We start from the raw sequence: 72,089 nt of genomic DNA on the forward strand, positions 1-72,089 counted from the left end.
AAATTTGAAAGTGTAGAAGAAGCATATCAATATGCCTTGAAAGTTGAGGAGATCTTGACAAAAAAACACGGACAAAGAAAAAGAGGTATAGGTGGTAGATTCTAGAGAGGTAGAGGTAGATCTTATGGTGAAGGTGGTAGATCTAAAAAATTTGTATAGGATAAGGGTATGTGCAAGATCATGGTGTACCAAACTATGGCCTTAAGTGGCAATGAAAAATCAGCAAATCAGGTTTATGTCAACTTGACACATAATTTTGAAGTGGTTATGGACTTTATATCAAAAAGTTGTACGAAAATAATTTGTAGAAAATTGAATTTAGTTTATAATCTACTAGGCCTTATTAGGAGAAAAAACTAATTGATTGGTCAAAAGTTTGAATTTTAATGCAGTACTAAGAAAATTTCAGGGCGAAAATAAAAAGTAGGTGTATGTCTGACCACCTTAATCAAAATCAAATCATAATATTTTTTTAATATAATTATAGATATGAAAACTAGACTCATGCCTGGATGTGACGAATATTTTTTGATATTTTTATTCCAAATAAATAATTAAATATGAATTTTCTACCAAAAATTTTTCGGATTAAAAAAAGTCCCGTGTCTGACCACCCTAACTAATAGAAAATTTGACCAAATTTTTCTTTTTTTGTTTTTTTCTTATACTAGGCAAAGTATAGAATGTGATGCAACTTTTAGATTTAAAAAATGTTATACCGTTTGAAAGTTATAACTATTTTTCATTCAGTATGTCAATCAGCACTTTACAATAATCTTCATTGATAATCAACTAATAAATACTTATCGAACTCAAAATTTGACAGAAATTATATTGATGGAATCTAGAGAGCAATATTAAAAAACCCATTTTGTTTCATTCAATTTCGATCAAAATAACATTGTCAGACGGCTACCCGAAGTCTGAGTATCACTAAAACTCTCTATAAACATGTCTTTGGGGTTGACCGGGCAAGCTTGGTAAATACCAAGCCTGATCGGATATCTAATTTGACATCGGATATCCGATATGGCTCGGTAGTCAAATTCCAAAAATCTTCAAATTTTGGAGGGAAATTCGATTTAAACGTTCTAGTTTTTTATTTTTAAATTATTTCACTTATACAAATATGTAAAGGAATATTTTAATATATTATATATATATATAATAATGTAATGTAAACATACAAGATATAATCTAGTAATATATAATAATATCTTATGTTAATCTTATTACAATCTATAAATATAATATATATTATTATTATTTTTACTAAATATAATAACGTAATTTATATATATATAAAATACGTATTATATATTACTATATTAATATGTATGTTATTAATATATACAATAACTTAATATTTTCATTAAATGTAATATGTATTATATATTATTATATTAATATGTATAATAATATAATATTTATATAAAAACGTAATATTTTTATTAAATATAATCTATATTATAAATATTATTATATTAATATGTATGTTATTAATATATTTATATAATAACATAATAATTTCATTAAATATAATAATGTAATATGTATATGTATATATATATATATAATTATATTGATATGTATATTATTAATATATAAGAGTCAAAGGGGGTCATAGGGCGACCTATAACCCTCTTTGACCCATTAAACGACGATATATGTCTCTAGGGGTCCTAGGACCCCTAGGGACATATGTCGTCCTTTAATGGGTCAAAGGGGGTCCCTTTGACCCATTAAATGACGACATATGTCCCTAGGACCCCCAGAGACATAGCCGAATCGTTCATATTAGTCAAAGCGGGTCATAGGGTGACCTATGACCTCTTTTGACCCATTAAACGACGACATATGTCTCTAGGGATCCTAAGACCCCTAGGGACATATTCGAATGGGTATTATGGGTCACCCTATGACCCTCTTTGACCCATTAAACGATGACATATGTCCCTAGGGGTCCTATGACTCCTAGGGACATAGTCGAATCGTTCATATGGGTCAAAGGGGGTCATAGGGTGACCTATGACCCCCTTTGACCCATTAAATGACGACATATGTCCCTAGGGGTCCTAGGACCCCCAAGGACATAGTCGAATCATTCATATGGGTCAAAGGGGGTCATAGGGAGACCTATGACCCCCTTTGACCCATTAAACGATAACATATGTCCCTAGGGGTCCTAGGACCTCTAGGGACATATTCGAATAGGTAATATGGGTCAAAGGGGGTCATAGGGTGACCTATGACCCTCTTTGACCCATTAAACGACGACATATGTCCCTAGGGGTCCTAGGACCCCTAGCGACATATTCGAATGGGTAATATGGGTCAAAGGGGGTCATAGGTCACCCTATGACCCTCTTTGACACATTAAACGAAGACATATGTCCCTAGGGGTCCTAGGACCCTAGGGACATATTTGAATGGTTAATATGGGTCAAAGAGGGTCATAGGGTGACCTATGACCCCCTTTGACCCATTAAATGATGACATATGTCCCTAGGCGTCCTAGGACCCCTAGGGACATATTTGAATCGTTCATATGAGTCAAAGGGGGTCATAGGGTGACCTATGACCCCCTTTGACCCATTAAACGATGACATATGTCCCTAGGCATCCTAGGAACCTAGGGACATATTCGAATGGTTCATATGGGTCAAAGGGGGTCATAGGGTGACCTATGACCACCTTTGACCCATTAAACAACGACATATGTCCCTAGGGGTCCTAGGACCCCTAGGGACATATTTGAATCATTCATATGAGTCAAAGGCGGTCATAGGGTGACCTATGACCCCCTTTGACCCATTAAACGATGACATATGTCCCTAGGGGTCCTAGGACCCCTAGGGACATATTCGAATGGGTAATATGGCTCAAATGGGGTCGTAGGGTAACCTATGACCCTCTTTGACCCATTAAACAACGACATATGTCTCTAGGGGTCCTAGGACCCCTAGGGACAGATTTGAATCGTTCATATGGGTCATAGGGGGTCATAGGGTGACCTATGACCCTCTTGACCCATTAAACGATGATATATGTCTCTAGGGGTCCTCGGACCCCTAGGGACATATTCGAATGGGTAATATGGGTCAAAGGGGGTCATAGGGTGACCTATGACCCTCTTTGACCCATTAAACGACGACGTATGTCCCTAAGGGTCCTAGGACCCCTAGGGACATATTCGAATGGGTAATATGGGTCAAATGGGGTCATAGGGTAACCTATGACCCTCTTTGACCCATTAAATGATGACATATGTCTCTAGGGGTCCTAGGACCCCTAGGGACATATTTGAATCGTTCATATGGGTCAAAGGGGGTCATAGGGTGACCTATGACCCTCTTGACGCATTAAACGACGATATATGTCTCTAGGGGTCTTAGGATCCCTAGGGACATATTCGAATGGGTAATATGGGTCAAAGGGGGTCATAGGGTGACCTATGACCCTCTTTGACCCATTAAACGATGACATATGTTCCTAGGGGTCCTCGAACCCCAAGGGACATATTCGAATGGGTAATATGGGTCAAATGGGGTCATAGGGTGACCTATGACCCTCTTTGACCCATTAAATGACGACATATGTCCCTAGGGGTCCTGGGACCCTAGGGACATATTCCAATCGTTCATATGGATTAAAGGGGGTCATAGGGTGACCTATGACCCCCTTTGACCCATTAAACAACAACATATGTCCCTAGGGGTCCTAGGACCCCTAGGGACATATTTGAATCGTTCATATGAGTGAAAGGGGGTCATAGGGTGACCTATGACCCCCTTTGATGCATTAAACGACGACATATGTTCCTATGGGTCCTAGGACCCCTAGGGACATATTCGAATGGGTAATATGGGTCAAATGGGGTCATAGGGTAACCTATGACCCTCTTTGACCCTTTACATGATGACATATGTCGCTAGGGGTCCTAGGACCCCTAGGGACATATTCGAATCATACATATGGGTCAAAGGGGGTCATAGGGTGACCTATGACCCTCTTTCACCCATTAAACAATAATATATGTCTCTAGGGGTCCTAGGACCCCTAGGGACATATTTGAATGGGTAATATGGGTCAAAGGGGGTCATAGGGTGACCTATGACCCTCTCTGACCCATTAAACGATGAGATATGTCGCTAGGGGTCCTAGGACCCCTAGTGACATATTCGAATGGGTAATATGGGTCAAAGGGGGTCATAGGGTGACCTATGACCCCCTTTGACCCATTAAATGATGACATATGTCTTTAGGGGTCCTAGGACCCCTAGGGACATATTCGAATGGGTATTATGGGTCAAAGGGGGTCATAGGGTGACCTATGACCCTCTTTGACCCATTAAACAATGACATATGTCCCTAGGGGTCCTCGGACCCCAAGGGACATATTCGAATGGGTAATATGGGTCAAATGGTGTCATAGGGTGACCTATGACCCTCTTTGACCCATTAAACGATGACATATGTCCCTAGGGGTCCTAGGACCCTAGGGACATATTTCAATCGTTCATATGGGTCAAAGGGGGTCATAGGGTGACCTATGACCCCCTTTGACCCATTAAACGACAACATATATTCCTAGGGGTCGTAGGACCCCTAAGGACATATTTGAATCGTTCATATGAGTCAAAGGTGGTCATAGGGTGACCTATGACCCCCTTTGATACATTAAACGACGACATATGTTCCTAGGGTTCCTAGGACCCCTAGGGACATATTTGAATGGGTAATATGGGTCAAATGGGGTCATAGGGTAACCTATGACCCTCTTTGACCCTTTAAATGATGACATATGTCTCTAGGGGTCCTAGGACCCCTAGTGACATATTTGAATCGTACATATGGGTCAAAGGGGGTCATAGGGTGACCTATGACCCTCTTGACCCATTAAACGACAATATATGTCTCTAGGGGTCCTAGGAGCCCTAGGGACATATTCGAATGGGTAATATGGATCAAAGGGGGTCATAGGGTGACCTATGACCCTCTTTGACCCATTAGACGATGATATATGTCTCTAGGGGTCCTAGGACCCCTAGGGACATATTCGAATGGGTAATATGGGTCAAAGGGGGTCATAGGGTGACCTATGACCCTCTCTGACCCATTAAACGACGAGATATGTCGCTAGGGGTCCTAGGACCCCTAGGGACATATTCGAATGGGTAATATGGGTCAAAGGGGGTCATAGGGTGACCTATGACCCCCTTTGACCCATTAAATGATGACATATGTCTCTAGGGGTCCTAGGACCCCTAGGGACATATTCGAATGGGTATTATGGGTCAAAGGGGGTCATAGGGTGACCTATGACCCTCTTTGACCCATTAAACGACGACATATGTCCTTAGGGGTCCTTGGACCCCAAGGGACATATTCGAACGGGTAATTAGTTTTGAATTTATTTATGAAGATAAGTGATGCAAGAGCATCCCATGCTCATCAGGGGAACATTGAAGATCCAAGGCATTACAGAGGTCATGGAACATCTCTTGAAGTCAATTGGGCAATCCTTGCACCAATTATGGCTCATGGAAGCATACAAAGTTATAATTTTGGACTCATATGTGGAAGAAAGTTGTAATTGGGCATGAGATAGGATTTTAGGATTTCATATGGTAGATGTGTCATTTGATAGGTTCATGTAGGTTGTCATGATCATATCTTGTCATTAGACAAGTCAAAATGTTCTAGAATTGAGTTTTGGGGTTTGAACAAGCAAGCCCTGGTTTTTAAGCCATTTTAAGGAGGGTTTTGAAGTTTGGGTGTTTAGGAGTGTGACCAAGACCTATAATATTGAAAATCCTTAGTGTGTTGGTCCCTTTGTTGAAGCCTTGGTGTGTCTAATTCCTCCTTGTGTGTCCCAGAGTTGAAATGTACATAAGTGGTGTCCAAAGATTTCTTGGTGAGGAAAGAAAGAAAATCAGTGAGTTGGCCCTTGGGAAGGAAGAAAACTTGTTGTGAAAATGCCTCCTAAAAATCAAATGGCTAGAGAACTTGAAGAATTGAGAGAAGAGTTGGCAAAAGAGAAAAGAGAGAGAGAACTTGAAGCATCTAGAGTGAGGGAAGAAAGACAGATGAGAAGAGAGAGGCTAAAGCTTATTGCAAGGATAGAATCCTTAGAAAAGGAAAGGCAAGAACCTAGAGGAGAAGAGGTTAGAGTAAGAAATCATGGAGAGAACCATGAAGAAGAAGAGGTTGGTAATGCAAGGCAAGAGCATGAGACAACAGATGATCTTGAAGAAAGGAGATTTATGAGAATCATTAAGGCGGTACAAGGTAATGGTGGGAAGAACCATATTGATTTTCCAATATACCAGGGTAAAATGGATAGTGAAGAAGTGCTAGGGTGGATAGAGGCCCTTGAGAACTACTTTGATCTTGAAGACATAGAGGCAGATAAGAAGGTAAAAGTAGCAACAACAAGACTGAGATGAACGTCACTCACTTGGTGGACTAGTGTTCAAAATGAGAGAGAGGAAAGGTGATGCAGGGCACCTAACCTATGTGGTAGGGGGGAACAAGTATCTCTGTTGCCGGACACCTTGCCACTCCATGAAAGTGAGGATTCAAGTAGATTAGGAAGTTGGAATAAAGGTTTGGTCCATATTTTACAAGTTGGTCTATGTTTTGTAATAAAGGCACATGTAAGGCCCACAAGCATTTTGGTGTGGTTATAAACCAAGTGACTCCATGGGACCAAAAGGCCTTAGAATAGGGTATTTAGAGTCTAAACAGTATTAGCAAAAAGTGGTTGTTTGTTTGTTTTATGGTTGGGAATGCCTATATGGTTGTTCCAACGGTCATGTAGACCTTTATATATGTCATATGTGATCTCAGTTGAAAGGGGGAGATCAGAGTGTACGGTGGTTTGGAGAAAAAATAATAAAAACTTCAATTTTCTGGAAATTTACTTAGTTGCATTTAATAAATCCATATGACCAATTTTGAGTCAATGGAATAGTTTAGAAAGTTAGGGAATGCATAAAAACTATAGTTTGAAATTTGAATTTCAAATTCAAACGGTCATATTAGTTTTGGAGGGAAAGTAGTAATTTGGTATTTGTTTGATTAAATAAACCTTTGTAACCAACTTGGTCGGTTGGACAGGTGCATATAAGCCTATTTAAGTTGTAATGAACATATGCAAGACATGAATCATTATTGGTACATAAAAAATCATAGAAATTGTATAGAACAACAATCATACTTTCCTCTGCATCAATTAAAAAAATAAAAAATAAATGATACTTATACATACAATGGGGCTCTCTGTGCGAATGAAAATCCTTGATGATCTAGGACGTCGAATCTGTACAGGCTCATCGCCAGTAGCCACACCCTATATACAATAAATAATGTAATTAAATGAGATTACCACAAACATTTTACAAGAATGCATCAATATTTAATCAATTAGAAAACATCTAATTACCTTTCCTTTGTCAATGCATGTTGGCTCACCCCCCGCACTTTGTCCCCCCGGGGCAGGTGGTATCTGCAAGATAAAAGAAAGATTAGCAACCATATATACTACAATATCAAATAGAAAAAAGAAATGCGAACACAACATAATGTACCATAGATGTCTCAAGGCCAAATGAAATGGCCGAGAGTGTAGCATCATCTATCTGTCTGAGCTCCTCCTCGGTCATCAACTAAACATGAATGAAGATCACATACATGTAAAAGTCAGTATGGCTTAAAAATTAAAATTACTCTATTATAAAAATTAACTTTAAATCACATATGTCATAACAAAAAAATGTATACACGTACCAACACCGAAGGAGTCCATGCCTCTACATTCCCCTCCTCTCTCGCATCAGGGTCTGTAGGCTCTGCACGTGCGTCTGGTGTATCCTCGTCTAATACAAAATGATACTCAGGAAGATCACCTATGGGACCTAGGAAAATATTCTTGCATGTAATGCAAGTGTGAGGCACATAAAAGTGTGATGAGCTAGCCGATGATGAACTGGCACCAACATCATCAACACGAGGAGGCAAGACTGACCTAGCCTGAGATATCATTAGGCTACTCAGCCTATGAATGGCTCTGATGGTCTGAGAGCTAGCCTCTGCCATAATATCTGGATGCTGCACTCAAGGAGGGGGGGAGATATCAGGGGGGGGGGACAAAAGTGCCAAGTTTCTTCCGCTGGGAAGAGGGTCTATCCTGAGGAGCTCCTAGTCCTAAGCTCATGTTGGGCTTCATGCTCCAATAGTTCACTTTAAGTTTCAACACAAATTATGCATATAATTTTTTAAGGAAATAAAATGGTATTTCTAAATTTCCATGTGGAGGGATATCAAAGACCATCCACCAATGGTCCCAAAAATTTGCACGTATGGCGTCATTTGTGCACCATTTAATCGATAGTTTGGTTTGTTTTGGGTCAACTGGTATACCCATTTTTGGGTTAGCAAAAAGGCTTGCCAAATCGTCTTTGGTTATGTTGAGGGCCGCGACCTCATCATAATTCAAACCATCATCAAACATCTGGTGCATTTCATCACGCCAACGAAGAGCGACATTTTGTTGGTTTGTAAGAGTTTCAATGTTATCCACTATGGTGTTTAACGTGGATAACATAGGAGCCAGTGCAGGTACATTATTGTATGTTCTATGCAAAACTCTCAACTCAGTGATATTTTCATTTATCAAATCCTCGATTCGAGGAGGGTTTTGAGGAGGTAGAGGATCATTTGGTGGACGGTTTTGTGGGGATACTGGATCGTTTGGTGGTGGGTTGCGAGGAATATTATTCCCTGCCTCAGTGTCATCATTTTGATCAGCCATTCCTATTGAATTGCAAAACATAATATATATTTAAAAAAAATCTAAATTTTAACCATTTTTGTCAAAAAAACCCTAGATTCAACTAAAACAAACAAAATCTTGTTAAAATCTATTAAATTTAGGTTAAAAATGAGTCAGGGGGGGGGGGGGGGAACATACCTGATATCTGATATCCGATTTGCTATCTAATATTCGATTTATTATCTAATATCCGATCTGACTGGCTCAAATTCTCGTGAAAATAAGGGCCACGGGTCTGTGATTTTGTGTTTAATCCATGCACAGGTATCGGATATCCGATATTATATCAGATATCCGATATTATAATATATATAATATAACATATATATTACATTTTATATATTTTTATATTATATTTTATATTTATTATATTAATTTACTATATATTATAATATAAAATATTATTATTATAATATATTATTATAATTTATAATATATTATACTTTTTTATTATATATTATATTATAAGATATTACTTTTTATTATTATATTATATTATATATATATTATATTACATTACTATATATTATACTATATGAAATATTATATTATATTATTATAATATAATATGTTATTATAATATTATTATTATAGTATAATATTATACGATTATAATATAATAATATTATTATTATTATATTATAGTATAATAATTATTAAAATAATATTATTATTATATTATAGTATAATAATTATTATAATAATATTATTATATTATAGTATAATAATTATTATAATAATAATATTGTTATATTATAGTATAATAATAATTATAATAATATTATTATATTATAATATAATAATTATTATAATAATAATATTAAATAATAATAATATTATTATAATATAATAGTATGATATATTATTTAATATTATTATTATTATTTTATATCAATAATAATAATATTAAATAATATATCATACTATTATATGATTTTAATTATTAGTCGGATATTGGATTTAAAATCGGATATCCGATATCAAATCAAATATTCGATATGATATCGGATATTTGATAAGGCTCGGCTTAACCTTCCAGGTTTGGTTCCTGGATAGGTAAAAAAAAGTCAGAGCGGATTTTGAAGCGCTTTTAGGCATCTTCAAACTCTTTTTTTTTCACATCGCCACTTTTTGGCACACCATGATCCTGCACATACCCATAAAGGAAAATTTGACTGGAAGAATGATGAAAAAAACAAGACCGAGAGGAAAGGGGGTAGTCTATACTGAGGAGGTACTAGTTGTCACGGAGGAAGAGGTAATTCTTATTCTAGAGGTAGTTTTCATGGTAATTGTTTTAGATATGGTAAAGAAGGGCATAGATCCTTTGAGTGTAGGTCCTATAAAAGTGGGTAAGGTAATATAAATGTTGTGATTCAAGGATACATTTGGGGTTCACCTAGTGGACTTGAGGGTGGAGAGAATCTGATGGTGAGAAGAACCTTATGTAATAAGGGAAGTTATGAGGAACCTATTTTAAGGAGAAGTATTTTCAAAACCAAATTAAACATGGTTGGAAAATGTTGCAAAGTAATCATTGATAGTGGAAGTTATACAAATTTCTCATTAGAAGAGTTGGTTACAAAGTTGCAGTTACAGAGGTTGAAGCACCCTAAACCCTATCATGTTTCATGGATCAAGCATGAGCATAAGATATTGGTAGTGAGCACTGTATTTTGAAGTTCAAGATTGGACATTATTTTGATGAACTTTTGTCTGGTATTATGCCTATGGATTTTTGACTTATTTTTTGTGTAGACATTGGCAATATGATAGATATGCTATACATTATGGAAAATTTAATCAATATACTCTCTGGGTGAATGAGAAGAATAAAATATTACTACCTTTGATTGAAAGTCTAGATGAGGTTACTCGTACTACTGTGAGAATTTGCATGGTTAATGGGAAACAATTTGAAAAGGAAATGAAAAAGAATCAAGTCTATTTTTCAATAATTTCAAGGAGACTAAGTTGTGCCAATAGAAACTGAGTGATAGTCAGTGGTGGCTGAGTAATAGCTGATAGTATTGAACAAGTGCCAAAACAAATTGAAAATTTTCTAAAGGAATACAAGGATATTGTTGTAGAAGATATACCTGATGGTTTACACTCTCTGAGAAGTATAGGTCATTGTATGGATTTGATTCCTGGAACTATTTTTATGATTAAAGTACCATATAGATTAACACCTATAAAGAATAAAGAAATTAACAAAAAAGTGCATGAGTTGTTGCCAAAAGGTTTGATTAGATAAAGTTTGAGTCCATGCGATGTACTTGTTGTATTAGCATTAAAAAAGTATGGAGAATGGAGAATGTGTACTAATTCTAGAGCTATTAACAAGATCATAATGAAATATAGGTTTCCTATGCCGAGGATGGATGACATAATGGATTGTTTGAGTGGAGCAAAATATTTTACCAAGATTGATTTAAAGAGTGGCTATCATCAAATTAGAATTAGAGGATGTGATGAGTGGAAGACTACTTTTAAGACAAAATATGGTTTGTATGAGTGGTTGGTTATGCCTTTTGGTTTGACTAATGCGCCTAGTACTTTTATGAGGTTGATGAATGAAGTTATGAAAACATTCTTGGGTATGTTTGTGATTGTTTATTTGGATGACATTTTTTTATTTAGTAAGACTAAGGAAGAACATATTGAGCATGTTAGACAAGTAATTGAAAGAGAACAAGTTGATGATTAATCTAAAAAAGTTCTCTTTTAAGAAAGAAGAGATTGTGTATTTTGGATTTGTGATTTCAGCTGATGGTTTGAAGATGGATCTTGAGAAGGTAAAAGCAATTTTGGAATGGTCTACACTAGCGAATATGAGTGAGGTAAGATCATTTCATGGTTTGGCAAGTTTTTATAGAAAATTCATAAGAAATCTTAGTTCTATTTATAATTCTATGACTAAGACAATGAGAGGAGATAAAAAGGGAATTCAAATGGACACATGGAGCTAATAAGAGTTTTGAGACTTTGAAAAAAAATTTGTTGAATTGGATGTACTAGTTATGCTTGATTTCAATAAGGTATTGCAAGTTAAATGTGATGCAAGTGGTAGTGCAATAGGAGATGTATTGAGCCAAGAAGGTAAACCTATTACTTTCTTTAGTGAAAAGTTGAATGAGGCTAAAAGGAAGTATTTTGTATATGATGAAGAATTTTGTGCTATTGTTCAAGCCTTGAAGAAGTAGAGACAATATTTGATTCCAAAGGAGTTTGTGTTGTATACTTATCATAAAGCTTTATAGTACTTGGAAAGTCAACATAAATTGAATTAGAGACATATGAAGTGGGTTGAATGTTTCTAGAGTTTTACATTTGTGATTAAGCATAAGAGTGGTGTTAGTAATAGATTTGTTGATGCATTGAGAAGAAGATGTTCTTTGTTGACTGAAATGATGGTTGAAGTTATTCATTTTGATGACATAGAAGAGTTGTATGATATTGACCCTAATTTTATGAGGTGTGGAGAGAGTGCAGAGCACAAAAGCTAATAGATCATATAATTATGATGAATATTTCATTCAAGAAGGTATGTTGTTCAAAGGAAATCATTTTTCTATCCCTTGAAGTTTCATGAGAGTTAATTTGATTAAGGAAAAGCATAGTGATGGATTGGATGGACATTTTGGAATTGATAAGATATTGATTTTGCTAAAGTATAAGTATTACTGACCAAAAATGTATAAGGGTATTCAAAAATTCATAAGGAGTTGTGGAGTTAGTCAAGTTGCAAAAGGAGTAAGTCAAAATATTGGTTTGTATACACCTATTACTGTTCTTGAGAAACCTTGGAGTGACATTAGTATGGATTTTGTTCTTGGATTACCTAAAATAGTAAAGGGTTATGATTCTATATTTGTTGTTGTGGATAGATTTTCTAAAATGGCTCATTTTATACCTTGTAAGAAGACATCAGATGTTGAGCATGTTGTGAAACTTTTCTTCAAAGAGATTTTGAGGTTGCATGGATTACCAAGAAGTATTATTTTTTATAGAGACATTAAGTTTGTTGGTTATTCTTGGAAGCCTTTGTGGAAGATGGGTACTGGGTTGAATTTTAATACTACATTTCATCCACAGATAGATAGACGGACAAAGGTTGTGAATAGAAGCTTGGGAAATTTGTTGAGAAGTTTAGTTGGAGATAAGCCAAGTAATTGGGAAGTAGTGTTGGCACAAGCTAAGTTTGCATATAATAATTATGTGAATAGGTGTATGAGAAAGACATCTTTTGAGATTATTACAGAAATGTAGCCTAGAGGAGTATTAGAATTGAGGGATGTTGCTAGTGAAGAGAAGAGAACTGTTGTAGGGAAAGAATTTTTTGATTTTATGGAATCTTTGCATAAGTAAAATTGAGAATAGAAAAAAGTAATCAGAAGTATAAGGAGAATGCTAATAGGTCTAGAAGACATCATGTTTTTGACATTGGTGATGAGGTGATGGTTCATTTGAATAAAGGAATATTTCATGTTGCAACATACAGTAAGCTAAAAATGGAGAATTTTGGACCTTGTAAGATCCAAAATTATGGAAACTGACAAAGGATTTGCAATGTGCAAAGGCAAAAGTGGGCATGGGATGACTAATGTCGATATAGCTTCAATTGTAAAAGAACCACTGAATCTTGACCTGGGAATATGAACCACTGAAATGAACCTCTCTCTTCCTCTTCCTCTTCTATAACCAAGACATCAAAATCTCCTGAGCGACCACATCATGTAAGTTTTTTAATAGCCATTAAGAAAGGAAAACAAAACATCAATTAGGATCCCTCAATCTTTCTAATCCCAAAATATATGAGCACAAACTTACATATTAGTACACACATTTAATTAATATTTTAACATTAATTCAATAGTTTCAAATGGATGGACTTCACTTTTGTTGTTGAGGAAAATAAGGTTGTCCTCCAAGGAATGGAACATGAAGGTTTGAAGGAATTTTCTGTGCATCGGATGAAGGCAATTTTTTGGCACGATGATGTTGCGTGGGTTGCGTATTATTTTATCTCGGCAAAACCTATAAAGGGGTGTCAAACACCTCCACAGGATAATGAACTCCAGGATATTTTAAGTAGACATGATAAAGTTTTCATGGATATTCCTCCTGGCATACCACCTCATCGAGGGTTTGAACACACTATTTTAATTATATTGTGATGTACAACTCTCTTTAATGCATTGCATTCTCTACTAAAAATTTCATGAGCATGTTCATCTTTTAGCTTAAAACCTTTAACAAAAATATGTGTACCATTTTTAAAAATCCCTTAAAATATTGACCCAAAACTACCAATTCCTAAAAGGTTTTCATCACTAAACCTACCAATTTCATCTTGAAGTTCTTTATATGAAACTTATAGAAGTATCATGTTTAAAAAGGGGGTATCATAATGTCTTCTTATATAGGAAAATATTATGAAGAAAAGTTATCAAAGTTGCTATTCCAACTACAAGAGGAACTATTAGCTTTCTTGAGATTGATCCTTTTTTGTGTTTTTAATGAGAATATGAAGGAAAGTTTGTCCACCGACCACAAAGATCAAGATTTCCCTTAATTTTTGAGGCATCAAGTGTTGCAAAAACTCCTTTTTTTGGGACCTCTATGATCAACCTATTTGATGAGATACTTAGGTTCTAGAGAATTTTCATCTTTTGTAAAGATATTAGTATTGTACTTAGAAAATTATTGCACAAAAGATCCATGAACTAGAGATTTTGGATCTTCTAGTATTGTAGGGATTGGATCCTTAAATCCATTCACTGAAAGATTAGGATATTCCAAGCCCTTGCAGCTTGTCAGTGCATTATGAATGCCACTTGAGAACTTATTGTGAGAAATATCTATAGCTAAAATCATAAACATTTTTCTCATTTCTAAAATAGAACCTTGCAGTAGATTTCCAAAAGCATTGAAATGGAATTGGAGATTTTGAAGACCTATAACTTTAGGGGGTATATTTCTCGTAAGTTTGTTGTTAACCAAGTCCACCATTTCCAAAGTCTTATACCTTCCTAAGTTAGCAGTTATTTTTCCTAACAATCAATTGTAATTAATTATAAGTCTTCTTAGTTGTGGGAGGTCCAAAAGACTATTAGAAGTTGGCCCTAAAAGTATGTTCTCATTAAGTGACAAAATTCCAAGCCTTTTTAACTGACTAGAACTTTCTAAAAAGCTTCCTTGTAATTTTTTTACACTGACATCTAATATTTCTAGATTTGGAATTCTTCCAAGTGTATTTATGGAATAGTACCATTCAATATGTTTTCTTTTAAGGTTATTATTTTGAAGTTTATCAATTTCATATAGTATGTTTCCCTAAGTTTCATTTTAGTGCAATAAAAAATGGTTTTACGAATTTGAGAGGAAAGCAATTGACTTGGGCAAGGCACCAATTAGATAATTAGATCCCAAATCAAGATATTCCATGTTGTAGCAATTTGTTAACACTATAAGAATAGCCAAACAACTGCTTCTACTAACTAAATGACTTTGTGACATGTCAACTCTTGTTAGGGGCTATATTTTCCCAAACTCTATGGCCAAATTTCTACTTATTTGTTTTTTATCCAAACATACTTGTTTCACCTAATCTTATAATTAGCCACTATGCTAGGTATCTCATTTCTATGTTTATTTTTCCACAAATGCACTCCTTCCAACTTTGATAGCTTCCAAAATGCCATGGAATTAGACCATATAAGTTGTTATGACATAGCTCCAACATTTGGAGATAATTGCAATTTGAGAGAGAAGTGAGAATCGACCCTAGCAAGGGGTTGAAGAAAAAGATTAAGCTTGCTTAGTTGACTAAGCATACCTAACTTAGCTAGAATAAAACATGCGAGTTGATTTGAAAATAGATCTATTTGACTTAATGATGACATATTTCCTATGTGTTAGCTGGGTAGCTTGAAATTTTCTCATTCATTTGAAATAATCAAAAAATATTTGTTTTTCCTAGGAACTTTTTTAAGTGTGAAAAAAAATTGATAAATTGTTTGGCCTCTTTAGGGACACCTAGCAACCAATTTTGTTAGTGGTTGTTATGTTATTTTTAATCTCAGTCATTGATTGAGAATCAAATCTTAACCATTTAATTTCCAAAAAGAGTAGTATAAAAGGAGATTGGGGGGCATTTGGAGAACATAATCCTAAGAAGTATTTTTAGTGATAGAAAATATTCTTGTAGTATTAGCAAGGCAAAAATGATACCATTGTTGATAGTAGTGGGATAATAAAAATGGGATCTATATTGGGAGATTGTCAGAGTTTTGCTAGTAAGGGGAAAGAAATTTTGTATAACTTGATTTTCTAAAGTTTAATATAATTCCTCATCTATAGAAATAGTTTTCCCTTAGGGTTTTTTTCTAGGGACAATTTGTGTGAAAATATTTTGTCATTATATTGCAAATTTCTTTCTATATTTTTTATTGGTAAAGTTGAAGTTTTATTATTTTTAATATTATTAATGAATTAGTTTTTAGAGCTTAAATAATTATTTAAGATAAAAGGGTATGTGAAGGATCATGGTGGGCCAAACTATGGCCTTAAGTGGCAATGAAAAATTAGGACATCCATGATAGTCAACTTCATGTGAAATCTTGAACTAGTTATGAACCTTATATCATAAATTTGCTACAATAGAATTTATAGTAAATTGATAGTAGTTTCTAAAGTACTAGCCCTCTTCTGATGAAAAATAATTTAATTTGTGAAAATTTAGAATTTCAATGCAAAAGTACACAAAATTTTAGGAAAAAATAAGAAGTAGGTGTATGTCTGACTACCTTAATCACAATAAAATGATAATATTTTTTTTTGAAATTCTAGATATAAGAAGTAGACTCATACTTATATGTGATGCATATTTTTTTGCATTTTTATTTGAAGAAAATAATTAATTTTAGATTTTCTTTGACAACATTTTTGAAATAAAAAACTCTTGTGTCTAACCACCTTAAGTCATCCAAAACTATACAAAATTATAATTTATTTTTGTTTTCCTCATAGTAGGAAAAGCATAGAATGTGATGCATCTTTTGGATTTCTAGAAGTCTATACCATTTTCATGTTATAACCTTTTTTTTTTAGTTTGTATGTAAATCAACACTTTAGAAGTAATTCCATTGGAAAATAAGTGATAATTACTTACTCAAATCATAATTTGAGAGAAATTATATCAATGGAGAGCTAATAATTTCCTTAAGAAACCCTTTTCATTTCATCAAATTTAGATGGAAGGTGATTTTTCTTCGTATCACCACTTTTTGGCCAAAGACTCCAATAGTAATTTGCACAAGGTATCATAGTAGTGTTGAAGGTACCAAAAAATTTCCCTAGGAAAGAAATTGAGATTTTATAAAACATAGGTTGATCTCTTTAGATTTCTTATTTCTTTTATCCCTTGAGATTACTTCCACCGGTTTGAGAGATCAAGATAGATTAGATGGTGCCTCAACTTTTTGTGTTTATAAGGCTAGAATATTTTTATTAATAGAAGAGAATGGTATCAAGGATTATGTTACCATTGTAGTATTTGTACCTACATATGCAACACAACTTGCAACATACAAGAAGAACAATGGCAATGCAAGGAGGATAATCCATGATGGTGTCAAGGATCATATTGTTCCACATATGTCAAATTTAGATACAATGAAGAAGATGTGGAATGTAATTCTAAATCTATACTAGAATGCTACCACCAATAAGAAGTTGATTCTTAGAAAGAAGTTGAAGAAAACCCAGATGAACTAGGGAGAAGATGTTGAACAAGTTACCTATCCAAGCCTAGACTTCTCAAGGATGAGTTAACAGATGTTTGAGATACCCATAGTGATGATGAGCTAATATGAATATCACTAAATGGGTTTACTAAACAATTGGGTTTCCTTGTCCAAGTTGTTAGTGGACAAGTCACCTTATTGAGTTAGGATCAGCTATGGAGTGATTTCACTTAGGAGGAGTTTAGACTAAGTGTTGTCAATGGGGTGAAAAAGAGTCAAAAAAGTGAGGTGGAACACAAAAGTGTTTCCCTAGTGGGGAAAGGGAAAGAAAAGAAGGGGTCTAGAAAAGGATCCAATTCACAAAGTGAGAAGAGGAATAAGCACATGTCTAAGATCAAGTTATTTGGTTGACATGAGTATGGTCACTATGTCAGTGATTTTATGCAAGGAAATAAGGGAAAGAAGTAGGTAGTAGCTTTAGAAAATGTAAAAGAACTATCTAGTAGAATGGAAGATTAGTTTGCACTCATATCTTGTATGGTTAGCTTTACCTCATAGTGTGTTTGGTATATAGATATGGAGCATCATTTCATGTAACAATGTCTACAGAGTATGTCTCCAATTATAAGAATGAGAACACCAATATCGAGTAGGAAACTTGTCCAAACTCAAATTAGTTGGGAAAGGGAATGTTAAGTTTTAGAGAGAGAATAGAACAATAATTCCACTTCATGATGTGTTGCATGTGTTAGGCTTCTGTATGAATCTAATTCCCAGACCTATCCTTTAGGATAAGGGGTATAATGTACTCTTTAGAGGGGGAACGTGTATTGATCAATCATAAGGATTGGAAATGACCCATAAATATTGGATTTATGAGTTTTTACATTTAGAGGTTACAGTCTAGTACTCCTAAGGCACTCATGAACAACAATAATCATAAAGATCTTGCAGAGCTAGAGTATAGGAGGATGGGGTGTATTCATCATGGATATTATAAATTTCTTCATGAGATAGTGACACATTTTCCAAAGGTAAGAATAGATCATGATGATGTATGGAAGGGGTGTGTACAGAATTTTTTGAAAGCATCCTTTCCAAGTAATGACACCAAATCTAAGGGTTTTCTTAATCTAGTAAATTTAGATGTATGTGGGTTGTTGTCAACAAAGTATCTCAAAAGATATGAGTACTATGTTAATTTTATTGATGATTTCTTGATGAAGACCTAGATATACTTATTGAAGACCAAGGATGCAAGTTTTAGTCTCTTTCAAGAGTTCAAAGCTTTTATGGAGAACTCAACATGAGGGAAGATAAAGGTTCTTTGGTCAAATAGTGGAAGCAAGTACAAAGTAAATGACTTCTAGGAGTTATATTAAAGGCAAGGAATCAAGAGAGAGTGGATTGTTCCTTACAAAGTGTAACAAAATGGAGTTGTTGAGAGGAAGAATCATTCTATAGAAGAGGAAACATGATATGACTAGGACATTCCTTGCTACTTATGGGAAGAGGTGTGTAGTACATTAGTATACATTCAAAATAGGAATTCACACAAGGTACTAGTGAAGATGACACTAGAGGAAGGCTTCAAAAGAAAGAAGCCAGATGTTTCTCACTTCAAAATATTTGCAAATTTGTCATATTGTCATATTCCAAATGATGTAGGCACAAAATTAGATCAGACTATAGAGAGAGTACATTTTTGGGTATAATAAAACCTCAAAGTCATGTAGAAATTTTATTTCTAGGACTAGAAGAATTATAGTTAGACGTAATGTCAAGTTCATGGAGGATGAGGAATTTAGAAGGTCCAAAGATTTTCTAGTAAAGGATTATAGAAAGAAGTTAACAAAATCTCCAAGTCCAAGTCAATGGAACCAAAGCTCAAGTATAGTTACTAGTACAAGTGTAGGCCCTTGAAGTGGTGAAGATACATAACAAGATACTCTTGAATTTATTAGAGCTCCTAGGAAGAGTACTAGATATTGGAGACAACCAACCAAGTTAATTGACTATGTGCAATTAGTTAGTGGTTTGGTAGATAGAGAGCCTTCAAATTATCAGGAGGTCGCACAACATCAAGTATGGTTGAGGAATATTCCTCAATAATATAGAATTATGTGTGGGAGGTAGTGCCTAGAATAATAGATTGGGTAGTAGTTAGATTACGCTAGATCTATAAAAAAAAAGTATGGTTCAGGTGGTAGCATCAATAAATAGAAGGCACAATTCATGGAAAAGGAGTTCTCTTAGAAGGAGGGAATAGATTATGAGGATACATTTTATCTAGTGGCCAAGTATACTTCTATATAGGCTGTAATCTCATTTGTAACATAGATGGGATAGAAAATACATCAAATGGATGTCAAGACAACATTCCTTAATGGTGAATTGAAAGAGGAGGTATAGATAGATCAACTAGAAGGATTTCTAACACACAATAGAGATGCTCACATGTGTAGATTTAGGAGAGACTTGTATGGACTCAAGCAATCTCCTAGAGCATGATATTAGCACATTAATACATACTTTCAAGAAATGAGCTTTGTGAAGAGTGGGGCAAATGCTAACCTCTACTACTAGGTGGTTGACGATGAGGTTCTCATTCTTGTTCTATATGTGGATGACTTGTTCCTTACAAGTTCACTAGGGCTCATAGAGGATTGCAAAAGGGACCTTTCAAAAGTGTTTGATATGAAGGTTTTGAGACTTATGCACTACTTTTTATGCATAGAGATGTGGTAGACATATGGAGTCATTTTCCTTGAACAAGGAAAATATTGCATTGAAACCCTAAAGAGATTTAGAATGGGGGATTGAAAAGCCATCTCTACACCTATGATCATGAATTGGAGGAAGGTAGACATGTCCATGGAGAAGGATGTAGATCCCACCTCATATAGGAAGTTGGTTGGTTCACTAATATATTTGGTCAACACTAGGCTAGATATAGTATTTCTAGTAATCTCTCTTAGGTAGTTCATGGTTGGACAAAAAGAGAGCTTTAGATAGTGGCTAAGCATCTGTCATGTTACTTGCATGGTACAATTGAGCTAGGGATCAAATACGTTTCAGGTAAAGGAATCAAGTTGATAGGCTATAGTGACATAGATTGAGTAGGAAGTACAATGAACAAAAAGAGCACTTCATGGTGTTATTTTAGTTTGGGATCAATAGTTGTACCTTCATTTAGCAAGAAGAAAAACTATGTGGCTCTGATCTTAGTAAATACACAATAGTTAGCATGGCGACATGTGAAGCTATATGGCTTTAAAATTTCCTAGTAGCCTTGTTTGGTTAGAGAGTTGAGACTACTATAATATACTAGGATGATTAGAATTGCATCAAGTTGTCTAAGAATCTAGTGTTTCATGATAGTTCTAGACATATAGACATCATATATCACTTCATCAGAGATTGTGTATAATAGGGGATTGTTCAGCTACAATACATACCTATAGAGGAGCAAATAGAAGATTTTCTAACTAAAGCATTAGGGAAGAAAATATTCATCTTCTTCAAAGATAAGTTGGGAGGCATGCAAAACAACTTCCTTGCTAAAGCGGAGTATTAAATGGGTAGCTTGAATGTTGTCCATCCATTTGCAATAATTAGAAAATATTCATTTTTCCTAGCAAATTTGGTTATTCTAAAAACAAATATTTGTTTGATTATTTGGCCTCTTTAGGGACACCTTGCAACCAATTCTTTTAGTGGTTGTTAGGTTATTTTAATCTCATCCATTGATTGGTAATCAATTTCAACAGTTGCTTTTCCAATAGGTGTGGTATAAAAGGAGGTTGGGAGCATTTGAAGAATACAAGCTTGAGAATTATTTGTAGTCATGTAGCAAATGGTCTTGCAATGTTAACAAGCGAATAGTGATACCATTGGGGATAGTAGTGGAAGAATATTAATAGGTAAAATTGGGAGATTATCGAAGTTCTGCCAGTAAGAAGAAAGGAATTTCATATCTCTTGATTTGTTGAAGTTTAATATAATTTCTCATCTAGAGAACTAGTTTTGCCATAGAGATTTTTTCTAGGGACAATTTGTCTGAAAATATTGTATCATTGCATTGCAAATTTATTTCCATATTTTTTATTGGTGAAGTTGTAGTCATGTTATTTTTTGATATTAGCTATGAATTAATTTTCAATAGTTAAATAATTGTTTATGATAAGAGGCTAATAACTAGTGACTGCAATAGTAATTTTCACACTAAGAAAGGTGGGATAATACCTGTCAATATGTTTTCTCCTAATATCATGGTTTCTAGATATGAAAGAATACTAAACACAAAGGGAATTCTTCCACTTAAATTGTTATAAGTCAAAATTAGAGATTGTAAAGAATGACAATCGCCTAGAGGATGGAATTGGGTCTTCCAACTTGTTTTGAGGCAACCAAAGCTTTCTCAAGAGAAATAACCTTCTAGACTAATATGGAATATGGCCGTCGAAGCTATTATTAGATAGATCAAGTATTCTAAGATAGGAAAGATTTCCTAGTAAGGGAGAGATGGTGCCAAGTAACTCCATATATGTGAGATTCAATGAAACCACACATTGTCTACCAAAAGAGCAAGAAATGTCAGTCCAAATGTAGAAGGTGTGATTGGGAGACCAATCAAATAAGGAAATAGATGGATCCAAAAATAGAGAAGTCTTAAAAGTGATCAAAGCTTGTTGATTAGAATAATTAGAAGGTTTTTCCATGTAAGGGGGTGATATAGCGAGATTAAGTAGCGGAAGAAGATGAAGCATTGTTATCATCTCCAAGTTCTTGGTTTGCTTTGCACCAAACTCCAAATGATACATGTATTGTGTTAGGACTCAGGTTTGCCTTTAAGTCAGGCAATGTAAAGAAGTTTGGAGTTTTTGTCTATTTTAAATACTTAACAAGATGTTTATCAGGTTTTAATAATAGTAATTATAAAAAGTAGGAGATACTTTTCGAGAGCAAGCAATCAGGATTCAACTGTGTAGCATGTCTAGTCAAACTCATAAACCTAGTTTCACAAGTAGTGGTTCATGTAGACCTATCTCTCTTGAGAATGATAAAAACACTTGTTCAAAGTTTACCTTATTTCAAAAAAGGTGTTGTGTCCCACTTATACCAATAGAAAAAGAACACATGATATATTCATTTTTTTAAAATATTGTCATATAAATTATTTTTGTTGCGATAAAATCTTTCAATATATAAAACTAGAATGAATAAAAATACAAAACTTTTGCTAAAATGATTTATAAAAAGAAATTAATTATAACAATGTGAAGTTGTTAACAATACTTAACTAAATTTGTTGAAGAAAAATATAGACTAGAGTTTACTTAATAGGAAAGGAAAATGCCAATGATTAATGAAATTAATCAACAATATTTGAAGAACTTCTGAAAATGTACAATTAATCAAGATTAACATGTGCTTGGAATAATTACTCCGGAGTTGGTTCCGCCTGTGATATAAAATGACGTTATTGATATTTCTGCAACGAGTTGATATCTCGCCGAATCTGATGCTTACAAGTCTCTATCATTCGCCCCTTACGGCAAGTTAGTCTTCTCGTATGGAAATGAAAATACAGTAAAGACGAGTGGAGGAGCAAAGAGAGAATGGAAGGAGCAACGAGATACAAGGTACTAGTTCTCCTTTTGCAACCAAATATAGCGTCTAGGCTACGCTGGTCAAGTAATGGCAAATCAAAGAATAGAAGGATATGGATTTGTAGCTCACCTTCACCATTGCCTTCTTTGATCCCAGTTGTGAAAATTACTCAATTTTGTCTTATGCCGATTAGACGGGTCAAGATAGTTGGTCTTCTAATGAGTCTTCTTGCACGCAAAGGAAAATTGCAGTACTGAAAAATGTTTTTCTTGACTTGGTATTCCCACTAGGAAATGATAAATGAAAGACTAGAAGGAACGATTTGGTACTCATCTTTAGTCTTCTCTTCATTCACACCCAGTTGCAGAAAATGGGCTCACTATGGTCTTAACTAGTCTTCCTCCACGCAAAGAAAATTCCTGCATTGACAAATGGTACGACTCTAAGAATAGATAGAAAAGCATGCGCACTTCTGGAGAAAATTGGGAAGCTTCTATCCAGCAGACAGAATGTACATTTTATTATTATTTAATATTAAATTATAATTATAATAAAATAGCTTTATAATTTCTAAACTATTAATAAATTTTACTTTACAGTCATTTTGTTGGTGCTTCAAAGAAAAACAAAAGGATTTTCTTCTTTGAATTAGCTGGCCACAATAATCAATGTTAAAGAGAGACTCTCTTTCTTTTATCTCTCTTTTTAAGAATGTATATAGGGGAAACTAACTAGTTGTCACCTATGTATGCAATGTGTCATGTTAAACATTATCCTTCCCCAAATTATCATCTAAAAAAATTTGGTACCTTCTCACAAACATGGCGAAACAAATCACCATGAACACTAATAGTCGTTAGCTTTTTTTCATTTTTTAGTTTTCTTGATTATTGATTTGTCCATTTGTACAAAAAGTACTATGATAGCTATTCCTTTTATCCCACGATATATAGATTCAATGAATATTCTAATATAACTACTAATAAAAATTAAGATATATTTTATTAGTATTAATGCTAACAATATTACTATTATTTTAATTCCAAATAATGAATGTTGTTTAATTATTCTACAAAATTTGTTTTGCAAGTGTGTTATTCTATTGTAATAAGAGCAAACATAATATTTATTACGCAATTTTGCATTCATTTGATGATTTAAATTTTATATTATCAAGCTTGCCAAGTAATTTAAAACTACAATTAGGAATTTGATTCCTTTATTAGTTAAGATTTATAGTTAAAATATTATAAATTGTTAATGAATTTTAAATGGAAATAAATTTATTTTTGTGTAACTTCAAATTTTATTTATTGATGTGAGAGAATTGAGAGTCAGATAGGTATTAGTATTACAACCAGTCTCTATATAAAGATTGAGATTTTCATTATGATTGTTGTTAAGGAAAAAGTTATGGTTACTCTAATAAAACTTATCACATTATTTTATGCAATTGAATTACAATTTTGTTACATCTTTTGTGTAGTGGATTATGATATTGTGATTTTTTTGAGCTTTAGGTGGTTTAATACATGGGTTTTTGAATGGTTTATTAAAGGCATTGTGGGAATTGTCATGATTCATATCTTAGTCTTGTGGTTTTCTCTAATTATGTGAATAAACATGTGCAGTGCTATATTTGTATATTACTTGTGTATGGGATTTACTTGTGAGGTTATAATATTTATTTTAATGTATTTTTGGGTCTTAGTGACTTATCATACATACTTGTTAAGTTGATCCACAATAATGTATACACACTGAGGGGTCAAAGTACAAACCTGTGTCACCCTTTTGTAAAGGAAAAGGCTAACAAAAATATAACTATTTACCTTCAATGATATAAAAGTGGTATTATTATTTAGAATTTGAAAATGAAGTAAACTAATTAAACGTGTAGAAATTGATCAAGTTTAGAATTATAATTTTTGAAAATTATTTGCAATAAAAATTGATATATTTTCATAATTTTTATAGATAATTTTTTAGTTGCTGAAAAACGCTAAAAATTAGGGGTCTAGTTCCCACCACAAAACTATATGGAAATAAACTTATTTCCCTTTGATCTCAGAGTATGTTATAGATAACATATATATCTAGAAAATTCAAAAATAAAAATTTGCTTTAGACTTATATTTTCACTTTTATAATCATTCAAAGTTCAATTCACCTGAAATCGATAGTTTTCATCTCCCACCACATTTTTTGAAACAAATCTATTTTAACTAAAATAAAAATTATACATTCTAGAAGAGGACTCTCTCCTCTAGAATGTCATATAAGTTTTAGTTTTTTATATGATTTAATTTAATTTCTTTCTCAAAATTGACATCTTTTTTAGTGTTAAAATATGTGCTTGTAGAATTTTTTAATTATAATATACTATATCTAAATAAATTACTATAAACTCTAAATGAGAATATTCTTGACTTTGAGCTTAATAAAATAGTGTTTATAAGTTATTAAAAATATATCATAAAAAATAGTAAGAGTTATTGAAATGTCAATTTTCTGAAATAATTATATTTCTTTATTAATTGCATACAAACTAGTATTAAACATGCATTTAATTGACATTTCAATTTCAAAAAGTGTGATACCATATCTAACTTAGCTAAGATGAATTTATCTAGATCATATATTTGAACAAAATTGATTTTTAGATAGAAATACTCAAATTCAGTCATTTTGATACGTCAGCTTGAAAGGTAACATAGCTAAGATATGGTGGCAATTGATTTATGCCATAGAATTGATAACAACTCATATGGTTTTCTTATGATGTGTGTATGATTGATGATATTCTAATTTTTTGGATGTTTGTATAGAGGTTGTACAAATGCATATCTCTTACTAATGATATTTAATATCATTTTTTTATTTTTAGTTTAGGTTGGAATGGTTTTCAAGGAACATGGTATGGAGTGTATCTTTCAATGGGGGTCTGGGCCCTAAGTACCTAGACTAGGATAACATATTGCCGAGTTTTATTTAAGTGATAACATAACTAATGAATTGGGTTGGGATTTCACATTAGTTGAGATAATTTGGTTTCCTTATCCATGAACATAAGAAATCTTGTGTGGATCATTAATGAGTTAGAGAAGGCCTAGTTTCCTTTATGGTGTTGATTGAAAAAGTGTCTTCGCTATCTTCATTAAAGGAAAGCCAATTCTAGATGATCTTTTACTTGGGGGGAGAGGTCGAGGGAGAGACTATAAGGATAACATTGGATAGTAGAAAATTATTTGATGACACTCTCCTACATGTGTCTTAGTATTCCCTTCAATATTTTTTGTGATTTTCCTCTAGTATTTGTAGCTTCCTTATTGTTATCTCATATGCATCACTCGATATTATTTCATATTATTCCTTATCTTATTCTTCTAAGCCTTTGAGTTATATATATATATTTTTAGATTAGTTATCTTGTTATTTGTTTCAATTTTTTTGAGTTGTCTTGTGTGGTGCAGGGCTTGGTGTCTACCTCTTGAGAATGGAGGGAGTGGGTCTCCAAGTTTCACATGGCTGAGTGGTAAATTTTTTTTATGAGGTTTAATTTTTTCATCTTTCATAGATGTATCCTTGTTCTAGTACCTTCATTCATTGTTGCATAAGAAAAATTTATGATGTCCATTTTATTATCTTAAATTTCATAGGATATGAGGATGCTTTTTGGTGGTGAGTTTTGATTTGCAAGAATAGAAATAGTTCCATAGGTGAAAGTGTAGGTGGTTTTAGGCTAGGTAAGGGTGGGTAGGTATATAAAAAATAATTTTATCTTGAGGATTGTTTTAAAGCTCACACACACACACACACACACACACACACACACACACACACACACACACACAAACACACAACACACACACACACACACACACACACACACACACACACACACACACACACACACACACACACACATTGATGTAATTTGCATACTTATTACAAGACATTGTTGTATTTCTGATCAATTATTAATTGTAATATATACTTTCTATAGAAAAATAATAAATTATGTTACATCATGATGCAATGAATTGTATTATCTCTAGATGGAATGATGATTGAATATGCACTTTGGGTTAGAAATTTAATAAGATGCAATTTCTACATGATTATGTGAATATTAAGTTGGAATAAGAAAACTCATTAGGTTATTATATGATGATATATACATAATGTTGAATAAGATGCATGAGGGATAGAGTATAAAAAATTTGTTAGAGTAAAGGATTCATTTCATTTTATTTATTAAATTATCTTTATGACCTACTTAAGATTTCCCTTTATGCACATGTATTCTCATTTAATAATTAATTATTAATTATTAAATGTCATTTACCTCTTAGTGTTTCCCTTTTCGATTTATGACCCCCTTCTATAAGGATTGATCAATTATATATTTTATTCATTCTCTTAATCTAATAATATATTCTTGCATATTTTTTAGAGCCAAACCCTTCCCTTTTCTTGTCCTTTTCTTCTTTGTGACAAATTATTGCATATAGGTATTCTACTTGATCAATGGATTTTTTCTCATCAAATCCTTCATGGTATCAGAGTTGTATATTCTCTAGCTTGTTATTATTTAGAGGAAAGTAGGAATGAGGGTTTGACATAATAGATCAACCTTTTTTGAGTGTTTTTTTGTGGAAATTGAGGGTCTTTGAAATTTAGAGCACTTTGAGTCCAAACAGACCTTACAGTTGGATTCAAAGGATGTCAAAACCTTGTTTCCATATAAGGAACTTCAATGTTGGACATTTTAGAGGAGGTCTTACTAGTGAATCTTTCTAGTATGGTACCTATTTTTGTAGTCAAAGCTACTTGATTGTTCAGGCATTTTGGGTGGCCTAGATTGCTCATTTTAGCTCTCTTTTTTTATCTGAAAGAAGCACTGGAAAGGTATCTTTGAGATATTTTTAGATTTTCTATTATTTTCATCATAATTTTTTAAAGGTACACATGATTCTCATTTGGATCTTTTTTTCTCTTGTCATTGTATAATCTTTCTTACTAGCTATTGGGGTTCAATATTTTGCATTGTGGGGGGTGTCTTGTATACTTGTTTCTATCATTTACATCTATAAACTAGAAATATATCTTTAAAAAAACCTTCTAAAAAATGGTCAAGACCTCTTTTTTCTAGCCCTTCTTACCCCACATTACAATTATACATGGAAAACCTTGATGACACGACTTCTATGTTCAAAAGGATTTTGGTCTTGTTTGGATGATGTACAACCAATTTTATAGAGGACCTCTGAGGTCATACATCATAGGAAAAAGGTGGATGATGCCATGGGGCTGATTTCTTTGTAGGTATCTAAAAATTTGCAGTTTCATCGTGATGGGTGTACTACTCCTTGGGGGGCTTATATGGTATAGTAAATGAGTTCAGGTACTTCACATTGTGGTAGAGCTTACATCACTTGTATTTGATTATTTTTCCTACATTGAGAACTTTTTTATTAAGTTTAAACAACAAAAGTCTTTGTTATGTGGTTGTGGGAAAGTAAAGACTTATAAGGAGTGCATTTATCTAATTTTGTCAAAGCTTTGAGGAAAATTTTAGATTTTCTCATCTACCTTCCATTCCACTATGGATGTTTTGCGTCCCATATTTTCCATGCCCATATTTGAGGTATTTTGTGATTGGTTTAATAGAATGAAGGCCAAGCTTACATAGTTGAAATCTCTACTAGGATTAAGGAACTAGGCATTAGTTGTTTAGACAAATAAAGGGAAGCCAAAGCTTAAAATGAAGCTTAAAAAATATTTCTATGGTAGTGAGAGTTCCTCAAAGCCATCTCCTTGATCAGATTCTTAGAAACCCACTTCAAAGGATAAATGTTCTAATTCTAGTGATTCTTCCTCAAAGACTAAGAAGTTTGCAGATGATTGCTGTAGTTTTTGTGGCAAGGAAGGACACCAATTTTATAACTATTGGAAAAATATTGAGGCTTCAGAGGAGACCATGCTATAGTAAAATATTTCTTCTCTAATGCCACCACCAACTCCTCCTTCAGGGAAAAGATGTGCTCTTTCTACACGAGCCTTATGTTCTTCTGCTTTTGGGATGATTGATTTAGGTGCTTCCTACCATATGAAAAACTCACCTAATTTTTTTACCCCACTTTCTCAGAGTGTTACTACATAGATTAAAATTGGTGACTCTCAACACCTTTCACTTCTAGGTTCTTGCAATATCTCTTTAAAGGGTGGTTCCCTACAAGATGTTCTATTGGTTCTGGCCATATCTACGAACCACTTGTCTTTCTATCAGATTTTTCATTTACACTATGGTAAGATAGTTGATTTCTCACAACATAATGTGGTTATTTGAGACTTCCATGATCTTGATTTGGTGGTTGCTACTAGGAGTGTTGATTTACAGTCTCACTTTTATTAGTTTGGTGGCTTTGAGAGATTTGAATCTACAAGTATTTCTTTTATTTCTCATGTAGACATAGTGAGAAAACTTTGGCATGAGCATTTTGCCCATGTCAACTATAGATATCTACAATAGATGAGTGCACAAGAGCTAGTGAATGGGCTACCTTAGATCTCTTGTACTGATGGTGTTTGACAAGGTTGTGCACTTGGCAAACATCATAGCGATCATTTTTTAAAAGGCAAATCCACCTGTGATAAGGTACCACTAGAGTCGATACACAGTGATCTTATGTTAGTTCCCACTCCATATTCTTTTGGTGTCTGATACATGTACTTACCTTCAAATATTATTTCTTGAGATGTACATGGGTGTACATCTTGAAATACAAGTCCAATGTCTTTGATTCATTTCAAATTTTTACTTGACATCTATGGAGAAGCAATCTGGTCCTTTTATGAGGTGTATATGCATTAAAAATGGTAGAGAATATGTGAATCATTCTTTCAAATATTTTTGCAATAAGCATGGTTTGTAGCATTAGTTAACAGTTCCACACACCCCTCAGCAAAATGGAGTTGCTAAGAGAAATAAAAGAACATTACAAGAGATGGCCAATTGTATGATGCAATCTTGAGAGATGGTTTCTTATTTCTGGGTTGAGGCTATAGATTGTGCCAACTATATTCAAAATCAAATGCCTCACAAGACATTGCAATATTTGACTCCTAAGGAGGCTTGGACTCATGTCAAGCCCAATGTTTCTACATTCTGTATTTTTGGAATTGAGACTTGGGAATTTATTTTAGATGCATAATGGAAAGCCATGGATAGGAAGAGAGGACCACTTATATTTGTTAGCTATTGTGAGGATGTGAAGGTGTATAAGTTCTTCAATTTTGATTCTAGAGAGATCTTGTTTCATAGAGATCTCTAGTTTGATGAGTGCTATCCTCTAATGTAGCCTCCATCACTAGATTCTCCTTCACTTCCTAGTACTTCCTCCTCTTCTATATACATGATTCTTTATCCTTTGAGGATGATTTTGATGATAATCCACCTTCCCTTCCTCCCCCTAATGTTCTACGAGTGATTAAATCGGTTTATAATAATGTTGATGCATCTAGACCTATGGAAGGAGATCCTTTAGATTGTCATTGCATTCCTGCTAAGACATTTGGTACTGGAATTTTCAAACATGCCATTTCATATGATCCACAAATTTTTTACAAGAAATAGGAAACTCTAAATTGTACAAGAATATGGATAAGGAGTACTTTTCTTTGATAAAGAACCACACTTGGATCTTCGTCCTCTTTTGAAAGGAAGAAAGTTAGTTTGATATAGGTGGGTGTCTTGTACCAAGTATGTTATAGATGGTTCTATTTATAGGTACAAGGAACATCTTGTTGCAAAGTTCTTTTCATAGGTGGAAGGTATTGATTAATCCATGAAATTTCTATTGTCTTCAAGATAAATTTTATTTGCCTTGTACTCCCTCTTGCAACTTCTCTGGGATGGACAGTATTTTGAATGGATGTGAAGACTATCTTTTTGCATGGAGACCTACATGAGGAGATCTATACGGAGCATCCTCAGGGTATTGTGTAGGACTCTTCTATCATGTGTGGACTTTGAAGGTCCTTACATGGTCTCAAACTATTGACACTATGACAAGACATATTGTCAATTAGTACCAAAATGCTTAGTCCTTATTCAAGAAGGTCGGTTAATACTGTAATTGATATTTTCTTTAGTCAATCAAGTTTTTAGTCTAGCTTGAGTAGATGATCAAGATCTTATGTTAACTGAGTACCACCATATGGAACAAGCATCATAGTGTTAACCGAGGTAACAATGTTTGTCAAGTGTTCAATATGAGCTAAGCATCCACTGTAAGAAATGAAAGCAAAGGAAAGCAATATCACCTGAGTGCATAGTATCACCTAAGCATAAATTATTACCCAAGTACTAGAGTGTAACCAAAGTGTTAGAGTATCACTCAAGTACACACTTTGATCCAAGCATCAACATCAACTGACTTGAAGATATAATTTGATTATTGAAATGGCACTTTTTCCTTTGAAGCCAACCTAGAATGAAAATATTGATTGGAAAGCTATATAAAAAAAACTCTAATGTTTTTTCAAAAGTGTATGTATGAATAAGTATATACAAAAAGGAAGATGGAATGAAATGGAAGATAAGGAAGTGTGAAGAATAGTAGATTTAGTGATAGTTAAGTCCTATGGCAGATAGAGGACATCAATGACATATTCTTAGATGTAATGAAAATAGAGGTAAACAATAAATCCCTTATTATAGATAAGTTAATTAATATTGTACTTAAGTTCAATAAAGACATAGGTGGTTAGGAAAAACTTGTACAAAGAGCTAAAAGGAAAATTGGGAATAAAGTTTTGGATAATGTATCTAAGAAGATTATTATTGATCAAGTGCAATTGTTCACTCCCATTTCTACACTAGAAGGAGTTGTAAATAATATTGTAACCTTATTCACTAAATTGTGTGGTACATCAAATTTTAAAATGAAAATAAAAGATCAATTGTCCAAGATTAGAGTATTTGAAGAAAAGTGCTAGTCAGTTTTCACTTGACCCAAGTACCAGCTCTAATCATTTTGTGAAGTTCAAATTTTTGATAAATTTATGGGTTGAATTACTAGGGGAAGAAGTCAAGAATTGGGCATCATTGACAGATATTCAAAGTATGATACTTCCTCACATGGATATAATGCATAAATTACTTGCACATGCTAAGACATTAGTTCATGACACAAATTTTTTAGTTGTAGATCACTTGGTGGAGTTACTAGCAGAGCTTCAAATTGAACTAAACATATTTAAGGTTTTGCAAGAATTTGGGATAGAGAAATGCCTATAATTTTGAAAGTACATCTTGATTTCCTTCATCATTTTGGTATAAACTTATAAATTCATTTTTTTATTGGTATTTGTAACAAAAACAAGGGGTAAAATATATAGAGGAAAATATGTTTGTACATAGTAAGCTATAAACAAAGGGAAAATATATAAAGCAGATGTACAATTGAACAAAAATACTTATTTTGAAAAATCAAAATTTAATATCGTTATAACTGAGCCATAGTTTCTAGTTCAAATTGAGTTGAAGATCCAAGTATATCGAAAGGGGGAGTTTTGAATAAAAATATTGGATTAATTTTTTTCTAGATTGAAGATAGAATTTCTCATGTTAAGTGTTTTTGATGGGGAGCTTCTTCAACTAAGAGCTTCTAGCTCTTCTTGGGCTACTCCTAGCCCTCTATAGGGGACCTACTCTCGTAACCCTAACTTAAAAGATTCCTCTAGAGTCCCCTTTCTGCAAGAACCTCACACACTAATTCAAAATTCCAATGCCATTCTCCCAATTCATCCCAAATGCCTTCTTTGGCTTAGAATGCCAAAACTTCCCCAAGAAAACCAAGGCCCTCTAGAACAAGGTAGAGCACTCCTATTTAGGTTCTAAATGAATTCCTTTTCATTTTTCACCATTCTTTCAAGGTTCTTTCACCCAAGTATCCAAATTGGCTAGTTAGGTCTTGTAGCCTTAAGAGCCCCTATTAGCCTTCCTAAAATCAATGAAAGAGCTATAACTCACAAGAAACCTTAATAAGGCCCCTTGGTGTATACTAGGATTTTTTTCCTTATGACCATGCCTTAACAATTTTGTAGGTCTAGGGTTCCAACAATGTCCATACTGTATGGATTTAGAGAACCCTACTTTTAAGGGTTTTGGAAGTAATGTTAATGTTTTCCCTCTTACAAGTGTCAAAATCCATACCTAGACTCCTCCTTTGAATTTAGCTTCCCTTACACATTTCTCCTACCTTACCAATTCAAGATTGACCTTTGCTAATAATCTATTCTTCACAAGAAGTCCTTACAAGCATCTCCTTGTATATTATAACATTACAACAAGAACTAAATAATCAATTCCTCAATTTCTATTTTTGACAAAAGGTGGGACTCTAGCTACATAGTAGCTCTTCTTTTGAGAAACAAATTTGGCTTACAAACTTTGCTAAACATATAACAAATTCTTCTTTAGGAAGAAAATTGTTTAGAAGGTAGCGAATTGGGGTTTTTAGCTTGGTGAATTGTTCAACCCCAATAGGAATATAGCATCTTCCTAGAGGCTAAGACAATTTAAAAGAAAAAGATCTAAGTCACAAATGAGTATGAGTTAATTGGATGTTGCAGATTCATGAGGCATTTAGATTCTATTAGCTACAAAGCCTCCCTTAGTGTGGAAGTAGTTGAATGTTAGTTGATGTATAATTACATTGAAGACGTACCCTTTTTAAGTTTTAAAACTTTATCTTTGAATCAATGATCTGTATGATATTGGATAGAAGTCACAATAAGATTGAAGCAATTATGATAACTTTTATGTTCTCATACCTTTTACAACAATGACACAAAACTAAATTCTTGTACTTGTCATTTACATTTATAATCAATCAATGTGCACAACAAGATTTTCTTTTTCTATAATGTTGTAAAATTTATACAATCCAATCCATTCTAACACCTTTAAATAATACATCACAACACTTTAAAATATAGGAAGAAAAATCATTATAAATGCATTAAAAAGTACACCTTCTACTTGACATTGCATGAGACCAAATGCACAATATAACTTTTTTCATTCTACTACCAGGTGGACATACATAGCTCATACAATAAACTTTTCATGTACAACTTACAATGAGCCATAGATACAACTTTTTTTTTAAATGTAGAGAGAAAATATTTTCTCTATTTGCATTTTGCATTACCTAGTCACAAACCTATAATAAAACAAGGGCAACCATTGAGTACTCACCTCCCAACCTAGGTCTCTATGAGATGACCCTTGAGGTTGAAGAACTAAGGATAAATGGGATACACACAACCAAACTCACAATGCATGAAACATAACAATAACAATGATTACACACATAACCAAGGCTTCACAATGGGATCATTAATAAACCCATCAAAGAAGGTGAAGGTAGGCCAACCAAAGAGGAAATGTTAATGATAACATAATCAAATTCATGCCACATAGATTTTGCATGCAATTTTGGAAAATAAGATTGTGTATTCCTTTGCTCAAATCATACATTAGAACTATTTGGACCACTTTGGATATTTTAAAACATCTATATCACTATTGGAGTATGAGTAGATAGACCTTACACCATTTCCCATAAAAACAAGTGCCAACCACTATAATAGCCTTGATTGACCCATTATTTTCGAACAAGTTCCACTCCTCACCAGAATATCAATAAATTTTACATAAGATCTCCTTTAAATATTTTAAGCATAGTCTTTGTTACCACTTTCTGACAAACATGTCCTTCCATTGCTAGTTTTAATATTTTTGACTCATGTTTCTATCCACCAAAATATTAATTTCCATCAATAGCAAAGAAAACATGTGCATACATATTGTGCCCTGACATAAATGCTTTGGAGTATTATTTGGTATGTAAAATGAAAATGCTTAGCCAAGATTTTTTTTATGGTTGTCCAAGATTTTTAGATATTTTAAATCATTGATCACTGTAATCAACTCGCCCAATTCTTAGAGGGAATGCTTTCAATATAATTAAATGCCATTTACCCCTTAGGGTTTCCTTTTTAGATTTTATGATCTCCTTTGATAAGGATTGATCTCTTGTATTTTTCACTCATTCTTTTGTATGATAAATATATTCTTGCATATTTGAAGAGCCAAACCCTTGCCCTCTCTTGTCTTTGCCTCTTTGTGACAGGTTATTGCATGAAAGTGTTCTATGGGATATGTGTATTTGTATTTCTCAAATCCTTCAAAATATGTGCTCTTATTGATATCATTAAATTTGATCATATTATTAGTAATAAAAGGATCATATGTAATAAAATATTGAATGTATCAAAATAAAAAATGTATGTATGTACATCAACTTAGGAAAATGACCTATAAAAAACCATTCTCATAGAAAAATTATATAAAATATATTGTTAGAGTAGTGACTATATCTATGATGATATCCCTGTCCCACCACAAGTACATTCTTTTGGTGTGATGGAAAAGTGTACATGATATGAATGCACAAATCATCATTTAAAGTCCCTTAAGCCCTAAACACTTCATTCTTGTAAGCTCAACTTATCAACATGGTACAGACTATATGCAAATCCCACATGATATCTGGTGGTATGAGGTTCTAATGCAAGGGGGGTGGGTATTTTATATAGTTATTTAATTCTTTTGTAAAATCAATGCATTTTACACTGTTGTATCCAAAAACTATATCACATTTAATGACACGTGGAATGTCTTTAAATAGTATGAAATAAAAATATGTTGAAAAAATAAACTCATGTCAAGTTCACTTTAGAAGATAGTAAAAAAAGGCTCAAAGATGGAAAATGAATTTACCCTTAACACATTTAAATACATTTTATCATAGATTCAAATTTAAATGTATATTATTGTTAAAAAAATTCAAAGATTCAAAACAAATTATATCTACATATTGCTCCACAAATATATTTCCTTCTTTACAAAATATTATTTCCATTGATTTTTTCAAATTTTAAGTGTAAACATTAAGACATTTGCTTAAGTATGTGTTAGAGGAAATGTTCTCTCTTACAATATTAAAACCTTACTATTGTCAATACTTTCTTAGGCATATTTATATAAAAAGAAAGTTACAGTAGCAATTTATTTTTGTGAAAGCACATGTTCTTGCCAACTAAAAGGGTGAAGGTGGATGACCGACAGGTTGGAATTTGATGGTCATATTGGTTGTTTTTATACCTTTGAGTCATATATTACAAGCTAAAAATTTGTTGTATTGTATTAATTGAAATGTATTTTTAAAAAATAAAACAATAAATAATAAATAAGTTAATAAATAAATAATAAATAAAATAATAAATAAGTTAAAAATTGATTTAAAATCATTTCTTTTATAGAAACTTAATTTATTTTAACTTTATTTTTTATTTTTTTAATAAATAGATCATGATGATTATAAAAAAAGAGATGATGTTTATAAAAAATAATTGATATTTTTTAGAGATATTATTTTTTTAATCAATTTTTAAAAAATATTTGAATATAGAGATATAATAAAATCAAATACAAATATTTATTGAAATTAATATACTAAAATATAATATAATAAAATAGAAATCTTTATTTAAATCAATATCAAATTTATTTTAAATCTTGTAGATATTATTACAATTTGTGTTATAATAAATTTACTTTAAATCTCACTAACAAATGTGTGTAATTATAGTAAAAATGATACATATAAATATATAATAATTTACAAATTTTTAATTAATTAGAAATGTGACACCTTCATGACATCATGAATGTATCAATAACTAATAAGAGAAAGGAATTTGAACAATAAAACTAAAATTACTTGAGTCAAAATTATATAATATTCTTACAAGTGTTTCAATAAAATAGATTATGTTCATATAAATCAAATACATTCTAAATATATTTATAAAAAATGCAAAACTCAAATTAATTATATTATATTCAAACTTTTAATTTAAAAAATGTTTAAATTAATTTTAAGTGACATTTATTTATTTGGTAACATAAATTATGTAAAATTAAATACAATTTCTTTCAATAAATAAATAAAGTTTAAAAATATTACATTCAAATTTAAAAATTCATATTAATAAAAAATAATACAACTTTATTTAATACTAGGCGCTTGAAAAATTCCACTTCTATTTATGTCCCTTAATTACTTCCAACTTAAAACTTAGAACTTAAAACTCTGAAGTTCACTCTTTACATATGCAAATCATTATATTTACTCTATCAACCCACGATTTGACAACACTAACAAAGGCTGCACGCAAAGAATGGATCGTGTACTTTCTACAGCGCTGGAATGTGCAAGGAGCATTCTGAACCATTGGTATTGGACAACACGTGGTTCATTTAATTTCTCTTGCATTTATATTATTATACAAATACAACAGCAAGAACAAAGCAAAACTCCATTTTTTAAAAAAAATTTAACAAGGCAAGGTTACAGAGAGTAACAGCTATAGGAAGTAGCTGAAAGAGAGATACTTCATATAAAACAAATCATTACAGTCGAACCAATGACTAACATTACATTAAAACATAACGAAACACTTTGCAAAAATCCATATGATAATTGGTTACCATTTTACCAGTAACGTACATCATTTTGCTTAGTTCTGTTGCTATATAAAGAGTTTTGCTTTGCCAATAAAGCAGAACTCCTTATTGCAATAGAAGAAAACAAAACGATGTAGGTTACTGGTAAAGTGAAGCCATATCATGGAAAGCTAGTATAGATAATTTGGCAGACGTGGCGCAGGGATTGCCTTTAACGCCACCGTCTTCTTCAAAGTCAGTCCAAACTCGTCCGCCATGTCCATCTGCTCGCAGCTCATCCCCTCTGGAAGTACCCACTCAAACGAGTGAAGCAGAGATGCCAGAACAAAATGAACCATTCGACTTGCCAATGGAAGCCCGGGGCAAATTCTTCTTCCGGATCCGAACGGAATCAGCTCATAGTGTTGTCCCCTGTAATCTATCTTGCTATTCTCGCCTTCTAAAAACCTCTCCGGCACAAATTCTGACGGATTGCTCCAGACTTGAGGGTCCTTCCCGATTGCCCACACGTTGTCACAACCCACTCCGTCTCATTTCCGAATAACTCGGTATTAAATTGCCACCTAGACTAAAACATCTAAATTATTGCTAAATTAGATTGTTGCAAGAGCTAATTTAAGTATTCATTACAACCGATGAACAGATAATGGAAGTTATAAAGAAACAGTTATAACGTTAATAGAAATTTTATATAGAATTCGTTGCAATTCTTTATGGAGGCATTTTGCCCAACATTTCTATAGGGGCACTGCAAATTGAAGAGTACGAGGATCCATACCTTATTTCCATTTGCAGGTCTAAAGATTTCGATACTTCAATGACGCATGCATTCACTTTTATCTTCTTTAAAAGATGGCAGACCGAAAATGCAGCAGAAGCCTGATTCCATGATTATTGTTAGCTTTTGGTTCTTAAAAATGATTCGCTCATGGTTGAAGATGTGGAAAGTTTGGGGGGGAAAGGGCGGAATTGGAAAGAACACACGGGGGAAAAACTAGAGGCATCGCCTGGGAAAAGATGGAGAAAGAAGGGGAAAGGAGACAGTGAGGGTTTTGGAGGTGTGGAGTCTTGTTCGGCTTGCGATTGGTATTTGGAATCAGTGTTCAGCTCCTACTTTTTAAGGTCTCTTGCCCCAAATAGAGGTAGGCATCATATTTACCATTATGCGTATGCATTTGAAATTCTACCTACTATCTAGCAATATGTACAGTCTTGTGTTGGTTGTGTTATTTTTTTTCCTTAGTTTTATGGGAGAATATGTAAGATTAAGCTTTTAGTTGTCAAGATTTTGTGTTCAAAACCTCAAATCTTACCTCTCTTCACCTACAGTAAGAAATATAGGGTTCTTGACATGAGTAGCAATGTTAAATGTTTCTTTTTTATTAGAGCAAGAGAGCCATCTTCATTCCATTTCAACCTAGATATAACAAAACAACACATTTACTTTCTTAACTATCCCAATTCTCATTGGGATTGTGGAAACGTATACCTGTAACTACAAACTTGTATTAATAGTTTATAGTAACTGTAGCATGTTGGGAGGTAGCCGGATTCAGTTCTACAAACAGAGTCCTTCACAACATTTTCTTGTTGAATCTTGTTGTATTTTAAACATTTTTATTCCTTAAAGTCTTCTCCTAGGCTTGTAAGCCTTAAGCAACTCAGATTGCTCGGTGACAACTGTAGTTGAAATCCTTAAAGTTATTTCCATCTCTTTTCTTGGATACCTACAACAATGAGCAGACCTTCTATTATTCTTTTTGATTCAACTGCCCAAAAAGCTTTGAAAACGAGAACTTTCCATTTTGTTGTTTAGGGTTATTACCCAAATATTGAAAACTGAACGATGAACTGCTCCTTCTGAACGATGAACTGCTCCTTCTGACTGTCCAGTATGCTGGTTGATTCCAAAACAAAACTCTTCTTTAATGTGCAAAAGCTTAGATTTAAACAATTGAAATGTGGCATGTGATTGTAGAAGTATAGTAAAGGTTGAAATATATAGTAACTAGTAGTAAGATAAATGCTTTGGTAAACTGTTGATGTTTCAAAGAAACTTAGCTTCAAAATGAACTGTTGAACAGTGAATTTCAGTGTATTTAATGTTAAGTAGATTTTGTTGCTTTTCATTCCTTTTTCCTTACATATGAGTGTTAAATACATTGATGTTGGGTGTTTGAAGCCTAATTACAGCATTGATATGTTTGACTAAAAACAGAGGAAAAACTATATATATTTACATCAGTCACACAATGTTAAATCAACATTTAAGTGTTGGGTTGAACCATACAAAAGAATGTACATATGTGTTGCATGTTTTTCATATACAAAAGAAATCATTTATTTTACCACGAATTTATCAACTATGTTTAGGGACTGGTAACTCATAGAAGGATGTTAACCTATAAATTATCATGATACATAGATGTGGCCATTTCATGATGCATATGTGACATTTTTAGAAAAGGCATTATTGCATTTCTCATTGCCTCCTACATTATATATAGATTATGATCTCACATTGAATGGAAAGTAATGGTTTCATTTATGTTACTTAATATACATCTTGTGTATTTATGTTTTATTAGAGGAATTCAAGATAGGATAACATATTAGGAATAATAATTGATAGAGAAAGAGTTTCATTGTTAGCTATGTGATTGGCTTAATATATGTGTATTATAACATGTGTCACTAGAGAATTGATAGTAGTACTTGGATGCCCTTTCAGAAGTTGGACTAATTTCCTTGCTAGAGATAAGTTAAGATATAATTAATTGATACATGATTAATGGACTTATGGTCTTATCCTTGTATGCTGATGGGTATATGGAACTCAATGTTGGATAAACCAAGTTATGATTTTTTTTCTTATTTTATTATAAATGATAGAGATGGACTGTGATATTGAAGGGATAACTAAGAAAATGTCGTTATGTTATCTTGTTGATTGTTTAATGTTCTTGACATTATTTGTGTAGCACGATTCCATTACTCTTCTAAGTTTTACTTGTTTAGACTATCTCGTTGCTAGGCTGGGTATCTTTCATGTCAGGAAAGATTCTGGGATAGCTTAACAGCTTCGTGGTAGGGTGGTAAAGCACTCTTACAATATTCAGTATATCTGATATTGGTAATCTGGTAATGAAATGTTTCTTTAAAACTTGAGTATATATGAATATGTATTATTTTAGTTAAAGTTAATGATAGTTAATCAACTAATGTTGACTAGTCAAGATTCAAAGGACCTTGACTCTCGTTAGTTTTTCCGTATTTTATGGAGACTGCTGATGTGACATTGGTTTTGCAGGGCAGTCCTTACACACGTTCACCATCACCTGCGTGTCTTTGGATATCACAAATCCCTCGATCACGCAGGAACTTTCGGCTTTGTGGGGAAGCAGCAGAGGAACCGGCTGATGAAAACGGAATATTTCCTCCACTATCGCATGGACATAAGGCAGCTGATCGAGATCAGATTCTTCCACCCTCCTGTTGCAACCGACCACTTCATCCAATTCTCGTCGGGCTACACACAATTTCTGAGGATTGCGAATGAGTTCTGCCATGGCCCATTCAATTGTTGTCGTGGTCGTTTCACTGCCGGCAATAAAAAACTCCTGACAAATGAGACACACAATTAATTAAGCATTCCGGGCAAAATATAATGGAACTATCGGAAAACAAAAAATGGTTGATTTCAGTATTTACGCTTATGAGGGCTCGAATATCAACGAGAGTGAAGTCTTCGCTTCTGCAGTCCAGGAGGACGTCCAGAAAATCCTTCTTTGCGTCCGTCTTCTCAACATTCTCGCTGGGAGGGGCGAGTCTTTTCTGTATGAAGGAATCCACGAAATCATACATACCCTGCCTGTGTTTGGCCGTCTGACGGCACAGGACCTGCGGGTCGAGAAACCGGAGAAACGGGAAGAAGTCAGAGAAATTGGGCGTTCCGCCGAGCCTCATCAGCTCGCAGACGGAATGGTTGAATCCGGTTGAGGCCGGATCGTGCGGATCGTAGACGTTTGTGCTGAAGATCATGTTCCCCAAGAGATTAAGAGACGTGCAGAACACGGTATGCCCGATATCGATAACCTTTCCCTTGTCCTCGAAAATGAGTCGAACGGTGCGAAACACCTGATCTCTTCTGAGATGTTGCAGAGCTTCCGTTCGTTTGGGGCTGAAAAGCTCGACCATTGAGATGCGTCGGAGGTTGCGCCAGTGAGGTCCGTATTCGCCCCAAATGAGGGCAAACTTGTGATGAGAAAGAGCTTTGGCTGTTTCTATCACCGTCCGCCCGGCCAAAACGTGGTCGTGGGTTTTAAAGACCTCCTTCGCCATGGCAGGAGAGGAGACGAGCACTGTTGTCTTGATGCCGAGATGCAGAGTCATCAATGGGCCGTATTTGAGAGAGAGTTTCCAAGCTGGAGGAGGTTTCCGAGAAGAGGCAAGGCAGGAGGTCCAGGCGGCAGAGGAAGCCCCGTCTTCCTCTGTCTTCTCCATGCGAAGAAGAAAAAGAAGAGCGAAGAAGAGGCGAGGAGCACAGAGTACCATGACAGCGGTGAAATCTCCATCGTAGACAGGAGAAGAACAATTTCCTGATTTTGTTTGGGTTTTCTAGCAGAGGGCAAGATTCCCAATGTGAACCTACTAGGAGCTCTACATATTTATAAGTTTCCTTTTATTTACCTATATTTAATGTTCGTTGACGCGACTCTTTTAAACACTCCGAGAAAGCGTTAAATGTTTTAATAATATTTTCCTAAGTAAACCTCCTACGCGTATTAGCCAATTCTTCAATAAATTATAGTTGGAGAAAAAGCGAAATCGCGAGTCGTGTGTCTTTTAATTTGTTAATAGATTGCTCCGCAAATGGATAATGTGAGTGTGCATCTTTTAACTCAATAAATATATTGCTCCACAGCCAATTCCATTTTAGTGGCTGCAATAGCTACATCTTATAATACAATAAAATATTGTATTTTTATTATTAGTCCCTGACGACTAATGTTTTTTCATTAGGCCCCTCGGTCCCTGCGCCGATCAGAAAAACGAATGTATTCGATACTTTCTAAGATACTATTTTAAAAATGAGTTATGGTAAACAAATTCTAATTTTTGATTAGTTGTAGGCGATTTTCCTAGGTTTAAATCATATTAAAAAATAAATAAATAAATAGGAGGAGAAAGTGTAAAGACTGCCTTGCAAAACAATAATATGATTTACATTTATGCTCAAATTTAAAAGAAACTATAAATTCGTTACTAGATTACTAATGCCAGATTCTACCGGTGAAAACCAAGTTGAAATGAGCTCCAGAACCTGTCTAAGAACACAAGGGCGAGAATATTGTAGGAGTGCTTTACCACCCTACCACGAAGCTGTTAAGCTTTCTTGGAATCTTTCTTGACATGAAAGATACCCAGCCCGACATCGAGATAGTCTAAACAAGTAAAACTTAGAAGAGTAATGGAATCGTGCCTACACATTAATTAGTTAACAAGATAGAAAATAACATTTTGTTAGATATCACATCAACGTCACAGACCCTTTGCCATCATTTATAATAAGTAAAAACATAACAAGGTTTATCCACATTGAGCTCCATATACCCATCTACATACAAGGATAAAACCATAAAGTCCATTAATCATGTAACAATTAATTACAACACCTTAGCTCATCTCTAGCAAGAAATTTGATCCAACTTTCAAAGGGAAATACAAGTATTACCAACAATTCTCTATTTACACATGTTATAATTATGCATATATTAAGCCATTCACATAGCTAATGATGAAACCCTTTCTCCATCAATAAGTGTTCATGGTATGTTATCCTATCTTGAATTCCTCTCATAAAACATAAATACACAGCAAACACGACACCATTACTTCCACTATGCATTACATACCCTTGATGCTTACATTCAGTCTATGCCATTAAGCATGGTGTTCATTCTTTGACTAGTCAAACAAGATTTAAAACATATTTTATATCCTTGAAAAAGATGTACTCCATTTACACTCCATTTACACGGATATCCATATCAATAGCAGTTAGTATTAAGTAACAACTTCTACAATCAAACCACAAGAAAACATATTTACATCTTGAACTCTGAAAAGTTTTAGGCAGTAGTACATTCTAATATTTGGAATTTATTTGGATATCACATCAGAATAGTTTCAATATTACAACTAAGTTGAATTCAGTTCACTAAGTGTGTTTTCCTCTTCTTCTAAATTAGAAGATACTTTTTCAAAGATGAGAACAGCTATATAGGTCAGTCTCAGTCATGGTTACAATACTCTTTATTTTCAATTAAACTCTGTCTTTAGTCTATATATCAAACCAATTGAGTAACTATATCAAGAATAATCAAACATGTGTTGCCATGAAGTGAACTATGTTTCTCTGCATTAAAATAAAAGTTTATTTATATAAGGAAACATTTGATTGAAAAACGAAATTCAGAAGAGCAGCAATCACATAGTTTTTAACATGTAGATATCATTTCATCTAGCATTACAGGACAACCAGAAAGAGAAGCTCAATATTTTATTCATCATTTGGCTAAGCACTTATTTGAAAAAGGGATGTCCCAAACTCAAGGAGTTCTAGTGGATTGCTCTCAAGAATTTATTGTGTCTTCTCATTGTTAGTAGATATTTAAGATAATGATTGGAAACAACTTCATTGGCTTCATTTTCTACTATCGATTCTCAGTTCTTGAAATTTGCTATCGATTCCAACAGAATGGCATCGTGATAGGAAGTAAATGTGGTTCTACCCAGAGTCAAAGAATGGACCTATGAATCTCTCTCTCTCTCTCTCCATAAAAAAAAATAGTCATTTGTCAATGTTGGAGCCAAAGCCTCTGTGCAAACAAAGTAAGTCTAGCTGGAAGTTATATGGTCTGTTGTTGATGAAAAATACAATTCCACATGACATCTTACCCTAACATAGTTATCAAACATTAACGAGGGTTTATAGTTTCTAATTATCATTTGAAGATTTATGCTAGTTCTCAAGAAAAATGAACTAATCCCAAGAAAAACTCATTGTGCCACAAAGAGATATTATACTACATTTTTGAAACAAAAATAAGAGAAGGTGGGGTAACATGATATCCGACAAGCATCATTTAACTCAACATCTATATCTGTTCCTTAATCTTTCTAGCAAGAGGATAAAACAAATGGAAACCTGACACTTATGTTCATTGTTCAGAGATTCAAATAAGTGCAGGCTCTTGGAAGCGTTCTCCTTTGTTCCATGGTTTTCGTATGCTGAAATTCCTATCCAAAATCATTAACCTTGAGAACTCCACTAGCCAAAATTAGTAGATTGGAAGGCTTTAGGTCACGGTGGACAACATAATTTGCATGGCAATTAGCGACTCCCTGCAAGACTTGAATCATCCATGTCTTAATCTCTCTCTCAGGGATTCCCTTCCCTTCATTTTTTGTAGACGCTTAATAGAGAAGCTAATAGAAATCTCAACAACTGCCAATTCTTGTAGAGTAGTTGGGTGGAAGTTATTTGACAACAAATATGTTTGGATGAAATTGAATGCAAATTAAATGTTGTGACAAAGACGAGCGGCCAATATATGAAAGTGTTTACATTAGCTAACAAAAATGCCTAATTTCACTGATTGCATAAGCTTCATTCAGTATATTTAACTCCATTGATAGGGGCATCTTGCGAATGTTACAGGTACTCCATTATGGTAGTGATGAAGTTCGGCAAAATACTTTAAACTTTTACATGCACCCCTAAATACCCCATCTCTCCAAAATTTTAGAGGTGATATCCCCATAATGTGTAACGAACTCCTCTAACTTGGACAAAACAACTTCAACGGAAGAAAATGCCTCCTCCCCTCTGTAACTAATCCAATCCACTATATCCAAAAATGACGATAACAATTTTCTAATCATTAATTATAATTATAAAATTGTTTCATTTTGTCATCCACGTGGAAATCTGATGTTGATTATTCGGAAACAAGAAGTTGGTTGTGACAGACAGGAATGTATTTATACATGTTAGAATGTATTTAAAATAATGTCAGATTGTATTGAATATTTTTAAGAAACTCTGGCAGCGTGTTCAAGTTTTAGCAGCTTCCTACTCGTAATTTTCCATACTTGTTAATCTTTTTCCATAGCAAGTTTCCCATCGTCACAATTTTCATTTACCCTTTTCATGTGTTTTGTCTTGCAAAAATAGTCATTTCCCTTGGTCTAGAGCATTAAAAAGAGTACAACACTCACTAAGTGTTAAAAATAATGATAAATTAAATAAAATATTTACAAGCAATCGTAATATAAAATATTTATTAGCAATAGTACCTTAGTATGCAATGGGCAAGCCAAATAGGTATGAAAGGCAAATTAAGTATTTGTTTCATTTTTCATATTTCCCTCTCTTCCTCTCCATATATCTCCTAATCTCCTTATTGATCTCTCTCCCCTTCCCCTATACCTTTATCTAACCCTTTTCTTCTCTACCTATCCCTCTCCTCCATATCCATCTCCACTTTTATCTTCCTCACCTCTTTCTCTCACTCTTTCCCTTCCATTTCCAGCTCATTCTATTGCTATACCCCTCTCTAAATCTCTACCTCTCTCTATATATTTCAAACATAACCTGCCCTTATTTGTATTCATAAATCATATCATTATCAAATTTAACACTATATTTTATTGTAAATAATTATTAATATGATTTAATTATAAATAAATTTCTTTCATATTTTTTTATATTTTTTAACTTATAACTTCTAGGTATGTGCAAGATCATGGTGTGTTAAAAAGTGGCGATGTGAAAAATATGTAGTTTTGAAACGTCTAAAAGTGTTTCAAAATGTGCTTTGACTTTTTTCCCACCCATCATGATACCAAACTAACAATATAATACCTTGCCTAATTGGGTATCTGATTTGAGAATGAGCATCCAATCTATGTTCCCAAATCATGGCACCAAATTCAAATTTAAAGGGAGTGTTGACCAATTTTTAAGATAAATATTGATTTTTATTTACCAAACTCAAAAGGGGGCTAATTTTTAAGTTATATCAAGTCCTAGTATAATAGAGTTATAGAATAATTGGGTGGGGGAAAACGGGGGGAGAAATTATTATATAGTATTAAATAACTATTAGTATTTATTATATAATTATTTTATATATAGTTATTACTTTATATAATAATATAAGTAACCTAAGTTAATAAACTATATGATGATGTATGTTGCTAAGGGTCCCCCTAGGGACATACATTTGTTCCAATGAGTCCAAATGGGTCGTGGAATACCCTATATATATATATATATATATATTAGTAACTTAAGTTAATAAAGTATATGATGGCGTATGTTCCTAGGGGTCCCCCTAGGGACATACATGTGTTCCAATGAGTCCAAATGGGTCATGGGATACCATATGATCCCTTTTGACCCATTATATGACAACATATCTTCCCAAGGGTCAAAGGATGCCTAGGGACATACATCTTGTGTTTCAATGGGTAGAAAGGGGTTCTAGAGTGTCCTATGGCCCTTTTTGACCTATTACATGATACCATTTGTTCCTAGGGGTTATATGTTGGCATTAAGCTATGTTTGTCATTAGTGAAAACACTTATTCATAATTTTGTATGGTTACTAAGTTCATCATATAGTCTCCAGTGTTTGCTAAGCAATTCAATGGTTACCAGGTTTCATAGTTCACACCGAAAATTCCAGAGGTTACCGAGTGAAAATAGGCAGTGTGAAGTTCAACAATTATCACTAAGCAATTCAATTATTACTGAGCTTCGCAGTGTCTACCAAGTCATTAGTTGTTGTGATGCGAAGCCAGTGTCAACCGAGTAATGGGATGAGCAATGTTTAATGAGTGCAAGCAAGGTAAACATGGTATTCAGTCTCTACTGAGCTACACTATATCCACCGAGTTCAAAGCTGTGTTGAGTAATTAGTATGGACTGTGCCTCTGCTTCTACCAAGTGCATGCTGATGCTGAGTAATGCAGTGGATGTTGAGTATCAAAAGGCCACCTAGTCAGCTTTCAGAACCTGTGTTTCTACATTTGGGCCGACTCAATAATATTGGTGTTAACTTTTGTTTTGGCTGACTTTGTAATTATGAGAATTGGGATGGTATATATGTAATATCTTGTATCATACTCAAGCATGATGAAATGATAATGTTTTGAGAAGAGTGAAAGCGAACGTATATTAGCAGTAGAGAAAAGTATTCAACAAGGTCAACTAAGGAGAAGTCAAGTTAAATCTATCACAAGAGGTGGTCAACATTTCAAGGATCTAATCAGCAATTAAGTTGTAATCCAAATCTACTATTTCATCCTAATAGGTGAATCAGATTTCAATCTTTTAACAAGGTAGACTTAACAGTCTTTTCTCTAAATCTCCTAATAGAGTGCATACTTCATTGTATGTTTGCAAAACCTCTAACAAGGTGGACCTAGTAGTCCTAATTGCTCCTAATAGGGTAGATCATCAAAAGTGATCATTCTAAGCCTTAATAGGCCAAATTTATACTATAGTATTGAAGTTTTTTGGGCATCATCCCCACCCCAGTTTTACTTTCTATTTGGAAGGTTTCTGGGTCACCAAATATTGTGTTCATGTGCCATGTATGTTCATCTTTTAGTTTCACATGCATGCAGTAGGTTAGATTAATTAATGGTGAATGGATTATGTTGTTAAGTGCTAAATTTGTTAAAAGTTTTGAGGTTATTGATTCACCCTCCCCTCTCAGTAACCTAGCTAGTCTTGTTTATTTCCATCAATTGGTATCAAAGCTTTGTGGTTCTCAAGATAAAGTTTGACAGGTTGAGAAAAGATCAAGGAAAATGGAGATATTCAGACTTGACAAAGCTATTGACAATAAGAAGCTAGATATGGAGATGGCAATAGTTCAACTCAAGGAAGCAAAAGAGCATCTTTTCCAATCCTTGAAAAGAAGGAAGGAACTTAGAAAAAGGATGAATGACCACCAGTATGTTGAAGAAAAGATTGAAGGCTTTTTCCCTTCAAGAAATTTAGATGAAGCAAATGAGGCAATCAAAAAATTCCTAAAAAAGAATGGCTCTCTAGAAGAAGAGGTAAGAAAATTGGAAAGAGAATAAGAAATTCAATCAATAAGATTGTGTGAAATTTTGGAATAAAGGAATAAGGCAAGTGAAGACTTGGAGGTAAGGAACAATGAAACTCAAAATCAATCCCTTCAGAAAGAAAGTCTTATCAATCAGCTCTCCAATGCAAATGAGAAAATCATGAGTCTGAGATCTGAAAATGAAAGGTTAAGGAATGATTTAAACATTGAAAGGAAAATCAATGAAAGATTGAAAATTGATCCAAATTCTAAGAAGAAACTTAATGAAAGAATAACAAAATCCCAAGTAGACATGGATCAATTGAATCAACAAAGTGAGCAAAATCTCTATAGGCAAAAGGGTAAAGCAAGTTTTGGATACAAAGAAGGTGAATCCTCTAAACAAGGTGCTCAAAGGAATCAAAGACCTACTTGCAATCACTGTGGTAAAATAGGTCATACATCAAAAAAATGTTGGAGCAATGGAAAGGAAAAATTCAATGAAAATGCTACAATTGTAGTCAACATGGTCATAAAGCCAATAACTGCAAGGAGAAACCAAAATTTGAAGGCAAATGTCACAAATGAAAGAAACAAGGTTACAAGGCATCTAAAGACAGATCTAAACCATTCAATCTAGTTGGACAATTTGTAAAGGAAATATTTGGTTGGGACTACAATACTTGGTGTAGATGTCATTACTATGGAGAATATGGACACATTGGCATAAACTGTACAAGGCATCACTTGAGAAAGAAGGATACTACAATAAGATGCTACACATGCACTGAACTTGATCATATATGTAAGAATTGCATGAATATAGGTAGAGTTGAAGAGGAAAAGAAAGCTAAAGCTGATAACATCAGGAAGAAGATGAGACAGTAGTGGATTCCCAAATCTACCAAGCAAGCTAGTTCAAATGATGGTCATGTCACTCAAGAAGAGGGTGACTCCACCATTTCCAATTAAGTTCTTAAGGAAGAACTAGAATTGTATTCTCATGATCATATGTTAAATAGTTCCAATGAATGGAAGGAAAGATCCAAATCGATATTTCAAATACTGAGGGATCACAGAAGTTCTACATCAGTATTCACTGAGAAAGGTCGGTGTCATGTCCCCTATTCAAATAATTAAAAAAAATAAACTTTGTTAAGGCAGGCAGGCTCCAAAAAGGTGAAATTTCGGAAAAAAGGGTTAATCTTTGGAAACCAATGGACTAATAAATAAAAATTATTATTAAATTATATTTTATTAACCCCTCTTGGACGTGAGTTAGGGTTATGCCCTCTTTAAAAGGGGTTTGGAGGCATTTTGGGCTCATTCTACATCTTGATTCTTGATAATTTTCTTGTTGTTCTTCAGAGGCTGCCAAACCTGTGGAGAAGGAGACCCAAGAACGGGAGTTTGCAGGTTTCCAGGAAGGCTAAGGACGGGAGTTTGAAGCCATTCCATGTGCATGCTCATACAGAGTTTGCCCTTGTGCTGAATAGTGCCGATTTGGGTGTTTCCGGGGTTGTTTTTTGGTTTGAATTTGGGTTTTCAGTTGAGTGTTTCATATCAGTTTGGTTTGCTGTTGTATTTCAGACTTTATGATGTTAAAATAGAGCTGAATATATGTATTGGGTCGTGATTAAACTTCTGAGATAATTTATGAGGGTTTTGTGGTGTTTCCGGGCATTTTTGTGTTAATTTCGGGAGCCCGATTGAGCATAGTTTTGCCCTACATTTGTGATCTGTTGTGTAAGGGCTATACAAATCTGGAAATGTCATTTTGTAGGCTGTTATGCTGCTGAAATCTCTGTAAAAATGTCCATTTTCAGATTTATTAATAATTTGTGAAGTTGTGAAGTTTTTGGCACTAATTTGGACATACCCGATTTGGGTTTTATTGGAAAATTGGCAGATCTTTGTAATATTGGTTGTTTGATTTTAAAGTTCTGATTTGAGGCTGGAAATATCATAAAAAATTAGTACAGGGACATTCCAGTGGTATCAGAGCCGTGATCTTGCCAGCCTGAGGGTTTGTAGAAGTTGCATGTCAGTTTTAACAACTACCCAGATCTTGCATGTCAAGTTTTGATAACTACCCAGATCTTGCATGTCATATTTTATGATTGCATGCAACTAAGTGAAAGAGAAAAAAGATATTTGCAGCGAGAAAAGAATAAAGAAATTTTGATTAAACCCCCAGTTGAAAGCAAAAGTACAAAATCCAAGGAAGAAAAAAGTATGGCTGATCCAGATGAGATGGCAAAGAAATTCTTCCAAGACATCCAAAATACTCAGAAGCAAACAGTGGATGGTTTGGCGGAAACTAGAGAGGCTTTGCGGATATTGACAGAAAAATTACAAGGAATTGCATCTATTAATGAGAAAGGGAGCACTTCAGAGGAGCCGAGAAGTGGGAGATCCACACCATCTAAATCAACCAAATCCATTTTCTTGCCTGCAGATGAGCCACCAGTACCAAATCCAGCCATTAATCCAGTGGAAGAGGTTACAGGTAATTTGATTACATTAAGAGCTACTTACAATGGCTTAGATGATGACTTTCGTAGTTCAGTTCCTTTTAGAGAATATGTGGATATGATGAACGCTTTGATGCCCAAGAAAGAGAATAGGAGGGAGCATGACACAAGTGGAAGAGAGCTCAAAAATAAAATAAGCAAGTTTACAGCGCCTACTTTTGATGGAACAAATAAAATTTCAGCTAGAGCATGGCTACAAAAATTACAAACTTTCTTCACACTTAACCCCATGAAAGAGAGTGATGCTATTCAATTTGCAAGTCTACACTTGGAAGATGCAGCCTATGATTGGTGGTATCATGGAATGACTACTCAAGGTCACGATCAGGTAACTACATTTGAAGATTTCAGTCAAAGGGTGATAGATAGATTTGACCTCAAGGATGATGAAGAGTACTTTAAAGAATTGTCAAAGTTGAAGCAAACCAAATCAGTTAATGAGTATATAGAAGAATTTCAAAAAGTGGCTGTTATGGTACCTGATATGAGTGAAAAGAGGATCATTTATCTTTTCCTTGATGGTTTAGAAGATTCTGTTAAGGGTTTGGTTAAGGCTTTCTCACCCTCAACCTTACAGGAAGCTATCAAAAGAAGCTTGCAACTTGAAACTTGCGTGCCTATGAAATCAATCACTAATCAAAAACCCCCAAATCTTTGGCAACATAAGGGAAATTTTTAGAAAAAGACTTTCCCAACACTACCACCAAAAGATGTGACAAATGTGGCAAAAAAGAAGGCAGATGAAGAGACTAGGAGTGAATTACGAAGGAAAAAGCTTTGTTTTACTTGTAGAGAACCATGGGTTCCAGGACACAGATGTTTGGGGAAAGGTCAAGTGCACTATATTGAAGTTGCTTCAGAATCTGATTCAGATGAGCATGAGGAATTTCATGATACTAAGGAGGAGGTAGAAGAAGAGAAAGTAAAAGAAATCAGCAAGGATGGCACTTTAGCAGCATTATCAGGAGTCCCAAGATACCATCCCTTCTGAATTCGAGGGGTACTAGCAGGGCAAAGGTTGACTGTTCTTCTTGATAGTGGGGCAACTCACAATTTTATTGATGAGGGATTTGTCATGAAAAGAGGGCTTAAAGCAGAAGATTTTGAGGGATTCAATGTTACTGTAGCTGATGGATTCACTATGCCTTGCACACGGGTGGTGAAACAACTCAAGATGACCTTAGGAGATTATGAGTTATGTGATGACTTCTATGTGGTTGGTATTGGGGAGACAGATCTTGTATTGGGTGTTCAATGGTTGCACTCTATCGGAAGCTATTACATGAACCATCAAACTATGGAGTTTAAATTTCATTCCAATGGGAAAGAAGTCATATTGAGAGGGTTATCGAATGGAGCACCTAAGGCGGTCTCTGCAAAGAGGATGGAGAGGACTTTTCGAAGAGGACAAGTAACATGGGCAGCAGGAGTCATAATCCAACCAACAAGCTCTCCCAAGAATCAAGGTAATTTCCATTTTGAAATTCAAAATATTCTTGATAAGCATAGTATAGTTTTCAATGACTTGCCTCCAGGATTACCACCAGATAGAGGTTTTGAGCATGTTATAGAGTTAGAACAGGGTGCCAAACCAGTTATAACAACCCCATACCGCCATCCAAGAGGTTATAAGGAAGAAATTGAAAAAACTATTAAAGAACTCCTGGACATGGGATTCATAAGGCCTAGCTCTAGTCCATTTGCATCATCTGTAGTACTTGTCAAGAAAAAGGATGGTACAATGAGAATGTGTATAGACTACAGGGCTCTAAACAATAAGACCATAAAAAATAGGTATCCCATACCACGCATAGATGAACTCATTGATGAGTTACATGGTGCTGTATACTTCTCAAAAATTGACTTAAGATCAGGCTACCATCAAATCCGAATGAGGAGTGAAGATGTGGAAAAGACTGCTTTCAGATGTCACTATGGGCACTTTGAATTTCTTGTTATGCCATTTGGACTCACTAATGCACCAGCAACATTCCAATCTTGTATGAATAAGGTATTCAGTCAGCATCTTCGAAAATTTGTTTTGGTATTTTTTGATGATATCTTGATATACAGTAAAACATGGGAAGAGCATCTAAAGCACATAGACACTGTTTTGGGAATCTTGGAGCAACAATCCTTCTATGCTAAGCTATCTAAATGTGAGTTTGGTTTGACAGAGATCCTATATTTGGGACATATTATAAGCTCTAAAGGAGTACAGGTTGATCAACAAAAAATCCAGGCAATTTTGGATTGGCCTCCACCCACTAATCTTACACAGTTGAGAGGTTTCTTCGGGTTGTGTAGCTACTATAGGAGATTTGCCAAGGGATTTTCTCAGCTTGCTGCCCCCTTGACTGATTTGACAAAGAAAGGAGCTTTTGTTTGGACAGAAGAGGTACAAAAAACATTTGATAAGCTTAAGGAGGTAATGAGTTCATGCCCTGTGCTTGCAATTCCAGATTTCTCTTTACCTTTTGTTGTTAAATGTGATGCTTCGGGAGAAGGTATAGGGGCTGTCCTAACTCAAAGGGGACATCCAATAGCATTTGAGAGTCAAAAATTAAATCAATCAGAGAAAGGGTACTCCATCTATGATAAGGAAATGTTGGCAATCATGCATGCACTTCATAAGTTTAGACAATATTTGGTATGTGGGAGATTCATTGTAAAGACAGACCATAATAGCCTCAGGTTCTTCTTGAACCAAAGGGATTTGAATGATCGTCAACAAAAATGGGTAAGAAAATTGCAAGCTTATGATTTTGATATTGAATACATGAAAGGAAAGAATAATGTGGTTGCTGATGCTCTCTCAAGAAAGCCCACTTTGTGTTTCTTATCATCTATCTCTGCTGATTGGAAAGTCTCCATAATTTTAGAGTATGCTAAAGATTCATTTGCCACCAAGATTTTGGATAAGTTAGTGGATGATAACAGGTACAAGGTTGTTGATGAATTGATTTATTACAAGAACAGGATCTTCTTAGTGCCAGGGTCAAAAACTAAGGAGAGGATATTGAGGGCCTTTCATGACACACCTTTGGCTGGTCACCAGGGATACTTCAAGACATACAGGCAAATTCGAGAGCGGTTTTCATGGAAGGGTATGAAGGAGGATGTCCTTAAACACATTAAGGAATGTATGGTATGCCAACAAAGCAAGAGTGAGCAAACTTTTCCTGCAGGGTTGTTGCAGCCACTTCCTATTCTTGAACAAAAATGGGAAAGTATTTCCATGGATTTCATCACTGGGTTGCCCAAGGTTCAAGGTAAGGATTGCATATATGTGGTGGTAGATAGACTAACTAAGTATGCACATTTCTTTCCTATCACATTTGATTTCAAGGCATCACAAGTGGCCGAATTGTTCTTCAAGGAAATTTTCAGATTACATGGTTTGCCTAGAAACATTGTTAGTGACCGGGACAATAGATTCCTCAGCTCTTTTTGGAAGGAGCTCTTTCATTTGGCAGGAACTGAACTCACTCCCAGTACTAGCTATCACCCTCAAACAGATGGACAAACAGCGATAGTTAATAAATGGATAGAAGGATATTTGAGGAACTATGTTTCAAATCAACAACATGCTTGGGTGAAATGGTTACACCTAGGGGAGTATTGTTACAATACATCTCATCACATGTCTATTGGTATGCCTCCTTTTCATGCTCTTTATGGTTACGATGCCCTTTCCTTTGTTGATCTAATACTTTCCGATAGCAGAGTACCCGCAGCAAGTGATTTCATCAAGCAAAGCCAAGACATAATAAGGTCCCTCAAGGATAATCTACAACATGCACAAAACCAACAAAAGATATATGCTGACAGGAAAAGGATTGAAAGATCTTTTGAGGTGGGAGATTTGGTATTTGTTAGGTTGCAGCCATATAAGCAAAGCACCTTGAAGAAAAGTGGGGTAGAGAAACTCAAGCCAAGGTTCTATGGGCCTTATAAAATCATCAAGAAGGTAGGAGAGGTAGCTTATGAATTGGAGCTCCCACCAAACAGAAAAATTCATAATATTTTTCATGTATCTTGCTTAAAGAAGGTTCTAGGCCAGCAAACCATAGTATCTACAGAATTACCACCTCTTGATGATGAAGGGAAATTAGTTTTGATACCAGAAGAGATTTTGGATACAAGAGAGAAAAGGTTGAGAAATAGGAGCATCACAGAGCATTTGGTCAAATGGAAAGGATTACCACTAGAGGATGCAACTTGGGAAGGAGAACATATTCTTGAGAATTCCAACCTTCATTTCTTGAGGACAAGCAATATTTGGAAGGGGAGGACTTGTCATGTCCCCTATTCAAATAATTAAAAAAAATAAACTTTGTTAAGGCAGGCAGGCTCCAAAAAGGTGAAATTTCAGAAAAAAGGGTTAATCTTTGGAAACCAATGGACTAATAAATAAAAATTATTATTAAATTATATTTTATTAACCCCTCTTGGACGTGAGTTAGGGTTATGCCCTCTTTAAAAGGGGTTTGGAGGCATTTTGGGCTCATTCTACATCTTGATTCTTGATAATTTTCTTGTTGTTCTTCAGAGGCTGCCAAACCTGTGGAGAAGGAGACCCAAGAATGGGAGTTTGCAGGTTTCTAGGAAGGCTAAGGATGGGAGTTTGAATCCATTCCATGTGCATGCTCATACAGAGTTTGCCCTTGTGCTGAATAGTGCCGATTTGGGTGTTTCCGGGGTTGTTTTTTGGTTTGAATTTGGGTTTTCAGTTGAGTGTTTCATATCAGTTTGGTTTGCTGTTGTATTTCAGACTTTATGATGTTAAAATAGAGCTGAATATATGTATTGGGTTGTGATTAAACTTCTGAGATAATTTATGAGTGTTTTGTGGTGTTTCCGGGCATTTTTGTGTTAATTTCGGGAGCCCGATTGAGCATAGTTTTGCCCTACATTTGTGATCTGTTGTGTAAGGGCTATACAAATCTAGAAATGTCATTTTGTAGGCTGTTATGCTGCTGAAATCTCTGTAAAAATTTCCATTTTCAGATTTATTAATAATTTGTGAAGTTGTGAAGTTTTTGGCACTAATTTGGACATACCCGATTTGGGTTTTATTGGAAAATTGGCAGATCTTTGTAATATTGGTTGTTTGATTTTAAAGTTCTGATTTGAGGCTGGAAATATCATAAAAAATCAGTACAGGGACATTTCAGTCGGGAGTAAAAAAGTTTGGTTTGGTCACCGAGTTGTAAGGTTCTACCAAGTTATATGCACAGATATTGGATGATAGCCTGTCAAGCAGTATGTCATTATGACTCTCATCATACCAAGCATTAATGGAGATTTTCTCATCAAAAGGGCAGAATTTCAACTCCATTTTCACCATGAATTTAGTATAGTTAGAGCAGAGTAATTTTCAGGGCATCCAGGTGATCTTAAGTGTAATTTGTAGTGAAGTTTTCAAAGAGGATTTTATCAATCTGTCGAGCGATCATGGCATCCACTAGCAGCAACACAAGGTGAAGAACGGTTCTAAGATGTTGGTGCGAGTTGTCGAATGGAAGGCTCCAACCTTCAAACTGGTGCCAACACTTACGAAATCACTCGACCCTAATGGAGCTTAGTTGAAAATCCCACAAAAGGTACTTCTTATAAATGATATTCATACTTATTTCAAATGTGTTTTACAAGAAATTAGAACCCTAGAAATGGATAGTGCCCTAGGAGAATTGTGTGTGGATGGAACCCTCAAACTAGAGCATAAACATCTATAGGAGAAAGGTTTGACCCACATTCTACACCTGCCAAGAAACTTCCAAATCAAGTGTATTAGGTATATTTTGAGTCGAGTACACAATGGCCAGTTGTGGTTAGAACAACCAATCTTGATAAAAAAAAAAGATGGTTCACAGAATCATAGGTCTCCCTATGTTTAATAAGGTCATAGTTACCAAAACCCTAGGTCAGGATGAGCTATAAAAGAAAACCCTACCTAAATGGGATGACAGAGGACTAAAGATTAGCAATGTATCTGATGTGGAACTTAGGTTTGGTATTCATATCATTGTGCATAAGATATATAGCTCTAGTCGACAGAACAATGTGTTGTGTGAGGCTATGGACTTAGCTTACAAGGTAGTTAAGAAAAAATTGGAATATGATTTTGCAGACTTAATGTTGAAACAATTGAACAACAACATGGAAAGTACAAGAAACTCAAAGAATAATCTATGTAAATTTGGTTCTTTGTTAACTTGTTTGTTCTTACATGTACAAAAGTTTTTCCCCTCCAAAGGAACAATGGCATGGAGAAAGAATACTCTAGTTTTGTATCAAATTAATGAGTTTATTACAGAAATGGGTGAGAATTTTGATAATATAATGGATAACTACTTTGAAGCATTTAAGGAGAAAATGAATAATAGGTTATGAATTCCACCAAAACTAGTTGAATATTACAAGGACAATGTTTGTTTCATGGTTAACTATGACAGAGTATACATTCAAGTGGTAAGGCCTAGGATAGTATGGGTGAAACCTCTTCCTTATGAGGTTAATATTGATGAAACAAAGTATATTATTGAAGCCTTGGAAAATGAGCCAATAGATCCAAAGGTACCCATTTTTGGAAAAGGCCAGAATAGAGCTTGAGATCGATCTCCTTCAGGCGGTAAACAAAGGCAAGAGGAGGATATCTAAACTGAAAACTACTACATCATCTGGCATGGAGACAACTTCAGCATGTGTGACTACAACTACAACATATACATCATCTGCTCAATCACTATTTGCCCCCTCTCAACTCCAGGTATCCCTAATGGAAGTGTCTACCACTTCATCCACTGAGTTGCAACCCTCCTCTTCTTTAGCTCCCAAGTCAAGGACATCAACAATATGTTTACCATTAAGTTCTACAATTTTATCAACTTCACTTTTGCATGCTTTTGTAAGTGATTCATTTGTAAATACTTCTATAAGTACTCCTATTGTTTATATGTACTCCTTTAATTACTTTAATTTTGGGTAGCACATCAATTTTGGATTCTCTTAGCACTCTAGTCAGTATTCCTTCAGTAGGCCCTATACAAGTTTTCATAGCAAGCCCTACTGTTTCTACCATAGTTTCTGTTTCTAAGTCCAAAGCAGTAATATTAGAAGTAGAACCAAGAACACCCCTTAAACTTCTGATTACTGGAAAAGAAATTGATGAAGATATTGATTTAGACAAAGAGATTGAAATTCCTAAGTTGGATTTTGATAACGCCACTATGGAACAAAAGAGGCTGGTTAGCCAACTTCTGTAACAGAAGGCCAGAAAGAAGCAATTAAGAGAGGAAAGGGACAAAGAATTCAGGATCATAGAAAGTGCAAAGAATATTTTGACAGAGGCTGTAGGCGTAGACGTTGATTCATCTCAACATATTTTTTTATAGTTAGAGGAAGTAGTAAATAAATTCAATGAGGACTCTACTGGTCAAAAAAGTTGATAGAAAAAGCTAAGAAAAAGTTTGACAATAAAGTTCTTGAGCACATTGCTATTCATCAGGTAGAGCTTTCCTCAATTTTGGCTAATCTTGAAAATTCTTTTACAAATGTAACATCTCTTTTTGCCAAGCTATGTGATGTTATTGAGTATACTAAGGAAATAAAAGAAAAATTGAATAAGATAGATGAGGACTTGAAGGCCATGGCCCAAAAGTTGTAGCTTAACCCTAGTTCAAGCTCTATACATCACATAAACATTAGATTTTTATCAGACATGTAGGCTGAATTACTAAGAAAGGAAGCAAGGATCCTATCTATATTATTAGAAATCTAAAACATGATCCTTCCAATTATGGAAACAATGTAGAAGCATATTTCATATTCAAAAATATTGATCCATGATAACAATTTTTCAATTGCGAATCATATGATTAAACTCTCAACATAAGTTCAAGTGGCACTTCATACTTGCAAAAGTTTGCAAGAGAACTGGGTTAAGACATTAGCTCTTATTCTCAAGGTACATTATGAGTTTCTCTCACATTTTAGTGTCTTGTATAAGTATGTTGTGTATAAATGTTTGGCATCATTATTTTTGATAAGATAAATAGGCTTTGAAGGGACCTTGAAACCCTTTACAAATCAAGATTTTTCAATAAAGCCCAAACCAAACAAACTACTGTCCTAAGGAAGAATGGGTCACAAAATAGAAGTGACCAGAGTGGTATCACAAATAAAATAGTACACATCAGTCACACAACTAGGTTTGAAGGGTGCCTGAAACCCTATATGAGTTTACAAAGGAGAAACAAGTCACCAAACAAAAGGTGACCAAAGTGGCAAGACATAAAACAAGACAATAATAGCCACAAAAATAGGTTTTTAGTGGGCTCCTAAAACCCCAAAATGAAACATACTACCAAGAGCAAAAGGCCAAAAGATCCAAGGAACAATTGGCCAAAAGCCAGGTGAGTCAGACTTTCCCTTTTGAGCCTTTCTTGGTCGACCTCAGTGCCATGTCAAAAGATGGAGTGGGTTGCTTTACCTTTTTTCCTTTTACTATAGTCCATCCATCCTCCACAAAATCAGCAGCCTTCTACCACCGAAAATCAACACCATCATAGCCAGAACCTAAAACTCGAGATGCCAGGGAAAAGGACAAAGAAGAGGAAGTGACAGTAGAAACTTGAGACAGAATAGTGGCACCCAACAAAGGTAACATAGGAGGAACTTACTTGGAAACACTAGAAGAAAGACCAGCTACCACAACTGAGGGAGCCAAAAGTGGATCCATCGACAAGAAATCAAGAGAGGGTAGATCATTAGAGACAGGAGCAGAGTCCAATCTAGAAATCGGGTCTAGAGATAGAATTGCTATCACCACTAAAGGAGCCAGAGGAGGGGACATAAAAGAAACAGAAGCAGAATCCACCCTAGAAATAGGGATAGTAGCAGGAAAACTAGGAGTAGGAACATAAACTAGAGACTGGCCAATAGACACCACAGAAGGGATAAAAGGAGGAACCTTCTTCAAGATGCCAAGAGAAGAAGGAATCTTAGAAGAGTTCTCAGCAACCTTCTCATATGTGTAGTGGGCATTCGAGACCCCATTCCACCAAGAAGGGAACAATTTTTGTCTAGATTTACCTAAAGAGCACCTAGTAGCCAGGTGACCAGTCAAGTGGAAATTCTTATAGTGAAAGGGGATACCCTCATAGTCTAGAAGAATATTCCAAGAACCAAGAGGAAAATCCATCAAAATCATATCTGAGAGTCCCTTAGAAATGTCGATCTCAACAAGAATGTGAGAAAAAGTTGATTGATACAAGCCAATAGAATCTGAATCAGATTTCACGAAGTCTCCAAGCACATTCCCCACCTCCTCCCAAAAAAGATCTAGCCAAAGAGGAAGGGGAAGGTTCAACATCCTTACCCACAAAGGGATATTATTAAAAGTTTTAGTCAAAGGGTTGAAATCCTTGTGCCATATTTTTTCCATCAAGGGAAACTTCCCATCCCAAGAGAAATTATTGCTAAGGATGGCATTTCTATCATCTGCAGAATCAAATTTCACAACAAAAAAACCCCTTGCCATAGGTAAATCTAGGCACTCTTCGAAATGAATGGTTCCCAAACACGGGATATCCATGCATGCAAATCTGAAAGAGAGGGCCAGAAACATATTTAAAAAGGGGGAGATATACTTGTATATACACTTAGTATGATATGATATGTACATTGTATGGGGGAGATATGTGAAAATGCATATACAACAAAATTACAAAGATAAATTTTGAAAAATAAAAATAAAATTAGTATGACACTATACATAAATTTTGGCTATTAACTATTTTTGTTACTAATGCCAAAGGGGGAGATTGTTGGCATTAAGTTATGTTTGTCATTAGTGACAACACTTATTCATAATTTTGTATGGTTACCGAGTTCATCATATAGTCTCTAGTGTTTGCTAAGAAATTCAATGGTTACCAGGTTTCATAGTTCACACTAAGTATTTCAAAGGTTACCGAGTGAAAATAGGCTTTGTGAAGTCCAGTAGTTATCACCGAGCAGTTCAGTTATTAGCTAGCTTCGCAATGTCTACTGAGTCATCAATTGTTATGATGTGAAGCCAATGTCAATTGAGTAATGGGATGAGTAGTGTCTACCTAGTTACACTATATCCATTGAGTCTCCAATGTTCACTGAGTTCAAAGCTATGTTGAGTGATTATTATGGACCATGCCTCTACTTCTACTAAATGCATGATGATACTGAGTAATGCAGTGGATGTCAAGTATCAAAAGGTCACCTAGTTAGCTTTTAGTACCCGAGTTTCTACATTTGGGCCAACTCATCAATATTGGTGTTAACTTATGTTTTGGCTAACCTTGTAATTATGAGAATTGGGATGGTATATATGTAATATCTTGTATCATACCCAAGCATGATGAAATGATAATGTTTTGAGAAGAGTGAAAGCTAATGTGTATTAGCAGCAAAGCAAAGTATTCAGCAAGGACAAATAAGGAGCAATTAGGTTAAACCTATCACAAGAGGTGATCAACATTTCAAGGATCTAATTAGCAATTAACTATTTCATCCTAACAGGTGAATTAGATTTAAATCCTTTAACAGGGTAGACTTAATAATCTTTTCTCTAAATCTCCTAACACAGTGCATACTTCATTATATGTTTGTAAAATCTCTAACAAGCTAGACCTAGTAGTCCTAATTGCTCCTAATAGGGTAGATCATTAGAAGTGATCATTGTAAGCCTTAACATGCCAACTTTATACTATAGTATTGAATTTTTTTGGGTATCATCCCTACCCCAGTTTTACTTTCTATTTGGAAGGTTTTTGGGGCCCAAATATTGTGTACATGTGCCATGTATGTTTATTTTTCAGTTTCTCATGCATGCATTAGATTAGATTAATTAATAGTGAATGGATTATGTTGTTAAGTGTTGAATTTGTTAAAATTTTTGAGGTTATTGATTCACCCCTCCCCTCTCAGTAACCTAGCTAGTCTTGATTATTTTCAACATTCTAGACCATTATAGACATATATGTTGTGTTCCAATGGGTCGAAAGGGGTCATAGAGTATCTTATGACCTTTTGACCCATTACATGACAACATATGTTCCTAGGGGTCATAGGACACCTAGAAATATATGTTGTCATATAAAGGGCCAAAAGGTGTCATAGGATATCTGATAACATCTTTTGATCGATTGGAACACAACATGTATGACCCTAGGGTCTTAGGACCCCTAGGAACATATGCTATCATGTAATGGGTTGAAATTCAACCCATTGGAGCATAACTCATATGATGATAAGGGTCCTAGGACTCCTAAGAATATATGTTCTCATGTAATGTGTCAAAAGGGGTCATAAAATACCCTACAACCCCTTTTCTCCCATTGGAATATAAAAAGTATGTCCCTAGGGGTCATAAGATACCCTATGACCCCTTTCTGTCCATTAGAACACAACATATATGTCCCTAGGGGCTCTAGGATCATTAGAGACACAAGTTGTTATGTATTTGATTGAAATGGGTCATAGGTTATCCCATGAAACTTTTCAACACATTTCAAGACAACATGTTTGTCCCTAAGGCTCTTAGGACCCACAAGAACATATCTTGTCATGTAATGTGTCAAAAGGGGCCATAAAATACCCTTTAATCTCATTCAACCCATTGGAACACAACATGTATGTCCCTAGGGGTCCTACAAACCTTATGAATGTATTTTGTCATGTAATAGGTCAAAATGTGTCATGACATGCCCTATGACCCCTTTTTATCCATTACAACACATCATGTATGTCCCCAAGAGTCCTGGGTCTCGTAGGAACATAGATTATGTGTTTGAATGGGCTGAAAGGGGTCACAGGGTTCCTTATGACCCCTTTTGAGCCATTAAATGACAATATACGTTCATAGGGGTTCTAGAAGCCCTATGAAAATATATCACATATTCAAATGAGTCAAAAGAGGTCATAGAGTACCCCATGACCCCTTTCAATACATTATATGACAATATATGTTCTTAGGGGTTTTAGGAACCCTAGGGACATAAATCATGTGTTGAAATGGATTAGAAGGGGCCATATGATAACCTATGATTTATTTTGACCCATTAGATGGTAACATATGTTCCTAAGGTTCCTAGGGAAACTAAAAATATATATCATGTATTTGAATGAGTCAAAAGGGGTCATAGAGTACCCTAGACCCCTTTTGACATATTTCATGACAACATGTGTCTTTTGGGGTGCTAGGACCCCTAAGGACCTACTTTATTTGTTTGAATATGTCAAAAGGGGTCATAGGATAATCTATGACCCCTTTCAATGCATTTTATGACAACATATGTATTTAGGGGTGCTAGGATCTAGGTAGAAACCTATTCCATTTGTTCAAATTGGTTGAAAGGTATCATAGAATAACCTATGACCCCTTTGATTTATTTCATTCTAAAATTACCCATAAGGGTCATAAAATAATCTATGGTCACTTTCAACATATTTTATGATACACATATGTCCCTAGGGGTCCTAGGACATTTAGGGACCTAATTCATTTGTTTGAATGGGTCAAACAACATATGTCTCTAGGGGTCCTAGGGACCTATTTTATTTGTTCAAATGGGTCGAAAGGAGTCATAGGTTAACCTATGACCTCTTTTGATGCATTTCATAACAACATATGTCTCTAGGGGTCATAGGACGCCGAGGGACCTATTTGATTAGTTTGAATGGGTTGAAATGGGTCATAGGATAACTTATGACCCTTTTTGATGCATTTCATGACAACATATGTCCCTAGGGATCCTATGAACCATAGGGACCTATTTCATTTGTTCAAATGGGTTGAAAGGGGTCACAGGTTAACCTATGACCTCTTTCAATGCATTTCATGACAACATATGTCCCTAGGGGTCCTAGGACACCTAGAGACCTATTTGATTTAATTTTTTCAAATGGGTTGAAAGGGATCATAGGATAATCTATGACTCCTTATGACACATTTCATGACAGTATACATCCCTAAGGGTCCTAGGACCCCTAAGGGCCTATGTTGTTTGTTCAAATGGATCGAAAGGGTCATATATTTCATGACAACATATGTCCTAGGACCCCTAGGGACCTATTTCGTTTATTCTAATGGGACAAAAGGGGTCATAGTTAACCTATGACTCCTTTCAACACATTTAATGACAACATATGTCTCTAGACATATTTTATTTATTCAAATGGCTTGAAAGGGGTCATAGGTTAACCTATGACCCCTTTTGAATCATTTGATGACACCATATGTCCCTAGGGGTCCTAAGACCCCTATGGATCTATTTTATTTGTTTGAATGGGTCAAAAGAGGTCATAGGTTAGCCTATGTCCCCTGTCGATGCATTTTATGACAACATATGTCTGTAGGGTTCCTAGGACCCCTAGGGACTTGTTTAATTTGTTTGAATGGGTCAAAAGGGGTCATTTGATGCATTTCATGACAACATATCACTACTACAAAACTATTTGATTTGTTTGAATGGGTCAAGAAGGGTCATAGGATAACCTATGACGCCTTTCGATGTATTTCAAGACAACATTTGTCCCTAGGGGTCTGAGGGCCCCTAGGGACCTATTTGCTTTGTTTAAATGGGTCGAAAGGGGTCATAGGTTATCCTATGACCCCTTTTGATGTATTTCATGACAACATATGTCCCTAGGGGTCCTAGGACCACTAGGGACCTATTTCATTTATTCCAAAGGGTTGAAAGGGGTTATAAGATAACCTGCGACCCCTTTTGACATATTTCACGACAACATATGTCCCTTAGGGGTCCTAAGACCCCTAGGGATTTATTTAATTTGTTCGAATGGGTTGAAAACCTATGACCCCTTTTGATGCATTTCATTACAACATATGTCCTTGGGGGTCCTAGGACACCTAGCGACCTATTTCATTTGTTCAAATGGGTCGAAAGGGATCATAGGTTAACCAATGACCCCTTTCGATGCATTTCATGACAACATCTCCCTAGAGGTCCTAGGACCCCTATGGACCTATTTCTTTTGTTTGGATGGGTTGAAATGGGTCATAGGTTGACATATAACCCCTTTCTATTCATTTCATGATAACATATGTCCCTAGAGGTCCTAGGACAACTAGGGACTTATTTCATTGGTTCGAATGGGTTCAAAGGGGTCATAGGTTAACACATTTCATGACAACAGATGTCCCTAGGGGTCCTGAGACGCCTAGGGACTTATTTGATTTGTTCAAATGGGTCATAGATTAACCTATGACCCCTTTTGACATATTTCATGACTACATATGTCCCAATGGGTCCTAGGAACCCTAGGAACCTATTTTCTTTATTCAAATGGGTGGAAAGGGGTCATAGGTTAACCTATAACCCCTTTCAATCCATTTCATGAAAACATATGTCTTGAGGTTCTTAGGACCCCTAGGGACCTATTTGATTTGTTTGAATAGGTTGAAAAGGGTCATAACTTAACCTATGACCTATTTCAATGCATATCATGACAACATATGTTCCTAGGGGACCTAGGACCATTGTGGATCTATTTATTTTGTTGGGATGGTCGAAAGGGGTCATAGGTTAACCTATAACCTCTTTATATACATTTCATGATAACATATGTCCTTATAGGTCCTAAGACTCCTAGGGACCTCTTTGATTTGTTTGAATGGATTGAAAGTGGTCATAGATTAACCTATGACCTCTTTCAACACATTTTATGACAACATATGTCCCTAGGGGTCCTAGGACCCCTAGGGACATATTTGATTTGTTCAAATGGTTCAAAAGGGGTCATAGGCCTTTCAACATATTTTATGAGTACATGAACCCTAGGGACCTATTTGCTTTGTTTGAATGGGTTGAAACCTATGATCCCTTTTCGATGAATTTCATGACAACATATGTCCCTAGTGTTTCTAAGACCCCTAGGGACCTATTTGATTTTTTTGAATGGAACAAAAAGGGTAATAGGTTAACCTATGACCCCTTTCGATGCATTTCATGACAACATATATTTGATTTTTTTGAAGGGGTCAAAAGGGGTCATATGATAACCTATAGCCCCTTTTGATGTATTTCATGACAACATATGTCCCTAGTGCTCCTAGGACCCCTTGGGACCTATTTAATTTGTTTGAATGGGTTGAAAGGCGTCATAGGTTAACCTATGACCCCTTTTAATGCTTTTCATGACAACATATGTGTGTAGGGGTCCTAAGACCTCTAGGGACCTATTTGATGTAATTTAATAGGTCAAAAGGGGTCATAGGTTAACCTATGACTCTTTTTGATGTATTTCATGACAACATATGTCCCTAGGGGTCATAGGACCCCTAGGTGCCTATTTGAGTCGAAAGGGGTCATAGGATAACTCATGACACCTTTCGATGTATTTCATGAAAGCATATATCCCTAAGGGTCCTAGGATCTCTAAGGACCTATTTGATTTGTTCGAATGGGTTGAAAGGGTAATATGTCAACCCATTACCCCTTTCGATGCATTTTATGACAAGATATGTCCCTAGGGGTGATTTGTTCGAATGGGTTAGAAGGGATCATAGGATAACCTATGAACCTTTTTGATGTATTTCATGACAACATATGTCCTTAAGGGTCTTAGGACCCCTATGTACCTATTTGATTTTTTTGAATGGGTCAAAAGCCTATGACCCCTTTTGATGCATTTCATCACAACATATGTCTCTAGGGCTCCTAGGACCCCTAGGGACCTATTTGATTTGTTTGAATGGATCGAAAGGGGTCATAGGATAACCTATGATACTTTTCGATGCATTTCATGATAACATATGCCCCTAGGGGTCCTAGGAACCCTATGGACCTATTTTATTTGTTCGAATGGATCAAAAGGGGTCATAGGTTGACCCCTTTCAATGCATTTCATGACAACATATGTCCTGAGGGGTCCTAAGATCCCTAGGGACCTATTTGATTTGTTCGAATGGGTTGAAAGGGGTCATTGATTAACCTATGACCCCTTTCAACCTATTATATGAAAAAATATGTTTATAGGTCTCCAGGACCCCTAGGGACATACATTGTGTGTTTGAATAGATTCAAAGGGGTCATAATGTACCCTATGATGCCTTTCAACCCATTATATGACAATGTATGTTCCTATCGGTACTAAGACCCCTAATGACATACCTCATGTGTTTGAATTGATCAAAATGGGTCATAGGTTACATTGTGACCCTTCTTGACCCATTATATGAGAACTTATGTTCGTAGAGGTCCTATGACCCCTAGGGAGATACATCATGTGTTTGAATGGGTCAAATGTGGTCATAGGTTTCCCAATAACCCCTTTTGACCCATTAAATAATTTTATGTGTTCCTAGGGGTCTTATAACCCCTAATGTATATAATGTTTTCAAATGAGTCAAAAGGTGTCATAGAATACCCTATGACCTCTTTTGATGCATTATGTGTTAACATATATTTCTAGGTGTACTAGGACCCCTAGTGACATATAACATGTGTCTGAATTGATTTGATGGGGTCATAGGGTGGCCTATGACCCCATTTGACCCATTAAATGAGAACATATCTTCCTAGGGATCTTAGGATCCCTTCAAACATATATCATGTGCTTGAATAAGTCGAAAGGGGTCATAGAGTACCCTATGACCAATTTTGTTAGATTATATGATAACATATGTTCCTAGGTGTCCTAAGACCCCTAGGGACATACATTATATTTTATGAATGGGTCGAATGGGGTCATAAAGTTCCCTATGACCCCTTTTGACCCATTAAACAAGAAAATACATTCCTAGGGGTCCTAGGAACATATATTATGTGATTAAATGAGTTGAAATGGGTAATAGCGGGTCCTATGACCCCTAAGCACACTTAATGTCATTGAATGGGTCAAAAGGGGTCATATGGTATTCTAAGGCCTATTTTGAGCCATTCGATCACATCATTTATGTGGTTAGGGGTCCTAGGATCAATAAGAACATATATTGTGATTGAATGGGTTAAAGAGTGTCAAAGGGTACCCTATGACCCCTTTTGATCTTTAGAGCTATTACATGTATGGTTAAGGGCCCTAAAGCCTTTGAAAAACATATTAAGAATCCTGAAAAGGGGTCATACTATTATAAAATAAATTGAAAAAAAAATTATTAAAAGAATTTTTTTTAAAAATGGGTATCTAATTTGAGAACGGGTATCCAATTTGGGAATGGTTACTCTATTTTGGAATGGGTGCCCAATTAGGCTTGATTTTTCTCTGGAAAATTCTATCAGGAGATGAGAAAGTGGCTTGTTGTTTCTTCATTTTCTATGGATTTCTAAAAGGATTTATAGTAGTAGGTTTTTTGTGGTTGCCAAAGGTGAAAATAGTGAAAAAAAAAATACCTAGTATTTTTGAGATTTAAAACCTTGAGTGAATACAAAGTGTTGTGAATTTAAACCAAAAAATGGTTTTAGTTATTAAAAGTGGGAATTTAAAAATGGAAATAGATCTATATTTCTTGTATAATTATTCTAGTCCATCAATTTTCATTTCTAGTCCGAGGTAAGGTTTCACATACTATTTTTTAAGTAAAAGAGTGCAATCACTAATTACATGTTTCCTATCTTCAGTTCCCTTCCCTTTCCATGTGTAAATCCCTCCAAACATATTCTATCATTTCCTAAATGTTCCTACCTCACTAATGGGGGAAATTTAGTGGAATCAAATAAGGTTCGATAATAAATATGATGAATACCTAATAATTGAATAATTAATTTTTTTTAAATAATTATTTTAATATGAAGTTTCTAACATATCATAGTAATAGGAAGCCAAGAAGAATCTTTATAACTAATTAAGTGAATAGGTAAGGTGTGCCCTGGTTAATGTTTAAAGTCTCAAAGGATTGGTCTTTAATTTCAAAGTGGTCTAACAACCTTTTGATTTCTTTCAAAACAAAAAAGGCAATGTGAGTTAGAGGATCTAGCTAGTTACCATTCTAAGATTTAGGAATCTTTGGGTGAGATTTACTCAATGCCTAATAATTTGGATGAAGAACTAATGGGAAGTAAGATGCTCATGTTCCTTACAAAGTTTCTTATAATGTTTCAATATATATTGAATAGTTGTACTTGTTAACATTTGATTACTTCAAGTGAGGTCTATAATTCTAAATTAGTATACTTTTCACTAGTGTCAAATTCTACTTACCTTCTTTGATGCTACTGGAACAAATAAAACTAATTAAAAAGATTTTATGCTATTTGAAATTCATAGTAATCAAATGCCTACATATTTGCAACTTGACAAAGCATCTAAGTTTCACATTGTTTTTGAATTACCATCTACAACTTTTGAAAAAATGACTAATTAAGCCTCAGCATACTGCTCAGGTGTGTTGATTCTAAGAAAATTATTAGGCCTCTTTGATCTTAGATGATCAAGTTCATGATTCATTTTTAGCATTTGCAAATATATTTAGAACAATAATAATATTTTATCATCATGAATCTCCAATATCTTATATTGAATTATTGCTTGCATATCTATGAATAACTTTGTTGCATTTAACTAAGAGGATATAGAATCATGTAGTCTACTAATTTATAGTGTAAGAGGGCCTAGCTACTTATGGATGTAATGTTTGTAGGAATATTAGGTTTTCATTTTAATGCCTTAATTTCCATTACCATGTCATTTTTTTCTCTTATTCCTAGTATATTCAAAAAATAGGTTATTAGAATTGAAACACAATGATAATCTATTTAGTTCCTAGGGGCCTATCCATATTGAGTGCCTACAACAATAAGACTATATCTTTTTGGGAATACCTAGTGGATAGGATGATTTCACTAAACTTTTTTTTAATGGATTTTATCTCTTCCCTTTGTTGAACTATGCACAACAACCACAGGCTCAAGTTTGCATGCCCATCTATTGAAATGTTTGAATAAGGGAAAAAATAACTAGTAATGCAAATTGAGGGAAAAAACAACTAGTAATGCAAATTGAGGCCTTAGAATGAGAAAAAATATAATGCATTTGAGGTAAGGTAATACTAGAATGAATATTTATTTGAAATTATTTATAATTTTTTCATAATATATATGACTAGTTATGACTCCAGATTGGAATTTTTAATTTTATACTAGCCTTAATTATTTGATATAGAATTCATCAGATTGGTTTCTATAAGAATATAACAGGGTATTTTAGATCAAATCAGGTCGTGTTTTGCATGTGAGTTTATTTGTCATTTGTTTTTAACTATTTTTAATTTGTATTTAATTTTAAATATTATTAAAAATAATAATATATTTTTCTTTTCTTTTTGTTCTCTTTTTTTTTAGTGTAAAATTTATACACAGTAGTGTTGTTGTTAGATATTAGGTGAAATTTATCCTAGAATTTAAGTACCCATGTCTCAAGTCAAATGTTGGACAATCTATTGGAGATTCCATCCTTTTTTAATTTCATTTTTAATCAAATCATGGAATAACACTTGGCCTTCCATGGATTATGAGGAGAGGATGTTAGATTTTGTACTACATAAGTCTATAACTATTCTAAGATAGAATGTATAGATTTTAGAATGAGTTCGATTGTTGGTGTATGGTAGGTTTGAAATGGGCTTCTGTCCATGTTTCTCAATAGAGAGAATTTGAACAACATGTCTAGTTAGACACCAAGTGAGGATAATGCACTCCTCAACTACTTTGAAACAAGCTTCTTTATTGAAGAGGAAGACCTTATTTTAGACTTTACTGTCATATTTGATGCTATCTACAAGTTAACACGATAAAATTCCCACACAATTAATTTATCATATTTTGAAAATCGACCTCATGGATTGAAGCACTATTTAGGGTTTGTCTTTTTTAAAACCTAATTACTAGAAATATAGAAATTAGCATTCTTGCTTTACCTTTGTAATCATATATACAACATAGCAAGAAATGAAAATCATACTCATCTTCCTCCTCTATGTGGGGCTCATCCTCCTCTATCACCATGAAAAACATTTCCACCTTGAAAGTTGCCTTTGCAAAAACTATCGTCTCTACCCCTTTTGTGAAAGGAAGACTCATTTTTTTTTATCAAAATATCCAACATGTTGAAACCCTACATAAACAAAAAAAATGAATAATTAATCAGTGAACATTTTCTTGTTAAAATAGAAAGAATCAAAATCCTCTCACTTCATAATCAAAGTGTATTTGAGGTTGTGTGTTTCAATTTTTTTTTTGAAATATCACACATAAAGGGCTTCATGCATGATATTGAGTTAATAGCTCAAATACTTCTAAAATTCAATCTATGAAAAGGATTTAGCAAGATCTCCTTAGGCATTCAAATATTTAACTGGAAAATCTCCAATCAATCACATAGAATCCTAGTTTTCTATCACAGAACCCTAGGTCTTCTCAGTTGATGGTTGGAACAAGTCCATTTCTTTCTATAGAATTCATTGTAGGAATCATTAGGGTTTTCCTATCTTTTTATTTAGTTTAATTTATTGTTTTATAAAATAGAGTTTTAATGGTAAGTGATATATTTTTACTTTCATATTTCTGGGTGAATATAAATTTAATTTAAAATTATATTTATTATGTTATGATAGATAGACAACTTTATT

At 34.5% G+C, this 72,089-nt stretch overlaps 1 pseudogene; it reads right to left on the minus strand.

Moving 5' to 3' along the window:
* Positions 1–37,957: 37,957 nt before the first annotated feature.
* On the minus strand, positions 37,958–42,378 carry LOC149553621 (cytochrome P450 76C1-like; annotated as a pseudogene).
* Positions 42,379–72,089: the final 29,711 nt, after the last annotated feature.

The sequence above is a fragment of the Cupressus sempervirens genome, chromosome 6 (assembly GCF_028749045.1).
Source record: "Cupressus sempervirens isolate cs-2001-9-10 chromosome 6, ASM2874904v1, whole genome shotgun sequence".
Classification (NCBI taxonomy): domain Eukaryota; kingdom Viridiplantae; phylum Streptophyta; class Pinopsida; order Cupressales; family Cupressaceae; genus Cupressus; species Cupressus sempervirens.